Below are 72,089 nucleotides of genomic sequence, written 5' to 3'. Positions count from 1 at the left end.
ACAACAAGACAAAAGGAAAGCTAAAAGTAGTCCTAGAAGGAAAAAAAAGATTGTCGGTGTTGATAGAGTGACGAACGAAGAAGACTACAAGGGCTTATCAGAAAATGCCTGCATTCGAGGCGAACGTACCCCTACCTATCCTTGAAGAGGGTGACGAACCTGCTTACGTCCAGGCATGATCATGCTAAGGCCCTCATTGTTGGACCCGATGAAGATAGTTAGATTATTATTAACTATGTAATCATTATTCAAACAGTTGTATCAGTGATTCGCACTAAATATATAATTTATATTTTGTGCGTATCTCTATAATTAAATTATTAACTATGTAATCAAATATTGAGATGATGTTCATAAACACTATTATTTGATAACTATAGACCATTAATTAATTATCATAGAATTAAATAGTCAAGACACAAATTTTTGTCTAATTTTAGAATATAAACTAATTGCATTATTTTTATTAATAAATAAAAAAAGAAAAGCAAACTAACCGAACTCCCTATCCTAGCTCAGTGGTTAAGGCCGTGCACTCTGTACACCGAGACCTGCGCTCGAATCCTAGGCGGGCCAAACTTTTTATTTTTCATTTATTATTTAGTAGTGCGTTATGACAGGATAAAAAAATAAAACTAATCTAACCGAACTCTCTATCCTAGCTCAGCGGTTAAGGCTGCGCACTCGACCCCGCGACCCTTGCTCGAATCCCAGGCGAGCCAAACTTTTTTGATTTTTCATTTATTATGTAGTAGTAGTGCTTTACTACGGGATAAACAAAATACACAACTAATTCTAACATAATTCCTATTCTAGCGCAGTGGTTAATGCTCCAAACTAAGAACCTCGAGACCTGGGTTCAAATCCTATACGGGGGAATTTTTTTATTTTTTATAAGAAGGCTGCGACGACAGGCAGCCTAGCTGTTGGGTGTCAGCATGGCAGGGGCCATCACTGTTAGTTTTGGTTTAAAAACCGACAGTGATACAAGCTATCACTGTCAGTTCCCAGAACCGGCACAGAAGGCCACCTTCACTATCAGTTTTTAAACCAAAACCGACAGTGATATCTAGATGCTCCTCATTGGCCAACAATGCTCCCACTGACCACCACAGCAGGAGCACTACTCCCACATACCCCAACAACTTTAGTTCAAAAAAAATATACCACAACTGCTAGCCCCTATAAAATAGCCCTCGGCAGGAGCCTCTCAACAACCAAGTCTTGCCACCCTCTTGCTTCTTATTTCTGACTTCGTTCTCTCTAACTAGTATACACATCTATGACCGCTCTATGGGAGAAAGCTCTCCACATACAAATTTTAATAAGCGTGGTTATCCACAAGGATGGTGCACACAAAAGGTACTAGAAGAATGTTTTTGAAGACAGAGTAATGCCAAAGCTTAAGGACGCCACGAGGTTGACAGAGTCATCCTATGTGGTGTGCTCTAGACTATTTGACTAGAGCGGCATGGATTCATCGGTGCTCGGCAACCGTCCGATATGCTCTGGATTGTCTGTCCAGAGAGGCATTCAACAGTGCCCGACAACCTCTCTGTTTGTCTCCCGAAGGCGTAGCTCGTCAACCATCTCCAACATTCTCTGGTGGCTATTCGATCCTACTTGGGTGCAAGAAGAATGCTTCTGAGATAGTTATCTTATAATGTGTTTGTACACTTTGATTGTAACATTAACCTAGACAGAAATAGGTTTTTGTTATCGTATATTTAGTTTTAGTGTCATGTCTTTGTTATCGTATATGTAATTTTATTTCAAGGTTTTTGTTATTTTATGTTGTATTTCTGTAACCAAATATATATATATATATATATATATATATATATATATATATATCGATGTTTGTCTCTTCAAATGGCAATGCATGTATGGATATTTTACATATATATGGTGCACTAATAATTAATTATCAAGCGTTTTTTTGGTGGACGACGGTGATTCTGTACCCATATATGAAATTAAGCAATTGATACAAAATTTTTGGACATTATTTGAGCATTAAATAAAGATCATAGGATTAATATTTTGTTATAAGTAATGACCTTTATTGCAGCATGCATGTGCATGCATGGAAGTACGTGCTATCAGCCACATCACTATCAGTTTTCATACAAAATTGACACTGATAGGGTTAAATCACTATTGGTTTCATTACAAAACTAGCAGTGATGGACACCATCAGTGTTTGTTTTATTTTAAAACCGGTAGTGATATGTCTGTCCCCCTATAAAAAGGAACCAGGAGCATACCCACGTACGTACCCTCACTTCACTCTCATTTCTTAGTTTCACGTACTCTCACTTCTCACTCTTTTCACTCTACATGATTTGGTCATGGCTCCTAGATATATCATTGTAGGTATATATATGTTCTCCTCTTCTCACATTGTAGCTATGTATATATGCATCGTCGATCTATATTTATTTAGTTTACGATATTTTACTTGGCATATTTTATATAATGCAATATATATTTCTATTCATATTTATGAATTTTATTAGGTACAATGCAATATATATACTCTCCTCTTCCATATTCTAGCTATTTATATATTGCATCGATCTATATTTATTTAGTTTGCTACATTTTACTTGGCACATTTTATATAATGAAATATATATTTGTAGTCATATTTCTTGAATTTTATTAGGTGGGAAGAACGGACCTCCCCCACCACAAGAACTAGGTTTCCACCCTAGCAATGATCCATTCGTTCTTGATGTGGCCATTCCAAACCATCCCTATTTCAGCTATCGTATGAAATATTTTCCAACTATCTTATTTTTGGATCATAATTATTTATTAATTATAGTTTAAATTTCATAATAAGTGTTGTTTCATAATACATATGGACTCATTCAAATAATATCATTGTTGCATATGTCGTAGACGATAGCCCCGATAGAGTGGCTGCAAGCAGCACTTAGCTTGCTCATGGTGTCAGACATCATTGAGAACACAACATCTACTAATGATGGTCAAACTTGGACATATGAACTAAGCTTCTATATGAGAAGCGCCCTAGTTATCTACCGTGCGCAACTGTTTGGTGGCACTTCAGCACATTTGCTATCAGGTGCCCGATTTCTCGCACTTCAAGATAGAAGCTTTGCGTGCTGGTGATGTCCCCATTCCTGCAAGTAAGCGAATACTGGGCGAGCTAACAACCAAATGGATGTGGTAAAGTCGATCGTCAGTGATACCTGAGTCATGGTTATTTATTATATTATTATTGTTATAATGATCTCTCATTTTTTATTTTGCCTGCTCGTAGGTGGTGCTCCATGACAGTACCTATGCTGCATTGAGCTTGTCGGCCATTCTAGACCAAGCTACTGAGAAACTTGGGTATGACTGGGAGTACTATACTGGGAACCTCGGCCAACACACTACTATAGGATGTCAGTTCTACATAAGATTTACTAACGGGGCCAATGGTTGTTCAGTAGGCTACATCTATGGACGACCATGTCACCAGTCTTTTGAGGCACGAGAGAGTGCAATCGTACGGGCATTGGCCTTCATTATAGCTATGGTTATAGAATGAGTGACATCAATTACCATGCTTGGATGCAAATGTATGGTGCTACGCATCCACTCCCTCATTAGTGTTTGCTTAGGTTTAATTTGCAAGGTTTAAGTTTAATTCGGCTTATGATTGTCATGTAATTCATGTGCTATGGAATAAGAACTCTAAATTCGGGTGCCGTATTGATCTCAAACTTTTTCTCAGGCTTGCACGTGCCACGGGCGAATGAAACACCAAGTTTGGGATTTTTCTGAGATGGTTTTGTACTTTCTTCGATTTAATTGAATTTCCGCGCGATGTCACCGATTAATTAGAGGTTGAACTGAGCCTACCCCGAAATGATCCGTAATGGTGCCAAACTTTTCCATGGGGTCTTATGTGCCCTAGAGACCAATTTTTGGTCAAGGTGGATGCAAAATTCTAGTGTGCCCAACATGTAATTGGGCCTCTTTTGTCCCTTTTAGCATAAATAAAAATACAATAATAAAGAAAATGATCAAAAAAATCTAAGATCTTGTGTGGGGCCATAATTTAGGTGTACATGCTTGCAAAAATTTTTGAAGCCATTGGGACATAGGCGGTACATACCTGCTTCACAAACTTATAGAAGCCGTCACATGTTACAATGACTAAACACCTAGGTTCCCAATGTTTCTGTGGTTCATATGCATTCCGGTGTCGTATTGGTCTCAAACTTTTCTTAGGTTTGCACATGCCACTGGTGAATGAACCACCAAGTTTAGAATTTTTCTGAGATGGTTTGGTACTTTCTGCTGTTTAATTGAATTTCCGCGCGACATCACCGATTAATTAGAGGTTGAACTGAGCCTACCCCAAAACGATCCGGAAATGGGGTAAAACTTTTCCACGGGGTCTTATGTGCCCTAGGGACCAATTTTTTGACGAGGTGGATGCAAAATTCTAGTGTGCCAAACATGTAATTGGGCCTCTTTTGTCCCTCTTAGCACAAAGAAAAATATAATAATAAATAAAATGATCAGAAAACCTAAGATCGTGTGTGCGGCCATAATTTGGGTGTACATACTCAGCAAAAAAATTTGAAGCCATTTGGACATAGGCGGTACATACCTGCTTCACAAACCTATAGAAGTCGTCTCATATTATAATGACTAAACACCTAGGTTCCCTAGGTTTCTGTGGTTCATATGCATTCCGGTGTCGTATTGGTCTCAAACTTTTTTTAGGCTTGCGACATGCCACGGGTGAAGGAACCTCCAAGTTTTAGGATTTTTCTGAGATGGTTTGGTACTTTTTGCTGTTTAATTGAATTTCCGCGCGACGTCACCGATTAATTAGAGGTTGAACTGAGCCTACCCCCAAAATGATCTGGAATGGGTCAAACGTTTCCATGGGGTCTTATGTGCCCTAGGGACCAATTTTTCGTCGAGGTGGATGCAAAATTCTAGTGTGCCAAACATGTAATTGGGCTTCTTTTGTCCCTTTTAGCACAAAGAAAAATATAATAATGAAGAAAATGATCAGAAAAACCTAAGATCTTGTGTGGGGCCATAATTTGGGTGTACATGCTCGCAAAAAATTGAAGCCATTTGGACATAGACGGTATATACCTACTTCACAAACCTACAAAAGTCGTCTCATATCAAAAAGACTAAACACCTAGGTTCCCAAGGTTTCAGTAGTTCATATGCATTCCGGTGTCATATTGGTCTCAAACTTTTTCTTAGACTTGCACATGCCACGGGTGAAGGAAACCTCCAAGTTTTGGATTTTTCTGAGATGGTTTGATATTTTTTGTTTTTAATTGAATTTTCATGGGACGTCAGCGATTAATTAGAGGTTGAACTGATCCTACCCCCGAAACGATCCGGAATGGTGCCACACTTTTCCATAGGGTATCATGTGCTCTAGGGATCCAATTTTTGGTCGAGGTGGATGCAAAATTCTAGTGTGTCCAACATGTAATTGGGCCTCTTTTGTCCCATCTAGCATAAAGAAAAATATACTAATAAAGAAATTAATCAGAAAAACCTAAGATCATGTGTGGGGCCATAATTTGGATGTACATGCTTGAAAAAAAATCAAGCCATTTGGACATAGGTGCAATAGGAATATAAATGCGTGAATTTATTCAGTTTTAAAAAGGAAAAAAGATTATATATAATCATCACTGTTGGTTTCACAAAACCTGGCAGTGATAGGGCCCAAAACCGATAGTGATGACAAGTATCATTGTCGGTTCCTTAGTTGAAAACCGACAGTGATATCTATACTTCTAAAATCAAAATAAAAAAATTGTGCCTAGCCTCAGGTTCGAGCGCGTGTCTCGGGGTCCAGAGTGCGCGGCATTAACCTGCTGCCGTAGTTTAGGGAGTTCGTTAGGTTTTGTATTTTTTTCTTTTTTATCCTGTTATATGCACTATTTAAATTAGAAAATAAAAACAAAAAAGTTTGGCCCGCCTGGACTTTGAATGCGGGTCTCGGGGTTGATAGTGCGCAGCCTTAACCGCTACTGTAGTGTTGGGAGTTCGTTAGGTTTAGGTTTTTTTTGTTTTTATCCTATTCTAATGCACTATTAAATTATAAAATAAAAAACAAAAAAGTTTGGGCCACCTGTAATTCGAACGTGGGTCTCGAGGTTGAGTGTGTGCGGCCTTAACCGCTATGGTAGTGTAGGGAGTTCGTTAGGTTTAGGTTCTTTTTGTTTTTTATCTTGTTCTAACGCACTATTAAATTATAAAATAAAAAACAAAAAGGTTTGGTCCACATAGGATTCGAACGTGGGTCACGGGTTCAAGAGTGCGCGGTCTTAACCGCTGCACTAGAATAGGGAGTTCATTAGTATAGGTTCTCTTTTTATTTTTAACCTTTTAAACAAACCGGTAGTGGAGTTGCATATCACTCCCGGTTTGCCTTTGGCACCGGCAGTGATGCAACATCATCACTGTCGATTTGCCATTGGCACCGATAGTGATGTGCCACGAGTATATAGCCTGATGACGTGGGGTGAAATCTTTCTAAGTCATTTGAACCCCGCGCCATCCACTTCCTCCAAGCCGACGGAGCACCACGACCACCCCCCGCATCACCGTTCGCCAACCCTACGCCGCCGTCCGTAGCCCGAGCGCCCTCCTCTTCTTCAACGCTGACGTTCGCGCATCCCCATGTGGACCGCGGAAGCGAGGAAGATGCATGACGCCGTCCTCCACCCCGGTGTCCCCCACCCCGCGGTCCTCCACGCTGGCGTCCCCCACCCCCGGTCCTCCATGACCCCTCCCACCACGATGCCGGCAACTCCCAACACCAGCAACTCCCAACACAACATGGATTTGAAGGAGTGCGCGGACAGCGGCGTCCCCAACAGATGTAACACCCTCAGTGTTACACCATAAATCATTTACTAAAACATGTCATGAGCATCATGTTTATGTGTTAATGCATGTAATAGAGTGTGTAGATCAATTTCTGTAACTCGAAACGATCAACTAGAATGCGAAACAAAAGTTGTTTCGATAGTCATGTTATATCACTTAGGGTTTAAAACCAATTTTCATTAAGCAAAAATGCTATGGAACATATATGTGATACTTAAATAAAGTTTGAAGTACAAACTTTGTAGATGACAGTGAAATACTTGCGGTCGAAAAATGATATTACTAGCTAATATTTCCACTAGCTTAGAAATCACAAACGGAAATCAAATTCAGCTCTAAAACTTAGAATTTTTCAAGTCTGCCGACTGCTAGACAATGCTATGTTTAGCAATTTATTGTGAGAGATTGGGTTAAGGAGTAGGGTAGTATTATGCCTTGTTTTAGTAGCCTAATATACCCTCTAAGGTATAGCAAAAGTGGTTTGGGGATTGGATCAACGGTTTAGACATCTTGAATGCTTTTTAAAATTCATGCATAACATGACTCGGGTCATCTTCTTATGTTGGGCGTGGTAACCTGGCCAATCCTGCCCCGATGTCGGACGTCGGGCCCCCGGCGCATGTGGAAGCATGAACATGGCCCAACTCTGGTCGAGTGCTGCTGCCAGAGCCTAGACGCTAGTGGGGCCACGCCGCTAGCCGCAAAACCGTGAGCCGGTCTGAATGCCGCGCACTGTGCTTCGCCATCTGCTGGCTGTGCCATGTTGCTGCCACTACCATCGTGCCACCTAGGATTGGACGAGGTCGGTTCGCAGGAGCCACTGGACCTGCGCCTTGGTCCCTGCTCTCATTGCCGTTTTGGGTGCCACCGTGGCAACGCGCGCTGCTGCCGATCCGTACTGCCGACACTACTCACGCCCACGAAGCTGCCGACTAAGTACCATCATCCATCGAGTTCGCGGATCCACTACACTTTTGTGGCTATTGCCAGCCCTGTGCATGTCGCCTCTACCACGCGCATATGGGTGAGCCGCCGTCACCACGCCATTTCTAGCACTGCGGCGCGCGGGCCACGCCGGTCGGACGCGCACATGCGTTGTCCATAGCGCCAACACATAGGCCTCCCGTGCTCACCGCTCGTGTCCCATTAAGGCATGGACGAGCCAAGCCCACTTGTCGTGCCGTCTCTCTCTTTCCCTCTCCCTCCCTCTGTTTTTTGTCGCCGTCACGTCGTGTCACGGTGAAGCCAGAGAGCGAGCACATCTCATCAATTTCTCGTGCTCGCGTCTCCACCCTCATGTCTCCTCTCTAGCCGACCCCACCCTACCTTGACTCGTGTCACGCCAAGCTCCAATTTTGGAGCTTTGCCCACCGCCGTGCCGTTAAGGCCCGTCGCCGCCCGCGTCGTGGCTAGTCTCCACCACTTCATTCCACGCCAATTCCTCTACACCACTAGCTAGCCTTGGCTCCCTCTTTATCGTGCACATGCTAGTCATAGCTCTAGTGCCGCCTCCTCACTGCTAACGCGGTCGTGCCATTGCGGTTCGCCATTCACCTCGCAGCGCGCACGTGGCTAGCCTCGCTTGGGTCATCTCCAGCCAAGATAGCTTCTCGGTAAGGTCACTGATGAGTGGTCATTGCTCACCAGCTACCCCTACTACCTTATTGTTGCTGTGGCTCACCTAAACGTCGTCACCATTGCCGTAGGGTGCCCGCCGTCATGGAGAGGTCCCTCTATGACGTCCCGGCTCGTGCAACCACCGCCCATCATCTCGCGTCAAACCCTAGGTGAGCGTAGGCCTCATAGATAGGTCAGCGGGGGTCTCGTGTGGCCGACGTAAGCGCCAGTGCCACGGCTCGCCATGCCGGAGCATGGGGATGCCCGAGGACCTTGCCATTGTAAAGAGGAGAAATATCCGAGGGTTTCATTGCAAAGTTGTTGTCTATAGAAATAGTAACATGGACTGTGGGTTGTTTTGCTCATAGTCCACGGGCATTTTTGCAAGAGTGCCCGGTGCGTGGGCTTCCTCACAGTGGGCTGCCTCCGCGCATGGGCCGCGCCTCGCTTGTGGGCCTCCATGCGCTCGCGCTGCGCGCCCGCATTTCACCAGCGTGGGCCGTGTTGGGCCGAATTGAGTTTATCTTTTTCGTGGAGAATAGAAATAGCTTTTCATTTTAATTCTGAGCTGAACTTTGGTAAATCATATAAAATCATGTAGGTATCCAAAAATTATGAAACTAATTTTGTTAGTTCCTAGAATTGTGCTCTATCTGTTGGTGTATTTAGTTCATATATATATATATATTTGTTGATACTAGGAACTAATAAATCATTTGAGAGTGCTTAATATTATTAGGTTAAATATTGTAGGAATTTTTGTGGCAATATGGTGATAGATGTAGCTTTGAAAACTTTACAGTAGCTTCTTGGTATTATTATGTGCATCACTGTAATTTTTGTAGCTTTAGAATAGACTTAACATAAGGGTACTTAAATGCTCTTTGTTTCAAATATACATTAAATCATTAGTAGAAATAAAGATATATCCTTCATTTGTTAAGCTAGGTGTTTGTTAGTTGAACCCAACACTTTACTTGATGAAGATGATAGTTAGCTTAGTATCTTAGCCATTAGAGCTAGCTTAGTAGTTTACCATGTGTATTCTTAATTTAGGAGCTGATTGTTGCTAAAATACTAAGTGTTGCATCATTATCGCATGCATGTAGAGAACGAGTTGGCGGAGATCATGACCATCGAAGACCATGAGTTTGGGGAGGTGATCGAGGAGTACGAGGAGGAGATCCTCTTGCAAGGAGGAGGTCCTAGAGCCACCACTGATTGACTGAGCTGACACCACGCCTGCCCAAGGCAAGCCTCGGTGCATAACCCTTATTTTGAATGATCACTGGATATATATGTGATGTGCATTTACGTTACTAGATTTATATTGAAACTACATGCATAGATATACCTACCCAGGAGTCCTACTAGCATAGGTCGAGTAGCTGCTATGCTTAGGCTATCGGTAGCGTGAGTAACCTACCGTTACTCATAATAGATGATTATTATTATCACTCTCATGATAAAATAGTGAAAAGAAATGGAGACCGGGTAGGGATATGGTACGGGTATTGGTGGATGTAAGAGGTTGTGTCCCGTGACTAATGGGGCATAGCTTGGTTATACTGTTTTCCCTGTCCATGTCGGTTAAGGACCGACCATTGCATTGGACTCTAGTCAGGTCACAGACTTATTATCCTGAGCACATACTTGTTTATGGGAGCAGGGAAGGCTTGTTGCTCTCTTATCGTGGGTTCTGGCTCTTTTCAGACCAACTAATTGGAGGCGGGGATGGTGGAGGTCTAAGCACCACACTGAGTCCGAGACTCAGGTGTGGGGGCTTAGAGTCCAAGTTTGGACAGGGATCTAGACCCCTTGACAGGAGAGTGGTGGGTTGGTCCTACTTGTGCCTAGAGTACAAGCAGGGCGTGTGTTTTAGGGTACCCAGCTAGGCTACATTGATTTATGAATCGTCGTGTAATATGGTATGACTTGTCTACTATCTAGCACCGTAGTAAGAACTAGAAGATGAAAGGGAATGAATGAATCTGATTGCTCAACTCTTGCTTAAAAGTAGAATAGGTGCTTACCTAGAATGGTTAGCCAATGAATTAATCATGACTGCTAATAAAATACATATATAAGGATTCACTACTAGTAATGTTTTTTGCAAAATGGAAATCCTGCAAACCATAAAGCTTATCATATCCTTTGAAGTCAGGGAAATTATTCCCATTAGTCGGGTAAGTCTTGCGAGTACATTGTGTACTTAGGGTTTATTTACCCCTGTTGCAGGTGCAGCTTGAGGAGTAGCTATTGTGTGGAGGATTCTTCTGGTGGGCATAGACGGATCCTTGTATCTTACCGTTAGATGTTTATTTTAATTCCGCTATTTAAATTCCGCACTCTGAAACTTGGTATTGTAATAATGTATTTCTGAAAACTCTTATTATATGAAATGGACTAAGTATTGTAAACTCATTCTCATTATTGGATCCTAGAGGAAAACGTGGATTGTTTGAGTTCTCCCTTAGGGGTGTGCTCGACTGAAACCGTCTGATGTAGCTTACTTTCAGGGTGCTTAGTGTCTGGTGGAAGATGAGCACCTCCGGAAGCATGCTATTTCAGGGTGGTTCTAGCCACAACCTGACAGGGTGAGCACCTCCCCTCACTGTGCCCTTAGGTGTTCGATGGATTGCCACTAACCATCGCTAGCCATCCCAGCCACACCCACACCGACGAAGCTCCACCGCCAACCGCACCGCCAGTCCATAGCCGTTGCGCCATCCTCTTCTTCAACGCCCGACTGTCGTCCCTGCCACGCCAGCACCTTCTTCTTCCTCGACGCCGCTAGAGCACCGTCACTGCCTCTGTCTTCCTCATCCACCCCATGATACTCCATGACGCAAGGCCATGCCCCCACCGCCACGCCTGCATCTCCCAAGACCGAGGCCCTCAGAAGCAGCGCGGAGAGCTAGCTACCACCCCCTACGGTGAGTGTGTCCGGCACTACCCCTTAGGTGTTCGTTGAAATGCCCGTGAGGATGACAGCAACCTGTTTATCCCATTTTCTCTAGATTTCGTGTAGAAACACTTTAAATTTCTTTAGTAGCAAATGTTCTTTGATATATGGCGAACAAATTAGCTTAAAACCCTATGGTCATTTGAAGCATGATTGAATACATACTAGTGCTCAAACATACATTGAAATGAGTTAGATGTTGAAATTCATGATTTAGTTGTGTTGGAAATTGAAGTTTGAATATTTGAATATAGTCTACAACTTTGCTCGATACACTAAACTTAGTTTGCTTGGTCTAGAACATGTTTGAATGACATAGCACTATCAACCTAATTTGGTTAAATGTATAGGCAACCATGGCATGGTATGTAGTGCATGTTGGTCGGGTGCCTGGGATCTACCTAACCTGGGAAGATTGCTATGATCAAGTGGAGGGTGCAGTCCGAATTCAATAGGTAAACAGAGAGTAAGCACAATCAATTAAGAGTCGAAGAAATACAACATGAAGATCAAAGGAAGATAAACAAGATTGTCGAAGACAACCCCGGATTAACTAGGGATGATGACGCGAACATCTATTATGATTCACTATATGAGACGGCAAGACTGGCAATGCAGTTTCAAAGAGGTAATTTCTTGGTGGACAAGGAGGAGTATAAAAATTTAACAACATAAATGCGTGACTTGCATGATTATTACATGGCCCAAGCACTTGAGATAGGGCAGGCGGGTTTCGAATATATTATCCGCCCGCCGCATGTTTTCCATTATCCTAATGAAGAGAAGCACTTTGTCTGTTGGGATCACTTGTTTAAGCTATTCTAGAGACACGATCTCGATACACAAATGTTGACGCTGTGGATTATGCAAGTACCCTACTCGCACGATATTATAATTAACTACTCTCTCGAAATACAAATAGTTAACGACTGCACATTCCCCATGAATTATGCAGGTGTGTAGCAAAACATTGCTTAAAACAAAGTACGCTCATATGTCTTTCCTGGACCCCGAGCTAGTCAACGAGAGAACATGTGGAGGCATGCATGGAAATAAAGTGGAAGATCTGATGGAGACACTGACTGCCATTTTTGAAAATTTCAAGATGAGTAATAAAACTGAAATACTTCTAGCCTACAACTACGAGTATGTGTTATCTGCTCTTATTTTTATGCTTGTTTTTTGTAGTTACAATTATTCGTTAACTAGGGTTTTATGATTGCAGCAACCATTTCATCTTCATTGTTGTCGATATTAAAAGAAATCATATCAAGGCATGGGACTCGAAGAAAAAGCCACTTTCTTTGCTCGATCCCCTAGTCGAAGTGCTTAATGCGTAAGCAAACCTAACAACATCTTATTTTCTAATCGCACATAGCATATTCTAATGTTGCCCCTTTTTCACACTTTATAATATGGCACAGTGTCCAAGCAAGAATGGTTGGTGGGACGAAGGTCTCATTCTAGGTTACACCAATGCAATTGGAGACCCTAGACCAGCCGGCAGGAAATAATAAATGCGGGTTCTACGTAATGTGGGCAATGTTTCGTTACCTCGGCGTAAAATCGGAGGCAACAAATGCTTTGGTGTGTATAATCCTCATTTTCATTTATATATGTTAATTCAACAAAACGATCTATTTATTTCTCTAACATTTCTGCCTTTCGAAACCATTTTTTTAATGCTAGCGCAAGAAATTTAAACACAATAGGCCTGTTAGAAATGGAGGTCATAGCAATATCATTGGAGCTATCAGCCTTCATCGTATCGGAGTGCTTGGAAAAAAAGGAACATTCTCCATTGCACAGTCCATGAAGTACACGGCGTAGTACGGGCCAGAGTGGCTCGCTAGACTATTGTAATTTCTTTTTTATTTCAAGGGATCGAGAGCTTCATAAGTACATTTGAACCGTAACCATAACATTTGTAATATTTAATGTTGAAGGACCTGTTGTCTATGTAGCGAATATAAAGCGAAACCTGATTCCACCAAAAAAATAAAATAGAATAAAATAAATTATAAAATAGTAAAATGCAAAAAGGAGATCACTGTCGGTTGGCACAAAACCGACAGTGATGGTAAAGAGGGCACTGCCGGTTCATGGCACGAGCCGGTAGCGTTGGTTGAGCCATCACTGCTGGCTTGATATCCAAACCGACAGTGTTGCTGAAGACAACACTGTCGGTTTGAGCTATCAGTTGGTAGTGATGGCTAGACAACACAGCCGGCTTGAGCCATGAACCGACAGTGATGGCTTGCTCAACACTGTCGACTTGAGACACAAGCTGACAGCACTGTCGGATTGAGCCAAGAATCGACACTCTTGAAGCAAACATCACTGTCGGTTAGATCTATAAACCGGCAGTGTTGTTCAACTGGACACTGCCGGGTGGAGCCAGGAACCGACACTGTTGTCTATAGATCAGTGTCGGTTTTTAGGAACCGGCAGTGATATCAACCTCCATCACTGCCAGTATGCCACTGTCGGTTCAAAATCCGATAGTGAAGAGGGTTTTTGAACCGAAAGTGGTGTCAAGATCTGGGATAGTGACACGACTCCTTCATTGTTACAAATAACAAATCACTGGCCATCTTGTTGGCTGGCATTACCATGAAAGGAGGCATCAAGATTTATCTCGTAGAATTCTTTAGGTGGTGGGGTCCGACTAATCTTACAATGATGTATTGCGGGTTTTTTAGATTCTAAAGCTTCTCACAAACCTTCAAGTGATTTAGCGCCATACACCATTTTAGAGACCATTTTGTCCTCCTATATTAACGTATTTCTCATTGACCACCAATGCGATAGGAGATTTGCATTATACAGGCAATTGGAATATATCCTCAAGATTTAGCGCCTGTCAGCAGCCTGCAGCCTCTTATTTTTGTTGCACTTAAAAAAAAATAGGTGACCACCGGGGGTGATTACATACTGGAAACAATTGTATCTAGTTTAACACCCCTCATTGCAAGATTTCGATGCACTAGGAGGTTGCTTCAAGCCAGCCTATGAGTGAAACATTTTGGTCTTGTTTGAAAGTTTCTTTTTTGAAGAAGAAGAAGTCGGGAGGGGAGGCCCCTACCTAAATGTTTGGAAGTTTCTGCCGTCGCCAAACCGATGCCACTTGGAATCTCTGTTTGAAGCACTATCTGAGCAAGACCCTGATGCATTTTTCAGGAAAAATTTGTCCCTGACTTGCGCATCTAATTTATATTCTGACTTAACAGAGAACATGCATTTGGACCATTCGTACAAAAAGGTTATCGTCGATGCCGATCAGCGTATGCGAATGCACCTAGGCAGTTGGCGCGGCTCGTTAACAATGCTAAGATACTTGGCAACTTGGAGACACTCCACCAACTAACGGTAGTTGCATACTAAAGATCACAACGGATTTGGAGGGAGCTAGGAAGTAAGGATGGCTAAATACCCTGAGGTCAAGGATTCATTGGCCCCGTTCGGTTTACTTTATAATCCGCACTATTCAGCTTTGTTTTTCCAGTTGGAGCAGTATTTTTCTCTCACAACAATTCAGCCAGAACAGCGTTTTTCAGCCAATTCAGCCAAGTTTCAGCAAGTCGAACGGAGCCAATTATTGCTCTGTTTTGTACTGAAAACTAATGGCAAGCTATGTCTTGCTATTTGACCCAGACCCAGTGGGTTGGGAATGACTAATGAGGGCCTTGATGATGGGAGGGGTGAAGCTATACTAAGTTCAAGGATTCAAGACAGTGCGAATGCACCAGCAGCATCAAAAATATAAAACCATTGATTAGGACTAAAATTTAACCATATATGTATGTGTTATATCGCATGTCTATCGATACACCCACAATGTAGAAGTAGATGCACGCTCTCATCCGATCCAATTTACTCACAATTTATCGGACCTACGAGATGTTAGATTAATTCGGGCTAGGCCAATTATTTATTCTAATTAATCAAATAAACTTTAAAGGTCCACAATTATTGTTAAGTGGAAAAGTGATTAGTACCATATGGGAAATTCACTAAAAAGGTTCTCAACTTAAATAGCGAGTCTTAGGACTCTCACATAGACAAGTTGAGAGGGAGAACCGGGAGGCCACACGCGCGCGCCGCCGCCGCCGCCGAGCCGAGCCGCCCGCGCCGGGCCGTGGGCTGGCTTGGTTTGGTCAGGTTTTGTCACTTGGCCCAACCGAAACCCTAGCCGCCGCAGCCAACTCCCAACGCCCAACCACCCTGTCCAGGTTCATTCCCCCGACAGGGCCTGCCCCGTCTGCAGTTTCCTGTTCGGGGGCTTCTGCTTCCTGACAGGAGAGTCTCGTTCTACTGCTCCGACACCGCACCTACAGCAGCTTCCCGTGCCACTGCTCCGACACCGCACCTGCAGGAGTCTCCCGGCGCGACCCTCCTCTGCAACATGGTGGACACGAGGAGGACTGGTGGCCGCACCAACACCAACGACGGAGAAGATGGTGGCTCACTGTCCGCGGGTACCGGCAGTCCCACCCTAGGGTATAAATCTAATCCCACTGTGCGCTATTGTTCATATGCTATTCTGTTAGCGCTTTTAGCGTACTTGGTTGCTGCACTGTTAAATGCTATCTGCAGTAGTGGTGGTGTTACAGTATGGTTAGTGGTACTGTTACTATTGTTTAAGTCGTTTTTATGGATTAATATAAGTCGTAAATTGACCAAATGTTCAACAATCCAAAAACTTGATAGGTCTTTTTCGACTGCTAGTTTTGCTGCGTCACTAAAACCACCACCATTGAAAGATGATGGATCCAACTATAAAGTGTGGCGTGTCCGTTCCAAGCTGTGGTTCACTAGTATGCGTTGTGAGCACGTGATCAAGGGAAAACGCATTGAACCTCCTTTCTCTCACGAGGAGGAGATTAAGTTCAATGAGGCTGGCAGATAACTTGTTCAAGGGGGCTCTCATCAGCATATTAGCTGAAAGCATGGTGCAAGTGTACATGGATATGGACACTGGCAAGGACATGTGGGATGCACTTGAGGCCAAGTTCGGTGTTGCCGATGCTAGCACTGAGCTGTACATCATGGAGAAGTTCTATGACTACAAGATGGTCGATGACCGATCTGTAGTAGAGCAGGCTCATGAGATACAGATGCTGGCAAAGGAACTCCAGAACAATGAGTGTGAGTTGCCTGACAAGTTTGTGGCCGGCGGTATCATCGCTAAGCTGCCACCTACTTGGTCGAGCTTTGCCACTACTCTAAAGCACAGGAGGCAAGTGTTCAGTGTGACTGGTCTCATTGCTACTCTTGGTGTGGAGGAGAATGCTAGGGCAAAGGACACTCATGGCAAGAAAGCGCATGAGGAAGGTTCTAGCGCCAATCTGGTGCAAAAGAAGAATTTTCATGCCGCACAGAGGAAGAAGAAAAACAAGCCTACAGTCAAGCCTAAAGCTGCAACTTTTAAGAAGAAGGGCAAGGAAAAAGAAAAGGGCCTTTGCTTTGTCTGCGGTGCATCTGACCATTGGGCAAAAGAGTGCCCTGACCGCAAGGACAAGCAGAAGAAGTCCGCAAATATGGTTGTTAGCGAATCTGGAGAATCTGGGTACGGTAATCATCTACCTACAGTTTTTTCAGTTTGTCTCTCGCCTGAGTGGTGGGTTGACACGGGTGCTAACATTCATGTTTGTTCTGATGTTTCTTTGTTTTCTTCTTATCAGGAACAAAGAGGTTGCTCCTTGCTGATGGGAAACGGTACGCATGCTGCTGTACTTGGTGTTGGTATGATCAATCTGAAGTTTACTTCGGAAAAGATCGTGCAGCTAAAGAACGTGCAGCATGTCCCCTCCATCAAGAAGAATCTCGTTAGTGGATCTCTATTGTGTAGAGATGGCTTTAGACTTGTATTTGAGTCCAATAAATGTGTTGTATCCAAGTATGGAACCTTTGTTGGAAAAGGCTATGAAAGCGAAGGTTTGTTCCGCTTCTCTTTGATGGATTCTTGTGATAAAATTATGAACCATGTGAGAAATGATGATGAGTCTAATGTTTGGCATTCCCGACTCTGTCACATCAATGTTGGTTGTATGACGCGCTTAGCTAGTTTAAAATTAATCCCTAAAATCGATCTGGTCAAAGGGTCTAAGTGCCATGCTTGTGTTCAAGCGAAGCAACCTCGCAAGCCTCACAAGGCTATGAAAGAGGTGAGAAATTTGGCACCACTAGATCTCATTCATTCTGATCTGTGCGAGATGAATGGTGTATTAACCAAAGGAGGAAAGAAATATTTCATGACTCTAATTGATGATAGCACTAGATTTTGCTATGTGTACTTGCTAAAAACAAAGGATGAAGCAGTGCGTTATTTTAAAATCTATAAAGCTGAAGTAGAGAACCAATTGGAAAGGAAAATCAAACGGTTGAGGTCTGATCGTGGGGGAGAATACTTTTCACATGAGTTTGATTCATTCTGCGAGGAACATGGAATTATTCATGAGAGGACGCCTCCATACTCCCCCCAATCCAATGGGATTGCCGAACGAAAGAATCGCACTCTAACTGATTTGGTTAACGCCATGTTAGACACTGCGGGACTTTCCAACGAATGGTGGGGATGAGGCTATATTGATGGCATGTCATGTCCTGAATAGAGTTCCTACAAAGAATAAAGAAGTAACACCATTCGAGGAATGGGAAAAGAAAAGGTTGACTCTCTCATACCTACGCACTTGGGGATGCTTGGCCAAGGTGAATGTGCCAATCAGTCAAAAAGCGCAAACTTGGACCAAAAACTGTAGATTGTGTGTTCCTCGGTTACGCTTTACACAGCGTCGGCTATAGATTCCTAGTTGTAAGCTCTGGAGTACCTGACATGCATGTTTGGTGCAGTGATTGAGTCCTAGAGATGCTACATTCTTTGAGAATGAATTTCCTATGAGAGGAAATGAACCTAGCACATCTAGTAAAAAACCTGTTGATTCCCCCGTAGCGCCAACAGAACATCTTGAACAAATATGTGTTGAGAATCCTGAGGAGGATAATAGTGGAGCTACTCGAAAGAGTAAGAGACAGAGGACTGTAAAGTCTTTTGGTGATGATTTCACTATATACCTCGTGGATGACACTCCAAGCACCATTGTTGAGGCATATTCCTCTCCCGACGCTGACTACTGGAAGGAAGCAGTGCGAAGTGAGATGGATTCAATTATGACCAATAGAACTTGGGAAATTGTTGATCGTCCTTATGGGTGCAAGCCTGTAGGATGTAAATGGGTGTTTAAGAAAAAGCTCAGGCCTGATGGTACGATTGAAAAGTACAAGGCAAGGCTTGTGGCTAAGGGTTATACCCAGAAAGAAGGCGAGGACTTCTTTGATACTTATTCACCAGTGGCCCGATTGACCACAATCCGAGTACTGCTTGCCCTGGCTGCGTCTCATGGTCTTTTCGTTCATCAGATGGATGTTAAGACGGCTTTCCTAAATGGAGAGCTAGATGAGGAGATCTACATGGATCAGCCCGATGGTTTCGTAGTATAAGGTCAAGAAGGAAAGGTGTGTAAATTATTGAAGTCTTTGTATGGCCTAAAACAAGCACCTAAGCAATGGCATGAAAAGTTTGATAAAACTATGACATCTGCTGGTTTTGTTGCGAATGAAGCCGACAAATGTGTGTACTACCGCTATGGTGGGGGAGAAGGAGTAATCCTGTGCTTGTATGTGGATGACATACTAATCTTTGGGACAAGCCTCAATGTGATTGAGGAAGTCAAGGACTTTCTGTCAAAGAGCTTTGACATGAAGGATTTGGGAGTGGCTGATGTGATACTAAACATCAAACTACTAAGGGGAGAAAATGGTGGGGTAACACTTGTACAAACTCACTATGTGGAAAAGGTACTGAGTCACTTTGGTTATAGTGACTGCAAGCCTGTGTCCACTCCCTATGATCCAAGCGTGATCCTGAGAAAGAACCGAAGAATAATGAGGGATCAGTTGAGATACTCCCAAATCATCGGCTCGCTAATGTACTTGGCTAGTGCAACGAGGCCTGACATCTCATTTGCTGTGAGCAAGTTAAGCCGGTTTGTTTCAAATCCGGGAGATGATCACTGGCGTGCTCTTGAAAGAGTATTGCGCTATCTAAAGGGAACGTCGAGCTTTGGCATTCACTATACTGGGTACCCGAAGGTACTCGAGGGCTATTGTGATGTAAATTGGATATCTGATGCTGATGAGTTAAAAGCCACAAGTGGATATATATTCACACTTGGAGGTGGCGCTGTTTCCTAGAAGTCTTGCAAGCAGACCATCTTAACGAGGTCAACAATGGAAGCAGAACTTGCAGCACTTGATACCGCTACTGTTGAGGCTGAATGGCTTCGTGAGCTCCTTATGGATTTGCCGGCGGTTGAAAAACCTGTGCCCGCAATTTCTATGAACTGTGATAACCAAACAGTAATTATCAAGATAAACAGTTCAAAGGACAACATGAAGACCACTAGGCATGTAAAGCAGGCGGTTAAAATCTGTCAGAAAATTGAGAAACTCCGGAGTAATAGCATTGGACTATGTCCATACGTCTAAAAATCTGGCAGATCAATTTACTAAGGGACTATCGCGTAATGTGATAGATAGTGCATCGAGTGAGATGGGACTGAGACCCACATGAAGTTCTATCGTGGTGGCAACCTGTCCTATGTGATCGGAGATCCCGTGAATTAGGATGGTGAAACAAGCTATGGGTAGACTGAGGGAAGAGACCCTTTTTAATAAAGGTCAATCTCTTGAGTAATGCACTTCTCTTCCTATCTGTATGGCAGGTTGGTAAATACCTCAATGTGATCCGAGTGGCTTAGTGAGAAGCAAAGATGTCGGCCTACAGGGCATCTTAAAGGAACACACCTATGTGAGTTCGATTGCTAGTCGCAATCTATGAGATTTGGATGATCTCTAGATACTCATGAATAGGCCAGGAGTATGACTTATATGCTCCAACCAGAGGGGATGCTACAGGCAGCCTAGTATCAGTAAAGGAATCGAGTGAGCCTCACTTTGCACAAAACTGTCAATTCAAGGCATAGTCCATTGGTCAGTTGTAAATGAGTGTAAACTCCTTTTCTAGATGGATGTTCAACTTAACAGTCTCCATCGAAACACTGGTATATCAAACAAGCTCAGAACTGAAGACATTAACTGTGGACTTCTGAAGTTTGGTGGGGATTGTTAGATTAATTCGGGCTAGGCCCATTATTTATTCTAATTAATCAAATAAACTTCAAAGGCCCACAATTATTGTTAAGTGGAAAAGTGATTAGTACCATATGAGAAATTCACTAAAAGGGTTCTCAACTTAAATAGTGAGTCTTAGGACTCTCACATAGACAAGTTGAGAGGGAGAACCGGGAGGCCACACGCGCGCGCCGCCCGCCCGCCCGCGCGCGCGCGATGCGTCGGGCCGAGGGCCGTGGCCTGTTTGGTCAGGTTTTGTCGCTTGGCCCAACCGAAACCCTAGCCACCGCAGCCAACTCCCAACGCCCAATCACCCTGTCCAGGTTCATTCCCCCGACAGGGCCTAACGGATAGATGGGGAACTGCGCGGCTATAAGGGGGGGCGCCCCTGTCCGGTAAAGGCAGACCCGACTCTTCCTCTTCCTCCTCTCCGCAACATCTGAGCGCTGAGCTGTTCAGTCTGCATCTCCGACCAGAGTTCCCTACGCGCACAGGGAGCTTCGGTAGCAGGCCTCCGAAACTTCCCCCGTCAAGCATACCTGCACGGGTAGGCGGGGAATCAAGTTTTTGGGGAGCGCCGGCTTCCCGGTGCGACTGCTGCCCCGTCTGCAGTTTCCTGTTCGGGGGCTTCTGCTTCCTGACGGGAGAGTCTCGTTCTACTGCTCCGACACCACACCTGCAGCAGCTTCCCGTGCCACTGCTCCGACACCGCACCTGCAGGAGTCTCCCGGCGCGACCTCCTCTGCAACATGGTGGACACGAGGAGGACTGGTGGCCGCACCAACACCAACGACGGAGAAGATGGTGGCTCACTGTCCGCGGGTACCGGCAGTCCCACCCTAGGGTATAAATCTAATCCCACTGTGCACTATTGTTCATATGCTATTCTGTTAGCGCTTTTAGCGTACTTGGTTGCTGCACTGTTAAATGCTATCTGCAGTAGTGGTGGTGTTACAGTATGGTTAGGGATACTGTTACTATTGTTTAAATCGTTTTTATGGATTAATATAAGTCGTAAATTGACCAAATGTTCAACACGAGACCTAGCTTCCTCAAACAACTGCTCCTTACGGCTAGAGCAAATATATATATGGACCTTGATCAAGCTTCGGAGGGCTTAGCTCTGCGGAGAAAGTGTAAAGCTGTCGCCCGCTTCGGCGCTTCGGTAAGAAAATCTAGAAGTAAAGCACGATACTAAGGGCCTGTTTGGTTCCTTCCCCTCCGCTTAAAATTTCTGTCACATCGAATGTTTAGACATATGTATGGAGTATTAAATATAGACTAATTACAAAACTAATTGCAAACTTGCGACTAATTTGCGAGACGAATCTTTTAAGCCTAATTTGTCCATGATTTGACAACGTGGTGCTATAGTAAATATATGCTAATGATAGATTAATTAGGCTTAAAAAATTCATCTCGGAAATTAGCCTCCATTTATGTAATTAGTTTTGTAATTAATTTATATTTAATGCTCCTTATTAGACTCTAAACCTTTGATGTGACATAACTAAAGAACCAAACGCCCCCTAACCGCGGGATGTGGATGCACTCGTCGAAAGGACGCCAGGCGAGGCCGTATATGTAGCTTCACGCGTGGTAGATACAAACGTTACTGTTTTAGACCTTTAGTAGGGTTGTTTTTTTTTCTTTTTTTTCTTAAACTTCCTTGGAGCCTGCAATAGAGACGGGTGGTACGCAGTTTACCTATCCCAGGACGGACGGTGATGTCCTGATGCGTAGGCCACCAGCATGCCATATGCGAAGCCATCGACCCGGCCACTGCTCACTGGTCAGTGGTCACTGCCTAGTGCTGGCCAGTGGCGCTACTCATTGCAGGGGGGTACTACAACAGAGTAGCGTTCCACTGCTGGCTGCACCCTGTCCCGTGCCACAAGATGGCGGAGGCAATGCGTCGGGTCGGCACAGCCATCCGATCCGACCCTGCACGCGCCGCTCTGCTCCCGCCATACGGCCAACCCCACTCCGTCGGGCGTAGTCCCCGCCGTCTCCTCCTCACCGCTCCCTGACACCCAAGGCCCACCGACGCCCCTGCCCCACTCGCAGGGACACGCACCGCTCCCTCCCCGCGTAACCACCCCCGACCCACCCACTCCTTCCCGCGGCCACCTTATTACAGTTGCCGCAGCCGCCACGCGTCGCGGCGCGGTTGGCCCGCACCCACCCACCCACCCCTTATTCACCCCTCGCTTTTCCCCTCCTTCTCTCATTCCCACTACATTCCGCCTCCTCTCGCCTCGGGGGCGTAGGGAATTTCGGCTAGGGTTCGCGGATCGAGGGAGGGAGAGGGTCGGCGGCGGCTAGGGTTTCCGCGGGCGGGCCCCCGCATGGCCTCGCCAGCGGCGGCCGGCCGCGAAGAAGGAAGGGGGAGAAGGGGGGCTGGTCACGGGGGACATGGTCAGCGCGGGCTTCGCGGAGCTGGAGCGCCAGCAGCAGCTGCTGGCCACCTGCACGCGCCTCTACCAGCAGCTGGCCGACCACTTCGGCTCGCTCGAGCGCGGGCTCGCGGCCCGCTCCGAGCAGCTCCGCGCCCGCCGCAGGGCCTTCGACACCCGCACCCACCGCGCGCTCGACTCGCTCCACCGCCGCGAGGCCTCCATCGACGCCTCCGTCTCCCGCGCGCTCGACCACCTCCACTCAATCTCCGCCTCCGCCTCGCCGCTTCCGCTTCCTCCAAGGAGGCGGCGGCGCCGACCCCCACCCCCTCCGACTCCGCCGCCGAGGAGGAGGGCCTCGCGGAGAGCCTGCGCGCGCTGTGCTTGCGGATGGACTCGGCGGCGTTCCTGGGCTTCGTGGTGGCGCGCCGGAAGGAGGCGGACGCGCTGCGGGCGGAGATGCCTCCCGCGCTCAAGCTCTGCGTGGATCCGGCCAAGTTCGTCATGGACGCCGTGGCCGACGTCTTCCCCGTGGACCGCCGCGAGGTGCCCCGGAACCCGGCCGACCTGGCCTGGGCGTGCGTGCTCATCCTCGAGGCCGCCGTGCCGGCGCTCGCCGATCCGGACCCGGACATCGGCGCCGCGCGCCCGCTCGTGCCCCTGGCGGCGCGCGAGCGCGCAAGGGGCATGGCCAGGGAGTGGAAGGAGGCTGTCGAGAAGAAGGGGGGCGTGGAGGGGGCCAAGCCGCCCGACGCGCACGCGTTCCTGCAGCACGTCGCCACGTTTGCCGTCGCGGAGAGGGAGGACAGGCCGCTCTACCGCAGGATTGTCGTCAGCTTCTCCTGGCGCAGGCAGATGCCACGCCTCGCGCTCACACTCGGCCTCGAGGAAGAAATGGCTGGTATATACATACGCTTGTTTCCTGCTTGCTGCTGCCTGCATTTCCATTTTGTTGCACAGATTTTTTTTTTTGGGGTACTACTACCATAATAATAGTTCTTTGAGGTGTTGTGCGTGCCCAAGTGCTGAAGTGGTGAACCTTGAGGGTTCAGATGGTTGATTTTGGGTTGACCAAGTGTGCAGTGGGTATAAATCGGCATAGATCTAGCATTGAATTGTCATTATGATTAAGTGGCTGCCATCATTAATTGTAGATCAGAGCAGCAGCAGCATTTCAATAGGCTCTGTAGGAGGGTAAAAAGAAAGCCACCCAGGCAAAATGAGTTGAAAAGTTCCTTCTTTGTTTTCCCTGACTAGTGCACCACTGCTAATTACTCTACTGTGCAAGGGTATGATAGTAGTAGTATGATTACATTGGAGTATGTCTTTTTAAGGCCCGTCTTCCTGGCCTGTCATAGCCATGTGCTGGAAAAAGGTGGTCTAGTGTTTTATCAAGTGCTCAGGATAACTGTGTCTTCTGTACATGATGGCCATCATGCGCTTGTCTTGGGGGCCACTGCTTTTAGCCTTTAGATGTCGTCAGATTCTTGTGCCGACAGTACCGTTGCCTTAGAGTGAAAGGCAATTCAGTGTTGCAGTGTCGTTAATAGCAAGTTTCTGGACTCTCTTGTTGCAATGCTGCACACCCTCACTGCAATGCTAGGAAGTGCCAAACAGCCTTCTTTTCCTTTCCAAATTCCAACTGCACAGTACTACATTATCTTATTAGTATAATAAACTATGCTGCTACAACAACCACAATTTCGTGCCTTTTTGCTGCCAAATTCATGTCAGTTTGGTTTTGCCTTCCAGAGTACCCTCACTGCTGCATGGATGATGCCTTTGTATGGACTGTTTCTATTTCTTGGGTCATATATTTGTCGTGTTTTCTGAGTGACTGATAGTCTTTCATGGTCTCGTTCAGACTTGAGCAGATTAGTCACTACATGTTAATACCTTTTCTTTTGCAGATATCATTGAGGAACTAATTGCTAAGAGGCAGCAGCTTGATGCTGTGAATTTCGCTTATGAGGCTGGGCTTCAGGAGAAGTTCCCTCCAGTTCCTCTTTTGAAGTCCTACCTGGAAGACTCTAAGAAGACATCAACCGCTGCTTCAGATAATTCAAGCACTAGCAGCGGCCAGTCAGGGGTTAGTATAAGTATAAATATAACAGCAGTTCTAACGTATCTCTTGAATTTCTTAATTGAAATGGTGCTCCTGCTCACTGTTCAACAAAAAAAAAAAGTATCTCTTGAACTCAGGATTGACTTTTGAGTTTTATTTATGTGCCTAGTGCTATTATCCTCTTTTAGCTACATATAATTTCAGTTATCTATCACCTCCCTTGTTGGGCTGGCACTGTTTTTATGCCTCTTTGTTTGATGGTACTCTTATGGGATCTGATGTTATTTATCCTGCAGAGCAACGCGAACAAGAAAGAGCAGTCTGCACTGCGAGCTGTCATTAAGTGTGTTGAGGACCGTAAACTAGAAGCTGAGTTTCCACTGGAGGATCTTCGGAAGCAACTTGAAGAACTGGAGAAAGCCAAAACCGAGAAGAAAAAGGCAGCATCAAGCGCTACCAGTGGCGGCAGCAGCGGCCCTGCAACCAAGCGCATCCGTGCAAGCACTGGAGGCCCAATGCCTCCTGCCAAGGCAGGTCGTCTCACTAACAATGCTTGCTGTGTCTTCTTTCCCAGCTCCCACCACATTTACCCAGTCTCCCTCCCACACAGTCATACTGCCACGACCTCCCCTTCCCATACCGCATACTGCCACGACCTCCCCTTCCCACACCGCATACGCCACTGACCTCCCCTTCGCATGCACCTCATACGCCACAGCCTCCCCTTCCCACCCATCATACGCCACAGCCTCCCCTTCCCACACATCATACGCCACACCCTCTCCTTACCCTTATGACAGGCTGGTTGGACATGGCCTCTACTGCAACCGGAGCCCAGCCGGTGATCAGGGAGCCAGTATGTTTACCCAGCTGAGGAGGTAGCCAGTGTCAACTGTCGGCATTCCCATGCCATACTCCACCCCACCCATGAGCTACCCTGCCCCCTATGGTGGTTATGGCAATGGGATGGCAGCTTACACCAATGGAATGGCTCCTGCCTTCCACCAGGCTTACTACCGGTAGGTTCAGTCAGGAAACAAAAAAGTCGCTGATGAATGACATGACAACAACTGATGATGCCAACGACTCAGAATCGCACAATGGCCCTATTTTGTAGTGACTGACTACAACGGTAGGTTGGGTATCTCATCTTATATGTCCTTACCACTACTACTAGATGTGTTGTGTTTAGCTCTCGTCTCATCTTAGACCACTACCTTTTTTTACTACTAAGGAACCTGGATGTAAATTATGTATGGTATCAGCGAGCCTGTCGTCGCATCCTTGTGTAATTCTATTCAGAACTTTGAAAAACTAAAAAAAATCAGCATGTAATCCTTAAGTACTGAATGTACCATGAACTTAATTAAAAGTGTTTTTAGTTTACTTGTGTAGTGTTGATGTGTGGGATGGTCTTGGTACCTCATTTCTTGAGATTTGATTGTGTTTGGTGTCCATGCTCATTGTTTGTTTGTCTTATGTTCAACTGCTGTGGTCAGCCAGAGTTGGCTGAGGCGCGTAAGGTTTGCCTGTGAACTGGAAGCTGATGGTCATGTTAGATCATAATGATGTGGGGTTGTGGTGGTCACATGGCTCTGCCTAGCCGATTTGGTAGCCAGTGTAGTGCCAAGAGCCGGCAGGCTAGCAGATACATCATGCATGCATGTTCTTGTTGTGTAGCTTTTATTCTTTTCGCTAATAGCATTTCATTTCATTCGATGATATCAGCTTATACTTTGCTGGCCATTTTGATCCGACAGTTGGCCCCTTGCGTCCATTGCAATAGGAGCTGAGACACCTTGTCTAGTGTCGCTACACTAATACAAGTTTTATTTTGTCTCATGAACATAGTTATTTTATCAGATTTGTCTATGGTGATAGCTGATGATTAATGCGACTGTTTTGCTGCTGCTGATTGCCATTCCTGATGTAATGGTCATATGATCGCTACTCAAGTACTAGTATGAGCTTGGCTCCTTTCGTTTTTTCTGGAGACATGTCTAAAAAAGTTGTACATAATCACAAGCATGGTTACGCTTATAGAATTTGTCTGGGTTTACAATGGTCCGATAGACAGGATTCTGTCCATAACAATGTAGGGCAAAGATGCTTTAAAGCTCCTGTTCCTCACGAGTCATCACCCCAACACATGCTTCGTGGAATGATGAACGACCTGCTCTTTCGGATTCATGTTCCCTAGTGGCCGAGCCTTGCTCTATTGAGTTGGCAGGCACGTACCGACATAGTGCAGAATAATTGTTTGGTTGATAAATGATGTTCTAAATTGTAAGTTGTTCTGGATTTTATATATAACTTTTACTACGTATCTAGATATAATGTATATTTACGTGCGTAGCAAAAACTATGTGCTAAAAAAAACCGGAACGACATACAATTTAGAACAGTAAAAATAACAAAGTTTGCTTGCCTTAGGCTGCTAAGTTCAGTCTTGCAACACTTTTTGGCAAGAAAATCGATGGCCTAATCTTAGAAAACATTGAGCAAGAAAACTCATGCTATGACAAGCGGGGGGGTAATTGACAAAGAAGTTAGACAGACTAAATCTTGATAGCAACTAAACACTGTCAGTAAATTGTGGCTGCAAAATTGTTGACCACCGTAGACAAAATTGTGCAAAGAAACTAGGGCAATCGACTAAGAAGTTAGACTAAATCGTGGTAGCAACTAAAACAGTGTCTAAATATAGCTACCTAAGTTCAGTCATGGCAAACTTAGTTAGACTGCAAATCAAACACGGCTTGATAACGATACAAACTCAAAGCAAGCAACATCACAACCATGAAGTCACCATACTCAGTCCTTCTCTTATAATCTGTCTTTTTCAGTCGGAACATTATTTTCTCTCACAACAAATCAACCGAAACAGTGTTTTGGCTTGTTTTTTCAGCAAAGCGAACAAAGGCTCGGTGTAAAAAAAACCAAACATTCTACTCCAGGTAATTCAAGGTTCTCTTCAGCGTCTACGGTGACTTAGAGAAAGCAACGTGCATGACCTCGTTGCCCTTTCCATTATTCCACACTATCAGTATCTAATGCAAATGCGGACTGTAGCCTCTTCCTAAGAGGTCCACTCTGTACATTTGTCCAGTAATTACTACTATTCTAATGCAAATGTGGACTAGCTTTTACAGTGCTATATACAATAAGATACGGAGCCTACACTTCAAAAAAAATGTACGAGGTCTAGAGTAAATATGACACGTTTGTTTTATCCTTATATACCATCATGAATCATCAGAGTAAAATATGGGTTCTCTGTTCACGTGAGTAGATCAACCGAGCGAAATAGATCTGATCATATTCATACCCCAGGCTGGGCCTGGTTCAGATCGGGCCAGAAGAAACCCGACGCTTTTTTCCCATGACCCGTGCCCGACCCGACTCGAGCATCATCATTCCTTGTCTTTACATCATGGATGTCCTCAGTGAAAAAAAAAACTGTTAACCGAGGATGTGAGACGCCTGGACTTCAATCGGTGTAAAAATCAGGCATTCTAGTCCAGGTAATTCAGACTTCAGTCGTTGTAAAAAAAAAATCAGGCATTCTAGTCCAGGTAATTCAAGATTCTCTAGGGCGTCTACGGCGACTAGGAAAAGCAATAATGTTCACATCACTTTCACTTTCCTCCCAGGAAATGACTGGATAAATATTCTGTTGCCTTTCAGTTTTGCAACGCAACTGCAAGGCATCTCGTCGTCGCCTCGCACTAAAAGTTTGCACCAGCAGATGGGGTGCAGATTTTGCAGGACGTTTCTCTGAAATTTTTCGGAACCGATCGCCTGCACTCCACTTCGAAAATCTCTAGGAGAACAAGTGAAATCTCCAAGTGTTTACTGAAAAAAAAAGAGGGAGAACGGCCGCATGTAGGAGCATCTTCTGTGCAAATGCTTTAGCAGCTGCACAGTGACAACAAGGTATAAGATCAGAGCATGACAACGGGAAATGGAAACAGCGCAAAACTGGATCAAATGACTTGTGCGAAATAAACAGTCGGGCCACCCTGTTGCAACAAAGCAAGTTTACCAAAATTCGAGCAGAATTCAGTCAGAGGCATTCTGCAAGGAATCCCCTAGTAATTCAGGGGAAGAAATCCAGCGTTTCGAAGGGGCGTTTAACAGGAAATGGAAAAGAAATGATAGTTCCAACTAATCAAAATTGTGTTACCACAGCACCAGAATAGCAGACTCGACAGGGTGAGCTAAACATTCCTCCTAGGAAAAACAAAATGCACACAAATAATCCTCAAAGGGGGGAAAAATAAACAAACTCCAAAGGGGCTGAACTAGTGGAGTGGACAGGTATATTTGGAGCACCAGAAAGCCTAGTTAGCAGTTACTTTTAACCAAAAAAAAAGACTAATATTTGGAGCAAAAGAATGCCTAGCTACTTTAAACAAAATGATCCTCCAATCACCTGAATGGAAGTGATTCAGGCGGGTGTAAGACTCAAGTAGAGAAGTTAGCAAGTTTGACAAGCAAGCTGAGCATCTCCGGAAAGCAAAAGATGTGATAAAAAGGCAGTGAATACAAACTAGGATAAAGTTGACAAGGAAATCTAGACCAATATATATGCTCAATAGTTTGATTGGATGCGCGCTCTATGGCCCCCTGAGGATGCAATTATTGCATGTTGTATGGAACCTAAGAATATTTTCTGTTATATATGGTGCGTGCAAAACAAACTCTAGATGTGTTCTTTGAGTGGATTGGTGATTGACTGACAGGCATGACCAAAGAAAATTCGACGGGAATGTAAATAAACACACAAAGTTGTGACCCCCAAAGCGCCCAGGCTTGAGATACAGACAAGGGGATAATAACAAAAATGAAACTTGATTGAATAAACCGGTGACCTCTTAACCTCCAAGTCACAACACAACCATGTCCATCCATCCATTCAGCACAGCAGATGCAGATGCACATACATTAAACCTGCTACACAAGTACAACCAAACACACTACAAATCATATATGCATCTCTGTCTCTCAGATGATGACATGAGATTGAAAATTCGCTGAGGGACTCCAGGCTCCAGCATTGAGCGCTACAGAGTCAGACTCAGTACCAAAACCATTTGCTACCGAAAATCTCTAGTTGCAAAGACCACTCTTGATCTCACATGAAACCACAACCACCTCACCAAACAGATCTACGGTTTCTTATAAAACATGATCAACGGACTGTGCAGTGGAATTTCATGCTGAAAATGTTACCAAGCGCCCCAATTGCAACAGTCTAATCACAAATGGCTCATAAGCAAGAGCTGACCTGTATGCTACAAATGTTTTATTAAAACTGGAGAAACTGAGTACTGACAAAGTGCACAATCAGATGACAAGTTTGGACAGAGAATTAGCAGCAAAGGCGGAGCTACAGGCATTATTCTTACTCTAACTGCTCTGTTTATCATCATCATCATCTCGCGCGTGATATAAATACTGATATTAGTAGTAATAGTACAAACAGAAACAGGAGAATCAGCAAAACAGGCGAAGTCGAGACGAGTCATGGATGGGAGATATAAATTTACTATACAAGCACGAGGACGCGGTTCGTGCCACCCAGGACAGCGGCCGCGTCGCCGTCGTCGGGGCCGGCGCCCTTGGGGACGGTGACGACGAGCTCGCCCTGGGCGTAGGTGGCGGTGGCCATTGCGGGGCGCGTGCAGGGCGGGAGGCGGAAGCGCCAGCGGTCGAGCTCGAAGGCGGCGGCGGCCCCATCCTCGTCGTCGTCGTGGGCGTCGCCGCCGGAGGAGGAGGAGAGACCCCGGACGACGACCTTGGTGACCCCCGGGTGGATCTCGACGGCGTGCGCGCGGGCGCCGCCCGCGGGGGAGAACCCGTCGACGGCGGCGGCGACGAACCGCAGCGCGGCCGCGTCCTCCTCCACGGACACGTCCGCGTCGGCCGCGAAGGGCAGCTCCAGGACCTTGGCGAAGATGTGCGGCAGCCGGCGCAGCTTCTTCCCTCCCAGCGCGCCCGCCGCCGCTGCGGCGCAGCGCTGCACGGCGATGGTGCGCTTCCGCGGGGCCGGGTGGACCCTCATGGCGGGGGGTGGGCGGAAGAGCCGGAAGAGGGCGACGGCAAACGATAGGGAACGATAGTGGCGGACGCGCGCGTGGTGGGGAGGGCCGGGCGGATCGAAGGGGCGCCTTGGAATTCGCGCTCGTGGGGAGTGGGGTGCGGAGGTCCGTCCGCGCTCGTCTGGTTCTGGCCTTTGCGGGGGTGCGTTGGGGAATTGGAGAAGACAACCGCAGGCGGAGGGGGAGAAAGAGAATGTGGCTTTTACTTGCGTGCTATGCCACTCTTTTTTTTTTCTATCCACGTCACTTCTGTCGCTGTTAAACCGTAGAACTAAAGAGTTAATACGTCAGATCTAAATATGTAATTAATTTTTTTAACATCTTAATTATCTCAAATAAAAAAATTAAAAACTAAAGAGTTGTAAATCTCGTCAAGATCTACAATATTTTTATAAAAATTATCTTCATTTGATTCTGTAAAAAAAATATGGCTCATCGAAATTGGATCTTGGGCTGCTATTTTCATATATGAGAATAGTAGAACGGACAATGGAGATTTCACTTTGGTGGTTCTGGGTGTGAGGTAGGTGCCAGCCTACCTGGGATGGCCGGCGACGATGGCGTGGCATGGCCAACGATAGAAAATCTTCAAGTGAGCCTATTTATTTTTATTTTTTTAGGAACAAATTATTGAAAACTATTGGAAGATGAAGATGTTTTTTCATTTTCAACGTTTATTATGATTATTGCAAAAAAACATAGTTTTGAGATTATTTTTTGGGTGATGATCTTAAAGTCTAATGACTCAAATATGCTAATCACAATATCTCCCAATGACTGAAGAGAGTTACATGTGTTGTTTGCTAGACCTTCATAATGTTGTCTCCAAATTCCTAAAATACCAAGATGGAGGGAGTACAAAATGAGGAAGATACTAGATCCTTGAAAAGGGTAAATAATTAACTCATGCTTGCTTACACCTACACAATGGGATCCTATCTCTTGACCAATGGTACATGCCAAAAGATTGATTCTATCATATCAAATTTCTTTTGATAGGGAGATAAACATAAATTTAGATATCATATGGCTAAGTGGGAAATAGTCACTAGACCTAAAGGCAAATGAGGTTTAGGAGTGGTTAATACTAAGAAAACGAGTGAGTGCTTTCTTATTAAGCAGATTTAGAAATTGCGAATGAATCAGAAGACACTTGGTATAAAATTCTCCATGCTACATATATACAGCATGGGAACTTTTTCACTTCCAAACACCAAGGCACATCCTAGTTCTAGCAAGGTCTACACAAAATTAAACGTATGTTTAAATGGGGAGCTATATTAAAGGTGAAGGATCGAGCCAAAACCTTTTTCTAGAATGATGATTGGCTTTATATTATTGTCCCTTTAAAAAATAAAATTAAATTATAAGAATTATTCAGCATTTGTGACATCATCAAGCTATGGTGGCCGGTATTCCGAAGCAAGAGGGCTGGAACTTGAGCTTCAGATCTTTGACTACTGATGAACATTTAGGTTGGGAAAAACTGCTCTCTAAACTAGGAAACTACCAACTTGAGCTAGGATATGATAATATTGCTGGCTGGGAGCTGGAAAAGTAGAAATATTTACTACCAGATAATATCAGTAAAATATATCCCTGTATTTGGAAAGTAAACTTGCAACGAAAATTAAAATGAGTTGAATTTAATTGGTTCATCGCTCACAATTTTTTTTTGAAGCACGTTGTTATTTATATGATTTAATATATATATATATTCTTGTGAATCAGAATCTAGTCTATCAGCCAAACGATCTCATAAAGTGATTCTGATTCATCATCTGAAACGTTCTTTGAGAGAATCTAAAATCAAACTATAATGCTGGGAAGCGGGCATCCGTTCGCCTGAATGCTCCGTTGGTGGGCCGCGACGCCAACCAAACGACCCCTCCTATCCACTCGTCCGTTTAAAAAAAACCGCTCATCAATTACTCCACACGTTCCTATCTGCTCGCCTACCGCCTCCGAGGCGCAGCACTCGGCCACTAGCCCTACCATGCATGGCGTGCAGCTGCCTCCGAGTCACGGCGCTCGGTTGCCGGCCTGCCCAGTCGTGCGGCTACTGCCTCCCCGCCACGTCGCGCAGTCGTCGTCGCCGGCCCGCCGCCTACAAGCGCTGCCAGGACGCTGCCTCCAGTGAACTCCACACGCTGACGAGCCTCCATTCTCTCAAGCAGCAAGGAGACGTTGCGCTAAAAGCGCATGTTGCAAGTGTATTTTTAGTTGTTTTAGATGCTTTAGAAGTATGTTGCAAGTGTTTCATATGGATATTGTAAAAGTAGATCCGAATGTTGCAATGGCTCTACACGTATGTTATCAGCGTCTGTTCCAAATGTTTCATCTATTTTTAGGCGCATGTTGCAAGTGTTTTATCTAGATGTTGCATATGTTTTACACGTATGTTGCAGGTTTTTACCTGGATGTTGCATATGTTTGTAATGACTTTCAAGAGTTTTTAGGTGTTTTTTTGCAAGTGTTTCAAATATATGTCGCAAGTGTTTCAGCTGTTTCAAACGTATGTTGCAAGTATGTTTATCTAGATGTTGTAAAAGTAGATTTGGTGTTGCACATGTTGTAATGTGACCCACCTGTCACATCGGCCTACTGTAACTGCTGGGGCGCCATGCATGCATGTGGGAAGCGGAAAGGTGGAGCGTTGCGCGACGACGGACGTTGGAAGCGGAGGGGGATGGCGACAGGGGCGAAGGCTGTTATGCATGCGCGCAGGACGTAGGGGAGTGGCGCAACAGGTGTGGAGGCCGCAAGAAGCAGGGAAGCGCGGGGAGCAGCGGGGAGGGGAGTGGCGTGGGAAGCAGGAAAACGCGGGGAGCGGCGCGAACGTCCGTCTAGACGTCTATACGCCAGTGCTTTAAAAAATCAAAACGTTTCTACCGGAATCTAAATTCCTACCAAAGACTCAAGCTTGGCTCAAACACTGACGAGCCAAGCTTGAGCCTAACCTAGTTCGCTGGTCTGAAACTTGGCTGAAAAACACTGTTCCGGCTGAATTGTTGTGAGAGGAAAAACACTGCTTCGGCTGAAAAAAGAAGTCGAATAAACCGAATATGGGGTAAGCCGAACAGGGCCTTACTAGGCTCCCTTGGTTGTAAGGCTTAGAACGAGATCCTTTATAAACAAGCTAAAGGTTGAGGCGATGAGCTCACTCAAGCTTGGCTTATTTGCAGCCATAAATGAAATATTAAAGTTGTATAAAACATTTTTCCCATGTAAGCGCAATAGCGCATATATATTAATATATAGACGCCACAAATGATATGCCAACCTTATTAGTTGACCTCAAATCTCATGGAATCGTGGTTGGGTTAGCTTGGAGTTCGAAACGTGAGAAAGAAATATAAACATTGTTCGCTTCGCTGAAAAAACAAGCCGAAACACTATTCTGGTTGATTTGTTGTGAGAAAAAAATATTATTTCGGCTAAAAAAATAAGTTGAAAAGGACGGATTATAAGAGAAACGAACAGGGCCAATATTATTGCATGAGGTGAAAGAGAAAGTGACAGTGAGAGAAAAAAAAGCAAAAGAAGAAACAAAGAGAAGTGGTGCATGCCTAGAGAAGTAGAGAGAGGATAGGGATGGTAGGATAAGAAAGCGCACACGTTAGGATGTGACGTGTGCCCCATTTGCATTGCCCTCAGCCATCAGTCTGTTCGCTTTAAGTCTGTTGATGTTGTTTTGTTATGAGAGAAAAACACTGTATCATGGCTAATAAACATATCTGATACGATCAAGCGAATAGGCCGCATACACGTCACACGACTACCCCCGAGTGGATGCGGCCTAGCGGGCAACCACAACCACCGGCCTGTTCGCTGGTTGATTTCTAGGCTGATAAGCCCGACTGGTGCTGGTTTGTTATGAGAGGAAAACACTATTGGCCGCCTGATAAGCTCTGACTAAAACCAACAGGCAAACAGGCTGCACAACATGGCCCCACATGCTAGAGACAGCCAACATGGCCCCAAATGCTAGAGACAGACACGCCAATGCTACCACTCTTCTTTTGGGAAAATCATCCCCGACCACGAGTTGGGCTTGTTTAAATTTAGGATATAAAATTTTAGGATGTCAAATAGGATGTCGTATAGGATGTTCGGATACTAATAAAAAAACAAATTACATAATCCATCAATAATCCACAAGACAAATTTATTAAGCCTAATTAATCTGTCATTAGCACTTGTGCTACTGTAGCACCGCATTGTTAAATCATAGACTAATTATGCTTAAAAGATTTGTCTCATAAATTAATCGTAAACTGTGTAATTAGTTATTTTTTAGTCTATATTTAATACTCAATGCATGTGTTTAAAAATTCGATGAAATAGAGAATAAACTTTGGAGGAACTAAACAGGGCCTTACTCTCTCTGTGTGGTCTGACTTGACACGCTCTCTAATGTAAAGCCTTAAATTAGAAAAAAAAAAAACCCGACTTGTACAGGCATAGATAAATTTGTATTTGTGAGCGGATGATGCATTCAGCATACAGATGACTCATATTTCTTATCACGGGCCTTGACTCATTTCTTGTGAAAATCAAGAAACATTCATGACGAAGTCGTGTGAGCCCATTTGTAAAACTCTGGCCGGATCAAACGCAAGCAACCTGAAACACAAATTGCAGTTTCTTGCAAGTTATTACTAGCTAGTTTTAGTTGCAGGTGATCACTACAGATCCAAACTTGTTGGCACATGGCTTAAAAAAATGCTTTCGCACAGAACAGATAAATAACAACCATATCCTGAGTTTTTCCAATAAATAAAACAAAACAAAATAAAAATGCTTAATAACAGTAAAATAGAACAGGTTTGATTCACCACTTGTCACCATCAGGACTTGCATGACAGCCTTCATCCCATCATACAGACAATGAGACAAGTACCATTTGTTACAATTACAATTTGTACTCAATTCATGGTTGTTCATGATTATAGTCTAGCCGAACAGACGGCCTGTTCGCTGGTTGGTTTCTGGGCTGGTTTGGGCTGGCTGATGCTGGTTTATTATGAGAGGAAAACACTGTTGGCTGGCTGGTTTGGGCTGGTTGAAACCAACAAGCGAACAGGCTGAGAGCCTTGTTGATGTATCTAAGATGATTGTGAATGGGAGGGACCAAGAAAAAAAAATGTTTTCGCAAGAAGAAAAAAAAGAGAAGGGGATATGGCAGGAAAGGCTGGATCCGAGATCAGAAATCGGATCGGGAAACAAAATCTCCAGCCGTTTTATCAGAAAAAAAGAAAATGTTGCAATGGAAATAGAAGCCAGTCAGAATCCTTCATGTGGCATAATAATCCAAAAAATGCTGATTAGACGAGCACTTAAACTATGGAAACATAGGCTGGAATGCTGACACGATGCATATGCCTACATGGACCCGATTGTGATATAAAAATAAAGAAGATGTGATGGGATGCACTGGTGCAAGAACATGATGTGGAGATGATGTTGACTGAAACCTGAATGCATTGCTCGTGGAGATGATGTTGACTGTAACCAAGTGGCATTGTTCTACATTCTGAGTTTCTGACGTCTCAAAGACTCCCAAGAGCAACACAGGCAGAATATTCAGAGTATATGATCATTTATGCTGCTGCTCTCCATTACCATGCAAGAAGCTGTTCGAATATACCATGTATTTCTACCTGATTCTGAAAATTGGACACGTTCATCATATCATAAAATTCAATAATGAACTAGACAACCACAGTTGCATGTTTTTATAATAAGAGAAATAAATACAATGATTCGTCCTCATGATATGATTTAACTGATCGTAGTCCTGGATAAATATCAACTCTAGGAGCACTGAGCACACCCTCTCAAGTCAAAAGAGAAACACACAGGTTCCTGGATGTTTTTTTTCCAGTCTGTCTTTCACTTTTTTACACTCCACTGATTCAGATGATCACTTGTTACTGAACTCTTATTCAACTTGCCAATAAATTGAAATCATATTTCAAGTTAACCTCCAAAGTCCAAACAGACATCAAAGGATAGATCAATGGTTATACACATACCGTCTATTATCAATTTATCATTGATACCAATACTTGACACTGCAAAATTCAGTGAGTTATTACGGATGATGGATGTTGCATTTCTGTTGCCCTATAGTTTCCTGTATGTCCTCTGTGATTGCACTTTGTTTGGGCCTAGTGATGTAAGCAGAACCTGATACTGTATGGCAAGTCAAATTGCGTGCAAGTATTTTGCTTTACATGTCCGTACTCTAGGTTTCCATAACATATAAATACTCCCTCCTTTGTTTTGTTACAATACATTCGACTTTGTAAGGGAATCCTCAACTACTAGTCTTTGACCCCTACTCTAATTTTCATGGGGTCGCATTAGCTAACAAAAACTGAGTGTAGAGAAAGATAAAACCTACCTTGTCTGCGTATACAAGGTAGCTTATAGAAACTAAAACGTGGTGAGTACCTGTGCGCCATAGCATCATAGATCATTTTCAGATCACCAATGAATCACTGCGATCACAGGTTAACAGTGGCAGGAGATACTGGCTGATGACGGTGGTCACTAACTGAACTTATATCCAGCATGATTTCCATATTTTTCTACTGATCTTTTGAACTACAACTGGATGGGCCGTATCTGAGTTGAAGCTGGGCACTGTGGTATACTGGTATGCTATACTTGAGAACCAGAACAAACAGAGATAAAACCCTCAGTAAGTCAGTTATTCTTTGTTTCTCCATTATCCGTGTCACCTGATTCCTCTGGCAGGAGACCCAAAAGAGGTAAGGGCAGCAGTGAACTAAGATTGCAGACGACAATCAATAGAGGTAGATTCCCAAAGGTGTCCCTAGTGACCCCAAATATCCGAGTTAGACCAGCACCAACCAGGCCACCCGTAACACTTCCAGCATTAGAAATGGACATCAAAGTTGCAAATAAAGTGGCTTCCATTCCTGGAGGGCACAATTTTGCAGCTAACACCAAGACTGGCATAAATGAAGCCTACAAAAAAGTTTAGGTAACATAAGCTTGCATTCAAGGAAGCACTTGAAGGCAGGAGGTGTCAAAGCTAGATATTATTTAACTCATATTAATATATAAAATGATGCTCTGATTGTACATATGGGACGTTGAGACTTCTCTCAAAATAAGTCAACATCTTTCTAAGAATAGGTACGCCATTTCACAACTAAGATCAGCTGATCCTGAATTGCCAGTGGTCACAATTATGGGCATATAAAAGTACTATGTTACAGGGTCACTATGTCAGGAAAAAGGGTACATGATCAGCTGAATACATTTTTTTATTCAATCATGTAAAATGCACTCTACTATTATTAAGCATTGCAGTAATGTTACTGACCTGACCAAGGACTGTGATGATTAATGAATCACCAATAGAAAACCACTCATCGCTAATCCCAAACTGCCGATTTAGCCCAGTTACAAGAAGCACCTAAATATATAAAATGCAGTATGTTTAAAGGATAGAAAAGAATTGCAGCACCAATCAAGAAAATAATATAAAGAGGACCTGTGTCATCCCAAGAGCTGAACCTATAATGGTTGTCACGAGAAAGATTTTCCTTAGAGGAACTTCCTTCAGAAAATAGTTGTAGAGCCCAACACCGAGCAGGGATGCAAAAGAGGTTACAAGCTTCACGCGCCCTAGAAACTCTGGAGTGAATCCAAGCTTATTTGTGCTGAAATATATTATTGAACATAAAAAAATGATCATTTTAAAATTCTTACAGATAAAAATCAGTTAATCATTATAAATGAACAGTGGATAAAGAACATAACCAATCAGACAAGAGACAGGTTTAGCATGGAAAACCCAAACAGGTAACACAGGTGCACAGAACAGGAGGATCCAAAGAGCGACAAGCAGAAATGAAACAATAGTCCATCCTCAATATGTGGCTAAAGTGTTTATATAGGGTACAAAGGACTCCCAGCCAGCGCCCCCCCCCCCCCCCCCCCCCCAAAAAAAAAAGAACAAGGGACAAATCTGGGGAAAAAAAAACTGACATGTTCTAACCGGGCCAAGCCACCTGCATGCTCCTATTAGGACAGTAACTACAAGCATTAATCAGCTGACATACTTGTTTAATTATTTAATATCAAAATAAGCATAACAGACTTGAGATCATGTTCAGCCAAAAAAAAAAGTTTGAGATCATATTTTTAGATATCTTCAAACTGCTAATACACAACTACTGAAAAAGGGACCAAACATAATGAAAAACAACATTTTGTTGGCGTGTATAAAATTAGGATGCAAAGTTAACCAAAATAATTACTTTGCTTTGTACTTTGTATAAAGGCTTTGTTGTTGTTGTTGTACTTTGTGAAGCAAGATAACTTTTCTTGATTTTGTGTACAATTTTACAGCTTAAGGTAGTGTAGCCACTCCAAATAAAGACAGGCTAGAGGAGCGCCCAACAATCAGAAGAAGCTAAGACCTTCTTCTAGTCTGTGAAAGTTATAGTTATTGGATTACAACTAATTCCAATGCAACAGTCAAAAAGTAAGCAAATAGGCCATGAACAAGAATACAGGATAAGACCCATCACAGATCAGTACTGTAAAGATTTTTCAGACATACATGAAGAAAAACATAGCAGAATCTGACTGCGGTGTTGCTTGCCAAAGAAATATAAACAAGGTCGGCAACAAAATGTTAGGCTGCTTTACTGAAGTCCAAAGCTGCCGGACGTGCTGCTTAGAGCTCTCAACGAATCCTGAACCAGAGAGTAAGGTATTACGTCCTCCAGAAGATATGCGATGTTCATTTACAAGAACTGCAACAGCAGATGTCATCAGGGGTAAAAACGCTGTAACACCAAAGACAAATCTGCGTTTACAGGAATACTTTCATCAGTAGACTGAACTATAAAACAATGGGGCATGTGTCAGCTCAAGTGGTAGTGGTACAATAGGACAAACCTTACTCGATAAGTATCCACAAGTGAACCGCTAAAGTAAGCACTCACAATTCCTCCAAAGGCAGAAGATCCCCAACAGAGCGACTGGAGTGATCCAGATGTACTTTGAGATTCTCCACGGGCTCTCTCAACAACCATAGAATCCACTACCTACAGTGTTCCCACATGTGCTGAGACAAACCTTGAAGCAATATACATGCAAAAGTTCTTGTTCTACAGTCCCAGCATGAGGTAGAAATACAACAACAACAACAACAACAAAGCCTTTTAGTCCCAAGCAAGTTGGGGTAGGCTAGAGTTGAAACCCAACATGAGCCCCTAGTCACGGTTCAGGCATGTCAATAGCTGCTTTGCAAGCACTCCTATCCAAACAAAGATCTCTAGGTATATCCCAACCTTTCAAATCTCTTTTCATTGCCTCCCCCCATGTCAGCTTTGGTCTTCCTCTACCTCTCCGCACATTAATGATATGATGATATTTTTTGGTAGAAAAAAGATAAAGTGTCATGGAGGTTGGGCTCTAGGGTAGCTGGACCTCGGCTATGCAGTTCATAGCCTCGATCCGTAGGGTTGGGGCGAGGTTTTACCCCTCAGCGCCCTATTGTTGAAGGGGATGAGATTAAGACTAATTGTTCTTCATTGCTTGATTCTCAAAGGTGTCTCATACATAGCTTATAGAGGCACTCGGACGGCTAAAGGAAAGAAGAGTTCACACTCCTAAAATTAGTTGAAGGCGTCCTGTCCACTGCATGCCTTCCCGGTTGATCAAGCCTGTCCACTGCATGGCTCATGAAGCCGCTCATCCACTTCCTGGGGGCGTTGCTTCCATGAATAGGCGTGGCCTGCTTCCTGGACCGCAACTGCACATGCGCCCGCTCTAGCTTGGTCCGCATGCGTGCTCTTCCATTGCCCGCTTCTCGCACGGTGTTCCCTGGATCTCCTCCTAGAGGGGCTGTAGCCCCACATGACATAAAGTTGGATCAATGTTTAATCACACTGACACACGTGACCAGATGCATCCAGTTTTATGGCTAGACAGGCCCCTAATGAAATGATTAATTTGAATAGCACTGTAAAAATAAGTTCAGATGGTCAGCCTTACAATGTATACTTAGATGCCCCCATGCCTAAACTTTACATAATATATGATTGGATTGTGTCCAATAGCTAGAAGGATGCATTGTATGAACATGTTTTTATGAAAACGTGTTTTTAAGAAATGTCTGTATTAAAATTTGGAATCAAGAAAAGGAAATACCGTTTTAATATGCACCAGTGACTGATTCATAAACAGTTGACTAGTTGGTGTATTCAGTATTAACGGGTAGGGATTTTAAATGAAGCATGATGGAAAGCACAACAAAGAAATTTTCTTTACAAAAAACATTTACAGGAATAAATGCAACAATGGAGATTCGGGGCTTGGTTGAGGGGTATCTGCTCTTTTGTAGGGTGCTCTCAATGTGCCTGAACACGCACATGTCTGCATTTTTAAATTGTTTTCATACTAGACATTTGTTAGAGCTTTCCTTATGCCTGTATTTATTTTTACAGTTAAATTTGGTTGTTAGATAACTCAATACAAATTTGCTCTATGCCCTTTTCTCTATGAAAAGTAAAGTATGCAGACAAAGGGGAAAATACTGTATAAACAATGATCACAGATCCACTTGGACTATACATAATAGAATAAAGAGCTCAGGATAGAAGGAAACCAATTTCTCACTATTAGAGTCTAATACTCACGTTCACAGAGAATATTTAATGGCATAGCAGGTTAAGAAATCTACAAGCATAAATATGCCATTGAGGAAGAACAAGAAAGTATCAATAAACAACTGGAGCATACCATCACTTCAATGATTTCTAACGACTGAATAAATGTAACTTGAGAGTAGAATATTCAGTTTGCACTTACAACATCTGAGAAGGCAACAGAAAGTGAGCCAAGAAGAATAGATGATGCTGCACTGTATTTACTGCTCAGTGCTCACTACTGTGGCCATTAAACTCCATGAAAGTGCTCCAAGTAACCCTGACAGAAAAAGGTACGACCTTCTTCGATATCCAAAGAGTGGAATGGAATCACTGAAAGGCAAGAGTAGACGATTGAAAATCAAGTATACACATACATCAGAAAGAAACAGATGTGGGAGGTTTTGTGAGACCTGATAAAGCCATAGAGGGGCTTGATCAACCATGGCAAGGACGAGAAACCAGTTACCACTGCAGTCTATATAAAAGAAACCATCTCAGTCACTTAACAGCACCTATTAACTAAACAGTGGAAACATTACATCATGGAACAAGAACTGAGCTCGAAAATCTAAATACAAAGATGGTACATGTAGGACAGGAAAAGGAATGAACGACACATACCTCAGCTGGATCTAGATGAAGATCATCTTTTAAGTAAAAGCTCACAGCAAGCCGTGCAAGACCTAAAACCCCTTGCACAAAATATACAATGGCAACCGCCATATTATCAGGGGACAGATCCACCCCAAACGCCGTGAAGTATCTCGACCCGGGCTTGTTCTTGCGCACATCATCTGTGCTAGGCTGCCTCCGCTCCTCAGAGTGTCTACTACTTGTATCACCCTTCGTCCCCACTTGATACCTAGGCATGACATTCCCTACAATAAGATAACACTAACACCATTTGAGACAATTGTGACACTGGGTTAAGCAAAACACACACTACTAACTATTTAAGCAATGGATTATGGCCTGAATTTCGAAAAACATGTGGCTAACAGAAACATCCTACTAAAAGCTTTCCTTAGCTAACTAGATTCCACTGTGCAGCATTTCAACCACGAAGTGGCCCTCACGTCCCAGCATATCTTCTCTATGCACTCATTATTAGGCATGAACCATGCATCCTCACCCAGCTCCAATTTAGCAACAGACAGCAACTGCATTGCGCCAACAGACAATCCCAGACGCACAACCGTAGCAGCCAGAACCCAGAGCAGGCTACCTCAGCCAAGCAGGCTCTCCGCCCCCCATATTCTCTCCCCAATTCAGCTCGATCTCCTGTTCCACCACACGAAATCCAACGACACGCTGAAATTCCCCCAGCCCCCGGAACCCAAAATCCGCAAGCCCGCCCCAGATCCCAGGCAACCAGAAGGCTACGGACCCATAGAAGAGAGCGCCTCGAGCTCACCACCGGGCAGGTGGTGGTCGGAGGACGAGGCGGCGGCGTCACGGGCGTCGAGCTCGAGGGGCCGGCGGACGGCGGCCTCCTCGTCGTACGCGTCGAGTGCGGCCGACCCCCCGGAGGCCATCCCGAGCTACCCGAACCCCGTGGGCCTCGGCGCGGTCTCCGGTGAGACCTTGAGAGGACGCGGACGTCGGACGCCGGCGGGCGGAGACTGCAGAGCACGGGCCGGAGATGTTGGAAGCGAGATTTGGCGTAGCGCAACGAATGCCCGATGTTTCTCTCCCTGCCATGGTGGGCCCACCACACACACGCCCGTGACGCGCCCCCTCTCTCACGCTTGATTTGTTGGGTTGGTGGGACCTGGGAGCTGGGGAGAAGCAGAGCTGTGTTTCCCTCTCTGATCAGTGGGCCCACGCACACAGTACTCTATCCTTTTCATCAGCCCGAGTGGTGCGTTGTCTCTCCTCTCTGCTTCACGGGCCCGCTAGGGCTTAAACCGAAAGGGGAAAAAAATGTATTTAGGCCAAAATGGCCAGCCCAGCAAGGCCGGTGTCATCGGGTTGGATCAGGCCCAGTCCAGTCCAGTCCAGCCCAGCCCAGCCCATAGAGTGGTAGTAGCAATTGTGCCCAACTGAAGGCGCAGCACACCAGTTAGAACAAGATTCCAGACAGGAGAACATTTGGCAGAAATCTTCTAAAGCTATGCATTTGTAACAACATTTTACAGTTGAAGCTGCTGACAGAACACAACACGAGCCATGGCATCCACATAGGAGTACCAATTACCAACACACAACAATGAACCTGCTCCTCCCTACCCTCTACTGATAAGGATTAATGGCTGAGTGGCTGACTGACTCAGACAACCCCCCGTTTTGTTTTGTTTTTTTTTTCCTTCACAGAATTTACAGTGGAGATCCCTGGGCTCATTGGATTACGCAGGCGCAGGAGCAGGCGCCAGTGTATTCTTCGTCGTCCGAGTCTCCAGATTCGCTGCATCCAAGAAAAGATTGTGTAAGCATCGAAGCCAGATATGCCATATATATCTTCAATTCTGAGAGTAAGAGGTCCAGGTCCAGCAGAGCAGTCAAGCATTGTGTAAGCATCAAAGCTAGATTTTCTTCGGCCCTAGCGTGGAAAAACTTGAATCGGACAAGCAAGTGAAAAGTATGGAAACTACCACAAGGACGCACGGCTATATCCAAATGCATATTCTCATCACCAGCAGGAATGATAACGATGTTAGTATACTGTGTCAATGCACCATTACTAGGTTTAAATGTGCGATGGGACTGTGATGAACCTAATCAAAATTCAGCTTATCCAATCATGGTATGGTCCTAAATAGCAACTGGAAGCAACCTGTAGTAAAAAGACCCATTGAAAATGAAAGCTCAATTGCCCTGATTGTGATTTCATATCTTTAAAGCTATGCGCTGACTTGGAACTTGAAACACTGATTGGTCTATATGTGAGTATTTTATTTGTTTCTGAAAAGGATTTTTACAATGCCATAATGAACCAGCTACCTGGGTTGTGGAAGATCTATTGACGAAAACCTCAATGAAATCTCCCTGACCCCTTCCAATGTTAACATGGAAACAATAGATAGAAAACAAAAGTGGAACATGGCTTAAAATACAAACATGAACTGCCAATCCGATTTGATGTGCAAGTTCTGAAAGAAATCTTTCAGTTTACATTGCATAAACAGCACAACACTAGTTCAAGGTAACTGCCAGATCTACCTTTAATAATTTAAGTGAAAAGGCCTCAGCTTTCTCAGGTGGACTGACCTAAACCCAGATAGCGTTGAAACTAGACCGTTTGATCACGCTTCCTTTATGCGTTGAAGAAAACTGTCAGGGAAGCACTAAATAAAAAGTGGGTCCAGGTAGGATACTTGGGCGGCCATCCAACCAGAAAAGGTATGGATGGTTTGGTCTATATAGCTTCACCCAGCCACAAGAAATTGGCTTCGCAACAACCAACTCATTCTGATTAATGATCAGATGGTGACCATATGGAAGCAAGCTGAATGCATCCACAGCCATGCTTGAACACTCCAACCAAGGCCAAATATAGTAGAACCACTACACAATGACTTGGCCCAGCCTTATCTAATTAACCCACCACCTAGGAACAACAAAAAAGATGGCCACCATTACCAAGGGACATGAGGCTCATGACAAACCGTTGACTTTGTGATTAGGTACTAGTGTTTTACTAATGTCAGCACAACTACAAGTGACCATCCATGACTTAAAATCAAATGCACGTCGCGGAGACCTAAAACGAGAACATTCCTCTAGAGATCAGGGGCAAGCCACATGTCCACTAGCCAAAGTGACGAGAACATTCCTCTAGAATTCAGGGGCAAGCCACATGTCCACTGGCCGAATTGACGCCTAACCAAAACGGTGAACAACACACATCACATGGCATGTCAAGCATTCCCCAAATTCGACTCTACAATATTACCGAATTCACCCACAATCTCAACTAGATAGTACTAGTAGTAGTAAGGGGAAACATGGCAAGAGCACGGCACATACCTTGGCTCGAATTCTTTGACCTGTGTGAGATCCTTCCCCAGCGAATCCCTCCACTTCACATTGCCTTTCGCTACAATCTTGCTGCTGTCCTCGCAATTAGCCCTCTTCAAGCAGCACTTGGGAGCCACCGCCACCTCCCTATAGCACTTGTCGTCATCACCACCGCCATCGCTGCCGGTTGCCGCCGCCGCCGCCGCAGGAGCAGATTCCTCGATCTTCTGGACCACCGGCGGCTTGTCCTCGGCGACAACGACGGGGCTTGGGGACGCGGACTTCGGGTCACCGCCGGCATCATCTTTGGATTTGGGGAGGCAGGGGAGGTAGCACAGGGGAGGAGCGCAGTAGCTCTCACAGTGGGAAGAGCTCCTCATCAATATGGCGAATTGGGGAACTGAGCTCCGAGGAAACCCAACACATCAACCAAAGCCTCCCGAAGAAACGGATCAGACGAGGACACCGCCCGCCCGCCACCAAGAGCGGCCACGGAATCACCCGGCGAGCAGCATCGTCGACCTGATCAGAGCAGACAGTCGCTCGCCGCTGCAATCTGAGCCTGATGAATCAAGAGCTCCAACTGCCCGCGCGCGCCAGCCGCCAGCCGAGAAACCACCACCGAGCTAAACCGGCCAAGAAAGGAGCAAATCTCTGCGCACGCAGCAAGGCCGAGGCGGCAGCAGCAGATCGAATCTTGCACCAAAAGATCTCCCTTTTCCAGCGACCAGGAGGAGTTGGAAGGGGGATGCGAGAGGAGAGAGAGAAGAAAGGCAAGTGGATGTGGGTCTCCTCTCCTCTCACCAACGAAGCACAAAGCAAGCGGGAAGAGGAAGAAGAGAGAGAAAAGGGGGAGAGGAATCCGGCCGATAAAGATCGAAGCTTTTGCTGCTTTGCGTTGCCCCGCGCCCCCGCCTCGCCGGTTCGCGGCCCGCCCGCCCGCCCCACAAGAAGCCGAGCAAGCAAGAGAAAAAAAAATCACCGGAGAAACGAAATTGTTGATGGAGGGGGAGGGAGTGGCCGAGAGGGATCAATCAAGTGGAGGCGACGGATAATGACTGGTGCTGGGGTGGCAGCATCACCATTTTCGCTCCACTGGAAGGGGAGAAGACAAGTGCCGGTAGAAAACAACGTGTTTCGGATTTTGTTGCGTTTTCAGCGGTTTTTGTGAACTGCCTTCCTTTTTTGGGGGCTTTTCCAGGATTTTTTGTTAACTGCTGCTGTGAAGAGCGAAGGCAAACCCACCGCTCAGGCAACTCAAGGCATTCAGGATCCCCTGCAACCAGTCTCTCTCTGTCTCTATATGTGGAGTTTGTGTGTCTTTGCGGTGATTTCAATGCCTTATCCTCTCCTTATTTAAACCTATATATTTATAGGCATGTGACATGATACTATAGTTAAGATTGAATGCAAATATAATTTTAAGGCATATTTAGTATTGTCTTTGTAATATAACTTAGTATAAGGAATGCTTTAGCTAATGCCATAGGACTCGGGAGTGTTTTTTTTCCCCGACATGGACATTTGATATCATCTTCGTAAAACAATGCATGCTTTAACAATTGTCTAAAGATTAGTCGGGGGTTTCTTCTTCGCATTTGATGTTCGCTTTGCAACACAACACGTATTGTATGCATGCCAAAACACAACCGTCAAAGCTTTTTACGCATTTGATGTTCATTATGTAAAGCGACACACATTTTAGCTATGCGGCAAAAAACCATCAGAACTGTCATATGTGGTATCCATGGAAGGCATATTTTATCTACTAACTAAAACTCGATGCTGCTTTGTTTTGCATTTGATATTAGCTTTGCAACATATTTGATATTCACTTTGGAAAGAAGGGGATGGCATGTTTCCCAGAAAGGCTTTTCTCTGTATACACATTTTTGCTTCCTAAGTTTTGTGTTATGATTTAGCTATTGCCGCAAAACCCAGGGAATGTTTTCTTTTGCATGAACATTTGATACCATCTTAGCAAAAAAGTGCCTACCTAATTACATCCTAAAGATTACTCAGAGTTTTCCCTTTGTATTTGATGTTACCTTTGCAAAAACAACTCATATTGTAGATACGTCCGCAAAAACCAATCAGAGTTTTTTTAAAAAAAAATCCCACATTTGATATTGGTAGTCCAATACAACACTTGTTTTAGCTATGCATCAAAATATTGTCGGAGTACCTTTTTTCATTTTTCATCACATTTGATATCCAATTTGCAAAGGAAGCCCTATCTTTTGCTATTGCTGTAAAATTCAACACAACTTTGTTTTGCATTTGGTATTGGCTTTGTAAATCAACATATATATTAGCTATGCGCAAAACTTATTAGTACATTATTTTTGCAACATATTTGATATTCAAATCCAAAATGATCGGAGGTTATGTTTTCCTTAAAGGATTTTGTCTAGGTTCACATTTTCGCTATCGAGTTTTTGTGGTATGCTCTAGTTCATACTACAAAACTTGAGAGTATTTTTTTCATCAACATTTGATACCATCTCCTAGAAACAGTATACTTATAACTACCTTTGTCTCCATTTGTTATTGGCTTTGAAAAGCAACACATATCGTAGGTATGCCAAAAAAAAACCACAACATCTTTCTTTGCATTTGTTGTTGGTAGTGCAAACCAACACTTGTTTTTTTAGGTATCCATTAAGAAAATGCCAGAGTTTTTTTTGGGGGCCTTTTTCACCACATTTGGCATCCAATTTGCAAAGGGAGACATATTTTTGCCAGCACCCGACTAAGCTTTATTTTGCATTTGATGTTGGCTATTACAAAGCAACGCACATACTTTTAGTAGCTATATGCACAGGAACTTGTCAGAGTATTTTTCTTAGCAACACATCCCCACAGCTTTTTTCCAAAATACTATTAGTGCCCTCTTCATAGATTTTGCAACTATATGTTGATCGGTGTTAATTGGCTTAAAATCAACGAGTCTAGCTCCACAGGTTTTGAATCGATCCTAGATCCGCCACTGTGGTCCGTAGAGGCTTTTAATTTCTCCATAAAATATAGTGTATTCACGCGCGCGTTTGAGATGACATATGGAAAATTTGGTATGTCGAGAAGTGCTGTGGCCAGAAGCACAAGTTCGAGTTGCATGGGTCTGAGCTAATCATAGAGGAGAGGATTTGTTTAGATTAGATAAAGCATGTGGATCGCGTCTGCTGTATATAATGAATTGCATGCGGCCTTGGATAGTTGGATGTGACGGCTACCTGAACGATCGAGCAATGATTCCGTGGACGCTGCATGCTTTGGGGTTTAGACAGTGACATAGACGCTCGAATTTGTTTAATTGGATGCATGATGCTTAAGCGCCATTATTCTAGCTAGATACTAGACAACTACTAGTAATAATAATAATCAGCAGATGGCGTGTTCACATTTCTATAGCCGCCCTCAGACCAGGGGACGACCTAACCTCAACGACAACGTAGGAGTGCGTTCGTTGCCGCCAAGAATTTGTCTGTTTCATCATGATCAGGACAAACTCTGATCCTAGGCTTATCCAGGGCTTATCTTAGGCCTCAGTTCGGTTATAAAACATGTTTCATGGGAAGGTGCACCTTTTGTTAAAAAAAAATGGAGAGGAGGAAGCGCCTCCACGTCTTTCTTTCAGAAAAGAAGAATTATTAAATAAAAGAGAAAAACACCTGCACATAGGATAGGAGTAACTACAACTACGTGCTAGATACTACTCCACTGTGGAATGCCATGCTCAGCTCCAATGACGGCGCCAGGTCACCCAACGGCCGGGCAAAGGCCAGTGGCACGCAAGGTGAGGTGGTGGTGCAGTGTGCGCACTGCGCAGAAGATCCGGTTGGATGGATCGGTGGTGCGGCCCCACGGTGAGGTGTCGTCTCCGTGACTCCGTCCCGTCCCGTCGTCCGTCAAGAAGCTCCTCCGCTCCAGAGCCAAACGTAACGCAGGCAGCGCGTGTCCCTGTCGCGGTGTCGCCTGCCTTATCGGCAGCGTGCGGGTGGGAATGGGACTGGACGGATGCTTCCTCCTCCGCCGCCTGCACTGCACCGTGCCCGCTCGCGGCTCCTTCTGCTTCTGCTCGCGTCAGACCCTCAGTCGTCAGCCTCGTGTCGGAGTAGTCGTAGATTGATTCACTCAGCAGTCACCCCACCAGGTCGTGTTGCATCATGCATGTGTCTTGGGGCGGGTTTGGTTCCTTTCCGGGTGTAGTTTTCCATCGTTTGGATGCTTGTATGGGTTCTGGGCCTGACCCTGGGCGTGCAGCGTGCTCCTCCGAGCCTGGCTGCCGGGAAACGAAAATAGATTCCGTTTCTTGGAGGCCGGACTCTCGCGAGACGAGAGCGAGCGTTCACCGGCCAGAAAAATTGGCTCTCCGGATGCAGACAAGAGATGGGGAGAGCGCGTGCGGGAAGCTAGGGTTACCGCCACCCCTTTTACGCCATCCTTCCACGTTATAATCCTCACCGCCGCCTCCCCTCTCCCCATTCTCTCCCTCGCACTCGCCCTCGCCCTCTGCCTCTCCGCTCTGAGCTCTCTCGCTTCCTCATCTTCCTCTTCCTGCTCGTCCAGATCCTACTGGTGCTAGCAGGTGATGCATCCTCCCTCCCTCTTGCTCCAGATCCACGGTGTTTTAGGCTCGATTCAATCTATGCTGACCTTTCTCTTCTCCCTCTCTTCATTTTTCGCAGGTTTGAGGTTCGATTCGTCGGGGTTTCGTGGCAAAGAGAGCAGGTAACTTGTAATCCCTCGCAGATCTAGTGTTGCTCCCTTTGTCCATCGGTTTTGTTGGGTTCCTAATGTATTTGACTATTTGTAGGGTTCGATTTGTGCTAGTGACTTCGTTGGAGGTAAAAAGGCAAGTTTCTCCCCTAAGGTTTCGATCTGTTCTTGTTTCCCCAGATTGGGATCTGCCTACTTGTCATACTAATTTCTTTCCCTCATATGCAGATCTACCTTTACCTTTCCTTGCCTGTTGAACTTCTGAAAGCCCTGCGACTTTTTTTTTTGCAAGGAGCCAGCGGTAACGATTTTTCCATTGAGCCCATGTCACTAGCTCATGACGATTGCTTACTTACTGTGAAAACTGAGCACAAATTCTTAGCCGATGATGAATGCTTATTTATTTTGAAAAGTGAGCACATGTTCTTGACCGATCATATTACTTTATAAATACGAAAACAGAGCACATGTCCTTAGCTAATGATGCATGCTTGTAACGTTGAACTAGCTATATCTGAGCTCTTGTGCATTAGGCGATGATGATATTATTTTTTGCTGACCGACTTTTTGAATGCTGAACATGATCTTTTCTTTTAGTGAGATATGCTTTGTAGTTTTTTTAACTGCAATAGATGAACCCTGCCGAGCAGAGACGCATGCTTGTGATAAAAGCTGCTGCTTTTGTGTCTATCATTTATGCCTACTTCATGAGTAGGCTAAGAGTGGCACGTAATTCATAGCCTTGGATCACATATGCCCCAATAAGTGCCATGGATGAGCAACGCCAAGCCAATCTGAACAAAATTTTTAATTGTAATGACATAGAATATGTTAACATGCTGTGTATGCGTAGAGCTCCTTTTTTCAACCTATGTAACATACTTAGGGACAGAAACTTGCTAAGAGACACCATAAACAGTACCGTGGAGGAACAAGTAGCAATGTTTCTCCATGTTGTGGGACACAACCAGAGATTTAGAGTTATTCACCGAACATTTAGGAGGTCTATGGAAACAGTCAGTAGGTATTTCAAGGAGATCTTGTATGCTATTGGTGAGCTTAGGGGAGAGATGATAAGGCCACCATGAACTGAGACGGCACTTAAAATCAGAACAAGCCCAAGGTGGTATCCTTATTTTAAGGTAATTAAATGAATCTAAGGTTCAACTCTACCTAACTGCAGTCCTGACCAAACTTTAATCACCAGTCTTGCTATAATGTAAGACTGTATTGGTGCAATAGATGGTACTCATGTTCATGCTAGAGTACCAGCAAAGATATCTGCATCATTCAGGGGTAGAAAACACTATCCTACTCAAAATGTGCTTGCTGCAGTGGACTTTGATATGAGGTTCACCTATGTGCTAGCTGGATGGGAGGGATCTACACATGATGCCCTCATTTTAGCCGATGCTCTAGAGAGGGATGATGGGTTAAGGGTTCCTCCAGGTACTTGTAACATAAATTTTTAGGCAAACAACAAATGAGATTTTAAATAAACACTATAACTAATTCTTGGCTATCTAATTAATTGTTTAGGTAAATTCTACCTAGTGGACGCTGGCTATGCATGTCGCCCTAGATTTCTGCTCCCTTACCGAGCCACTAGATATCACTTTAAAGAATATGATGGACGAAATTATCCTACCAATAAGAAAGAGTTGTTCAACTTGAGACATTCAAGCCTAAGGGTCACAGTTGAGAGGGCATTTGGGGGCTTTGAAGAATCGATTCCGTATTCTAGACAACAAGCTCTACCACCCATTCAAGACACAAGTCAAATTAGTTCTTGCATGTTGTATTCTTCATAATTGGATAATTGGCCATGGTCAAGATGGGGTTTTTCCTGATAAAGCAACATAGGAATATAATTCTAGTAGTACTAGACCTGGTCATGGTAATGAGACTGACAATGTAGCTTGGGTTAATAGGAGGGATGAAATTGCAAATCAAATGTGGAATAATAGGGGACTGCCCTTCTCCACTGTTGCCAACTCGGGTTTGCACCCTCATCTGTTTCGATCGTGATAATGTATGATGACATGTTGTGCCTATCTGTTGCCCTGTGTTCCTTGAGTGACGCATTCTTACTGTGCCGCTGACTCTTGTATAATGTGTGACTGCACACCACTGGCAACAACCACTACTGGGCTCTGGAGCCATGTGCATAATTGATTGTACCCTCCCAGGTATGTTTTATGGTGTTTTATCTAGCAATGAATAGCTGCATGTTTGTAAGGGAACTATTATAGTACCTTCCAAACTTTTTTGCAGTCGTCAGCCTTCACATAGCCTCAAACTAGCATCGACCCTTGAGCCAAGCTCTGTTAGGTATACTATTCTATAGATTGTTCGGCTTTATCCATCATCATCCGGCTTGTTGCTGGTGCTTTTTTTTAGCGGATGTGTTTTTCACTCTCGCAACATTTCAACCGAACAGTATTTTCACCAATTTCAACAAGATTAGCAAGCCGAACAGGGGCCTAAGATAGTTAGACTTGCACAAATTTTAGGAATCGATATATTTGGGAACGGAGCGAGTAGATTAAGACTTAACATGGTAAAATTAACCGACGCACATTCGATTCAAACAAAATAAATATTGTTTTAGTACTTTTTTTTTATTTCAATTTAATATGATGTATCCTAGTAGAACCAAACAAACGCTCTACTCGGTCTATTTCTCCAAATCCATTGAACCAAACAACGAGCAGTTGCATCTTTTAGGCCTTCCCTGCTTAGCTTGGCTTGTATATGTGAGCCAGGCTCCCCCCTAGCAGGAAACCAAATACCCTACAAAGACTTAGGTCCTTTCCAATATGGCCCCGTTAGTTTGGAGAAATTTAGAGGAATCTAAAAAAATTTATGAGAGAAAATCAATCAGGAACAGCGAAATTTTTGCACCAGCCGAACGGGCCTTAATATAACCAAAAGGACCGATTGCATATTCGGAGGGATGAATAGGATCAAATTACAAGAATATTATAGCAAGTTAAAAAAGATACATACTGTCCGTCAAAATCGGTCTAACCTGTTTACCAAATCAATTTTGTCGAGAAATCACAGTCATTGCATAAATCGGTCTAGCCAGTTTTCAAAAACCGGCATGCTCGTTTTTTTAGAGAATATGCTCAGTAGTTACAATTTGTACTGTGTTTTTCTATCAGGAACTGAACTTGATATGAACTTATTTTCTTCAAGCGTTTCTTGACCTGCTCACAAAACCCCTACAGTCACAATTTTGCACAATTAAATAGACACAAGCGAAAGCACAAATACTCTCTTTGTCCAGAGGAAAAATACAATTCTAGCACAGTACCAAGCTAAAGTATCTTGATTTGACTAATTATATATAAAAAAGTGTCAGTATTTATGATATCAAATAAGTATATTATTAGATTTGTCATGAGATATAGTTTCATACTGCATCTGTCCCAAAAAAATATAAATCTCACTTCCCTCGAAGTCAAAGATTCTTAATTTTGACTGAATATATATAAAAGTGTATTTATATTTATGATACGTAATAAGTATCATTAGAATAATAATGAAATATATTATCCTAATAAACTTAATTGGAGAACTAAATGTGGATATTATCTTCTATAAATTTAGTCAAACTTAAGATTCTTTGACTCCTCGTGATGCGAGATTTACATTCTTTTTGGTACGGACGGACTACTATACTTTTTTTATGTTATAAACATTTATATTTTTACCTATACATTTGGTCAAATTTTGGATACTTTAACAAAAAAACACACCTAGAATTGTTTTTTTTCTATAAAGGTAGTATATAATAAAGAAGCGAATGTGAAGCAAGCCAAACACAAAGAGATGCAGTAATTTTTTTTCCCGGAGTTTAAAAACAGATAGAATTTGCTTGGCGATTGTATACCGGGGCTGTTTTTAGAAGAAAACCACGTAGGGTGTGTTTTTGCAACAAAATATCTCATGGTTGAAAATTTTAAAACCAAAGTAATATTATATAAGATGTTTTTTCGAATCTTTGTCATAAACCAGAGTACAATTTTTGGTCCAGGCCCATTGTTGTCTTTTCCTAATCGGTTCCGCGAGGCGGCAAGACAGACCATTTTTATTTTTGTATTCACATTATTTCTTTTCTGGCCGTCGACTGGTCTGCAGCAAAGGCCGCGCAGTAAGGCTGAAGTGGGCCATTATTATTCGCCTTGTTTCCCCTCTCTGATCTGGGCTTTCGATTAACAGGTCCAAATGAATAACAAAATATCGGCCCAGGAGCAAAACGTGCTATGGTAATTTCGTCATATAACTGACGACAGTACAAAGTTTTGTTCCACAATTCTTTACTTTAAGCGGAGTTGTCCATGAGGGGCGAAAATCAAATATGGATGCTCACTTATTAGCTAGAAGCTCTGTAAATTTATTAATAGGTTTTTAGAGCCTCCCGATGAAGTATGTAATTCAAAAAAAAAATTATACACCGTCCGTCCTAAAAAGAATGCAATTCTCACTCCACAATAAGTCAAACAATTTTAAGCTGAACCAATTCTATATGAAAAATATAAACATTTATGATGCAAGATAAGTATCGTTAGGTTAATTATGAAATATATCTTCATAGTAAACATATTCAGAGACATAAATATTGATATTATTTTTCTACAAACTTGGCTAAACCTAAAAAAGTTTGACTTGTTCTAAACCTAGAATTGTACTCTTTTTGGGTGACTGGAGTATGCTATAAGGCTTTAGCAGCTGTGCGTTTGCATCATCTATTCTAATATGTTTTTGAAATCAAACTCTATACCATGATAAAACCTGTTACTCTTCCTATAAGAATGAGTCCTGAGTTTTGGGTCACAGACTCGGCAATAAACTAATTAAGATTCTTATCTCTGTTATTAGAAGAATAACCCACGCGTCGCAGTGAGACTTTATTAGGAATAAATTGTTGCATCATTATATACAGATAGGCTATCTAAACTGGGTAAGCTAATGGAAGAATCAAATCAAATACTTATAGAATGTTAGATCAAATTATAGGAGAATGTGATGGTCAAATAAACAAGTAGTACAACATCGATGGCCTGTATATTTATAGACTGAAAATAGTAACTTCACTTATTAGTGGAATATATTATAGCACTTAATAGGGGGAATGCCATGGTACTTGGTGGGGTATGACATCACTTAGTGGAAGTTGTTATAGCACTTATTGAGGGATGACATGGCATATAGTGGGGTATGACACGTGGATAGATTGCATGTAGAGATTGGCTTATTGAGGGATGACATGGCACATAGTGGGGTATGACACATGGATAGCTTGCATGTAGAGATTGAAAGATAGTGGGGTTTTTTATAAGAGATATAGATAGATTGGTATAGGTATCGATATGGCTTTGGCTACACCTCAATCCATCCTAATCTACATGTGTTGGAAAAACGAATACTTCAATATTGCCCTCTCTTTTATCTTCTTGCCAACATTTTTATTATTTTACATACTCCAATAAAAGAAGTTTACCTGACCATTACATTTTTCATAAGGATAGGGTTTTGTTAATTCAAAAATAATTATATCAAGTTGATACAACCATCTTGAAACAACTTCTGACCTTTGCGAAACAAATACACATAGCCTTGAAGAAACAACATATCTCATCGGCTAGTGACTATCAATCCGTAGACTAGATCACCATCCATGTGTCTGGGAACAAAACACCTTGGCCACCTGCTCCAATTATCGCTGTACTAGGAAAAATGGCTTTGAAGTAGCCCAAGTACGAAGCTAATGGGGGTAGTTGAATAGGTAACCTGCAAAGAAGAAGGTAAACCATTTCCTTTCAAACACCATATTATTTCTAAATAAACCTGAGAGACTAACAATAAGGAGATTGCTAGCGCCTAGACATATCCGGACAGACACCTACGTCGAACACTGGTGCCAGCACCCTATTTCCCGCGCTTGCACCCCGATGCGCCCACGCAGGGGCCTGCGCCACCTGAATCGCACGCACCACCAACCCGACCTACAACACGCGGAGACCGCTCGAGCCTCGTACTCTTTTCACGTGCATGTAGGCAGGGACATTCTATGCCCGCTCGGTGGCGCCCCAGCAACTACAACAGGCAGCTATGACAGGTGGTCCCATTACAACATGTGCAATACTAAATCTACTTTTGGAACATCCAGATGAAACACTTGCAACATACGTCTGAAATACTTGCAAAACACCCAAAAACACTTGAAAGCCATTGCAAACGCATGCAACATCCAGATCTACTTTTGCAACATACAGATAAAACACTTGCAACATACATATGAAACACATGAAACACTTAAAACATGCATGTTATGCAACATCGAGATATACTTTTACAACATCCAGATAAAACACTTGAGACATACGTCTAAAACAACTTGTTGGTGTTTTCGGACCACCGACGAGTAAATTTGTATTTGCGTGTCTGGCTCGGATGGTGTGCTCAGAGGACACAAGGGTTTATACTAGTTTGGGCGAAACGTCCCTATGTCCAGTTCGCTGCTGCTCATGATACCGGCACTTGGTTTGCAGTAGGCGTTACAAACAGGTGAGAGAGGGAGAGGATCCCAAGTCTCTAGTGGAAGGAGTGAACGGGTGCTAAGAACTCTCTTGCCGCTCAGCCGTGTGCTCGTGTCATGCTCTTGTGTCCAGATCTCCCCTTTCATGGGGTGCCCTGCTTCCTCTTTTATAGACGAAGGGAAAGCACGGGTTACACAGGAGAAAAAGGAGAAGAACAAGAGAGAGAAAAAGGCTTTTAGGGTTGCTAGGTCCTTCTTCTCCTTCATCGGGTCACGCCGATCCTGTAGATGTCAATAGGGACGGCTCCATGTAGTGACCCTATTCGTCACTGGTGCCATGCACAAGCGTCATCTGCCGGTCATGGCATTCCACTCCATCCCGATGGACGTCGTGGTGAACTGACACGCCTGTCAGCATCCGTACAAGGATTAGGCAGAACAGCACCAGCATGCCTAACACTGTTCTTGATGTGCATCCCTTAGTATATCCCATCATGGCCATAGGTTATATCAAGATGTGCCAGCCTCTTCCCTGGCATCAGAGTTTTGACTCAGGCCCATACGCTTGGACCTAGAGTGGTTGGCGGCGGTATGGGTCCCCGTTAGACGAGACGGAACCCGCGTCCTCGAGGTCGGGCAAGACAGAGCCTGCGACCTTGGGCGAGACAAAAACCATGTCCTTGGGGTCGGGCGAGATGGAGCCTTCACCCAAGGGGTCGAGCGAGACGGAGCCCGTGGCCTCGAGGTCGAGCGAGATGGAGCCCACGGCCTTGGGGTCGAGCAAGACCTTTTAATACGTCTTGAGCCATCTAGGGAAGCCAGCGTGGGCGCTAACTTCCTTGCTTTGGGTATCCCTAATATCGATACCCGATAGTAGCCCCCAAGCCTATGAAGGAGTAGAATACTCTTTTGGAGGCTCTTCTAGATGGGAGGACTCTAAGGGCCTTGGCCTTCTTTTTGTAGCCAGTGGCGTGTCCTGGTAGGACGATGATTCCCTTTTGTCACAATCGGTCTTCTTAGGGGCATGTAACCGTAGGATTCGAGAGGTCAGAAAGATTTTTCTTGATTTCGGTCCCCTAGGATCCGATCGGTCTACTGTCGTACTGCGACCGCGTGTTTGGTCTCCTTGCAAGTCCAACTTCCCTCGATCCCCCATGCATAGTAGGGGTCCGGTCGAGGGTCGGCTCATCTTTGTGATCATCATCCCTCAAGCATTTTTTTGATAAAATGGAGGGGCTAAGCCATGCCATGTTTTTCATCGATGAATGAAACATGGTGCTCAGTGAGCTGTTAACAGGCTAGTCTGAGTGGGGCCCTGGCTTCCCGTTCATGGGGGTCCATCATGGGTCAGCTGGTGATTGACTCTAGACTCTTGGCGGCCAATCCATATAGTTCTTGGGTCCGTTTGGCCAGTCCTAAGGGCTTGTTGCCTTTCTTCGAGGAAAAACCATGGACTGGGAACTGACCAAGACTCGAACGTGGGCCAGGATGCCCGTGGCACTCGTGCGCCTAGGTACTAGTCGCTAGTGGGCCCATCCCTTTCCACCCCTCACTCTAAGGGTGCCCTAGAGTGGCTATGAACCTATCGGTGGGCCAGCCTTTGAACTCCTGGTCCTAAATGAGCCATAGGAGCATTTTCAGCTCTATATCCCTCCTTACCTGCCATGATTCTAGGCCCATCAACCGAGCGAACCATCATCTGGTGTGTCCTTCGAGGGTGTGGCCAGAGATAGCGTGTGCATGATCTTTGGAGGGAGGTGACGTGACGCGATGCAGCAGGCGCGTGAACCTAGGTGGATGGTTTGCCTTCTCACCCCGCTCCATCCTATAAATAGCGGCCTCCCCCTTCACGTTTTTGCACACCAAAACCATAGCCTTACCTTCTCTGTTTCTCCACCGTCGCCGTTCAGATCTGCTGTGCTTACTAATCCTCCGCCGGAGCCCTAGATCTATAGCTTCCGCTTCTCCGTCGCCGCCTTTGCTTCTCCACAGTCGCCTCCATCCTCCATGGATTCGTGGTATCACTCCGATGTTACCCATGCACACATGGAGGGCCTCATCAAGCGTGGTCTTCTCCGTGGGAGGACTGATGTGGTGGAGTGGCTTATGCCCAGGCGTGAGGATGTGCTGGCGCCGTCCGATGACTACGTCAATCCGTCGCGCCCTTCCACGAGCTCGGACTCGCGGTTCCTCGCCACTCGTTCTTCTAGGGTTTGCTGCACCACTATTAGATCAAGCTACAACACTTGAACACTAATGGGATCTAGCACATCATGGCCTTCATTGCGATGTGCGAGGGGTACTTAGGGATCGAGCCCCACTTTGAGCTGTGGAGATATTTCTTCTCCATCTCCTTGATCAAGAAGAAGGAGAGAGGCTAGGAGACCCTGGTGCCGATGGGATGCATGGGCATCCACCTCTAGGGGTAGCGGGTGGCCGAGTACATGCCCTGCTAGCTCTCCAGATCCAACAAGGGGTGGCACTCATATTGGTTCTATCTAAAGAAGGACCCTAGCGCTCCCTTGCCGGTCTTCTCTAGGCGCATGGTCGAAGAGGTACCACCATCATAGCCATGGGGGCCACCCATCAAGGAGAAGAAGAGGATGCATGACCTCCTCGAGGCCATCGCATTCATAAAGACCCATGGCCTCCGTGGGGCCAGCGTCATTGGGGTGTATCACGCGAGGAGGGTGGTGCCGCTGATGGCGTGCGTCCTCCCGCTGTACGAGATGACACCCAGCGCATAGCTCATTGGGACAATGCTCGCCCAGGGGCTGCTCCACAACAGCGAGGTCCTACAGTGCATCAAGGAGGCCATGGGGGAGACCAACGCCATGTTCTTGATCCTAGGGCATCCCATGATGCGACCGGACACAGGCTTCATTAAGCTACCGGTAGGGTTAGTCTTTTGGGACTCTATCGCACTGCTGCCAGAGCATGCGACCATGAGGGCGGCGAACCATGCTGTGGATGAACAAAGGAAGAAGAAGAAGGACAACAAGGAGAAGAAATGGCGGTCGAAGCAGCGAGCAAAGCTGCAGCGAGGGAAGTGGCGTCAAAGTTCATTGGGAGAAGAGGAGGATGAGGAGGATGATGGCTCTGGGGTGCCCATCCCGTAGGATGATCTGGCCACCAAGGACGAGGACCCGCCTTCATCATAGGCGGGGCCCTTTCTACGACATGCCATGTGGCAAGAGGGGGAGGACGCTCCCTGGAGCCGACAGAATCAAACTGCCTCGCCCCGTTTAGACCTTCGATGACAGCCTCCGAACTGGTAGAATCAGGCTGCCTTGTCTTGTCTAGGCCTTCGACGGTGGCCCCAGAGCTTGCAAAATTAGACCATCCTGCTCTGTCTAGGCCGTCTATGGTGGCCCCAAAGGAAGCGGAAATAGGTTGCCCTACTCCGTCTGAGCCCTCGGTGGTGCCTCCAGAGTCGGTGGGAGGCAGCTATTCTGATTCATCTGAGCCCTCTGAGCCAAGGGATTGCTCGAAGCGGCAACGTGCCAATGAGGAGCAGCTAGGGTCAAGCAAGCCGGCGCCAAAACATCCTTGCATGTTGGCGTCAGGGTGAGTCAAGAGTTCTTTTGTCCTTTTGTCTTAATGAATTTTTGCTATGAACTGACTGCCACATCCCTTGTAGCATTGGAGGATGCGGGATTCTCCTATGGCTCACTTCGAAAAAGATCCTCTTCTAGCAAATGCACCAGGAGCCGACTGGCGCTGTGCCGGTGGTGAGCGTGAGTGGTGTTCGGGCAGCCATGGTGTCGACCGGGGAGGTGCAGTCGATGACTGCGTGCATGGGAGAGTAGGCGGAGGAGGGCACATCTGGGGCACCCGTGGAGGGCGCGGCGCTGCTGGTCGTGTCCTCGATGTCACAGGTGGAGGTGGCAAGGCCAGAGCCATCGTCCGTGTAGGTGGCCATGTCCGCGGTGGGGCGAACAAAAGGAGGCGCACCCAAGGCATCCTTCGTGGATATGGCGATAGGGCAGGCCTCCGTGTCTATGTCACCTACCCCCTCTATCGCTAGAGGAGCCGCTCTAGAGGAGCTACCGCCACAAGAGAGGTCGGTGCCACTTGAGGTCGGTGCGGGGATGTCCTGGTCTCTGGTCTAGGTGGCTACCCTTGATGACACAATAGAGGAGAGGGAATGGGGGAGCGTCCACACGGAGGTTGGGGACGCAGTTCGTGCCTTGACTACCATGCTGAGCTCGATGCATGACATTGTCGACCCGGTTGTCCAGGTATGATATGACCATGCTTTTGACCCTCATGTTCTCTTTCTGTGCCTCTAAGTCTTGTCTTCTTCACAGATCCTTATGGCCCATAGCCGGGAGAAGTCCTAGTTCCTTGCTGAGGAGACATGGTGGAGTGAGGATAACATCGTGCGCTTCATCTAGCTGGTCCATGACATCCTCGAGGGATGCCTTAGCTCCCTGTTTGTCGTATGCCCTGACCCTCGACACTCCATAATCGAGGTCAGTTGGGAGGATAGCCTTGAAACCATAGACCATGAAGAATGGTGTGTAGCCAGTGGCCCGACTAGGGGTCATCCTTAAGCTCCAGAGCACCACAGGAAGCTCCGTGACCCAGCGTCTACCAAACTTGTTCAACTGGTTAAAGATCCTAGGCTTGAGGCGTTGTAGGACCATGTCGTTCGCATGCTTGACTTGCCTGTTCATGCGGGGGTGCGCCACGGTGGCCCAATCGACGTAGATGTGGTATTCATCATAGAATCAGAGGAACTTTTTCCTGGTGAACTACGTGCCGTTGTCCATAATAATGGAGTTTGGGACTCCAAGAGATGGACGATGTCAAGGAAGAATAGCACGGCTTGCTCGGACTTGATTGCAGAGATCGGTCGAGCCTCTGTCCACTTTGTAAACTTGTCTACAGCGACAAGCAAATGCATATAGCCCTTGGGCGCCCTCTTGAGAGGTCCAACCAGATCAAGCCTCCAGACCATGAACGACCACATGATGGGGATTGTTTGGAGTGCTTGGGCTACCAGATGGGTCTGCTGAGCATAGTATTGACACCCTTCATAGGTGCGCACAATCTGTTCAGCGCCGACTACTACAGTTGGCCAGTAGAAGCCTTGTCAGAACACATTTCTAACTAGGGTCCTAGGTGCGGCATGGTGTCCGTAGACCCCACTGTGGGTATCACTCAGCAACTGTTTCTCTTATTTGATGGGGATGCAATGCTATAGGATCCCAGTGTGGCTTCGCCTATAGAGCTCACCCTCAATAATAACAAAGGACTTGGCGCGACGCGTGAGTCGCTGAGCCTCCATTTTGTCTATTGGCAGCACCTCACGGAGGAGGTAGTCGAGATAAGGCATCCTCTAGTCGGCCGGAGGGTCGAGCTCTGTCGTTGGATCCTCGTTAAGCTCCATGAATTCAGGGTAGGATGGAGCCGCCGACTAGTTAGCCCCCAAGCCCAGGGTAGGTGGCCCATCACTAGTCTGTTTTGGCTCCTCATAGCAGACCGAGGGCTTGTACTGATCGCCGGCGAAGACACCCATCGGCACCAGCTCTCGGCCGGATGCCATTTTCTCCATCGTGTCAGCCACCTCATTGAGATGCTTCGGGATGTGATTGAGCTCGAGACCATTGAACTTGTCCTCCAGCTGATGGACTTCTCGACAATACGTAGCCATCTTGGCATTGTGGTAGCTTGATTCCTTAATGAGTTGGTCGATGACCAGCTGGTAGTCGCCCCGGAGGTCAGGCCATCGTATACCCAACTCGATGGTGATGCACAGGTCATTGATGAGTGCCACATTGTTGGAGGAGGGGAAATTGATGCGAACCATGTACCTCATGCGTACCCTGAGGGGTGAAACAAAGACTAGCCCCACGTCGATGCCTTTCTTCATCAGCGATCCATCGAATTACATCATCCAGTACTCTTAGTCGACGACTGCTGGTAGCATTTGGATCTCGGTCCACTCAACAGCGAAATCAGCTAGCACTTGGGACTTGATGGTCGTCCGAGGGGCATATGAAATGCCTTGACCCATTAGCTCGAGTGCCCACTTCACGATTCTTCCTGTGGCATCCTAGTTTTGGACAACGTCACCGAGAGGGAAGAACATCACGACCGTCACTAGATGTGACTCAAAGTAGTGACACAACTTCCTCTTGGTGATAAGGAAGATGTACAGGAGTTTTTGGATTTAGGGGTAGCGAGTCTTGGAATCGGACAAAACCTCGCTAATGAAGTACACGGGATGCTGCACTTTGAGGGCATGTCCCTCTTCTTCTTGCTCTACCACTAGGGCGGCGCTGACCACTTGTATGGTGGCCACAATGTAGAGTACAAGCAGTTCCCCATCGATTGGGGGGTCTAGGATCGGGGCCTTCATCAGGAGCTGCTTAACCTTGTCAAGTGCCTCCTATGCCTTGGGTGTCCATTCGAAGCGGTCGACCTTCTTTAGAAGCCAAGGCATGAGATAAAGTGGCTGAGCATGGTGAGGCACCCTGTAACTCGCTATACCCCCTTTATGTTCTAGATCGAGCCCATCCTCATGATGGCCAAGATCTTCTCTGGGTTGGTTTTGATGCTGCACTTGCAGACAATAAAACCTAGCAGCATACCCCTTGGGACCTTGAAAATGCACTTCTCAGGGTTGAGTTTGATACCGTTTGCTTGGAGTTTCATGAAGGTCTGCTCTAGGTTGGCTATGACCTGGTCAGTCGGTTTGGATTTGACCATGATGTCATCGATGTAGGCCTCGATGGTCTGTGCGATGAGATCCCCAAAACACTTGAGCATGTGGTGTTGGTACGTAGCCCCTATGTTCTTTAGGCTGAGCGATGTTGTGACATAGCAGAATGATCCAAATGGGGTGATGAAAGATGTCATGAGCTGGTCAGACTCTTTCATCATGATTTGATGGTACCCGGAGTACGCATCAAGGAATCAAAGGGTTTCACACCCTAAGGTCGAGTCGACTACTTGGTCTATGTGTGGCAAAGGAAACAGATCCTTTGGACATGCTTTGTTGAGACCTGTGTAGTCAATACACATTCTCCATTTCCCACTCTTTTTTCATACAAGAATGGGATTGGCTAACCACTTGGGGTGGTATATTTTCTTGATGAACACGACCACCAAAAGCTTCACAATCTCCTCAATGATGGCCCTATGTTTCTCCTCGTCGAAGCGACATAGGCGCTGCTTCACCGGCTTGGAGCCTGGCCTAATCTTTGAGGCATGCTCGGTGACTTCTCTCAGAATGCCTGGCATGTCCGAGAGTCTCCACACAAAGATGTCTCTATTGGCACAGAGAAAGTTGATGAGTGCGCTTTCCTATTTGGAGGAAAGCTTGCTACCAATGCGCATCACTTTGCCCTTGGAGCCGCTAGGGTCTATGAGGACCTCCTTGGCGCCCTCTATAGGCTCAAAAGACCAGACTAGTTGCTTGGGGTCGGGCGCTTCTTCGATGACCTCCTCCCTAATGGCCATAAGCTCATTGGAGGTGACAATTGCCATGGCGTGTTCGTAGCACTCGACCTCGCACTCATAGGTGCACTGGAAGGAGGTGTCGACGGTGATGACCTCGCATGGACCTAGCATCTTCAACTTTAGATAGGTGTAGTTGGGGATGGCCTTGAACTTCGCGTAGCATGGACGTCCTAGGATGGCATGGTAGGTCTCGTGGAAGTTGACCACCTCGAAGGTAAGGGTCTCCATCCTATAATTGGTCGAATTCCCAAAGGTGATGGGCAGATCGATCTACCCAAGTGGCACGGCATGCTTTCTAGGCATGATGCCATGGAAAGGTGCCCTAGTTGGCTGGATGCACGATTAGTGTACATGATGTTTAGGCCGCTGCCTCCATCCATCAGCCCCTTGGTGAGCCGCTTTGTGCGATGATCGAGTTGACCATGAGCGTGTATCTTCTCGGCTGTGGGATGCTTTCCGGGTGGTTGGTCCGATCAAAGGTTATGGCAGACTCCGACCATTGGAGGAAGGAAGGCATGGCTAGCTTGGCCGTATAGACCTCGTGGCATGCAAGCTTCTGGCGGTACTTAGAGTCGTTGGCCGCCAACCCTTCGAAGATCATGAGGCAGCCATTGAGCATTAGAAATCCACCATCCTTCCCCTTGGCGTCATCTGCGGCTGGCTTGGGGTCCTTCCTATGCTCCCCCATGTTGGAGCCTTCAGACAAGAACCGCTTCATGAGGACGCAGTCCTTGTATAGGTGCTTGACGGAGAAAGCACGGTTCGGGCATGGCCCTTCAAGCAGCTTCTCAAAGTGGTCCGGGGTACCCTCAATGGGCTTTCAACCCCCCCTTGTGGTCGACTATGGCCACGAGCAAGTCCTCGCGCCATTGCTTGTTCTTCTTCTTGTTGAGGAAGTTGGAGGCGCCTTTGCCGACATCCTCATCCCGCTTTGCCTTGCCCTTAGGCCGGTCGAAAATTGCCTCGACCGCCTTCTTGCCTGAGGCATGGCTAGTGGCGATGTTGAGAAGATCCTTAGTGGTTCATGGGCCCTTACATCCTAGCTTGTGAACTAAGGACTCGCAGGTGGTCCTAGATAGGAAAGCTCCTATGATGTCGGCGTCGGCGACGTCAGGCAGCTCATTGTACTACCGGGAGAAGCGCCAGATGTACCCATGAAGAGTTTCCCTAAACTTTGGTTGGTAGTTTTTGAGATCCTATTTTCCCAGGATGCACGTATGTGCACTGGAAGTTTCCCACGAAGATCTCTTTTAGGTCCGCCAACTTTGGATTCAGTTGGGTGGAAGGTGTTCCAACCACTTTCGCGCCGAATCGGCCATGAACAATGGAAAGTTGCGGATAATGAAATTGTCACTATCCACTCCACTGGCTTGGCAAGCAAGCTGATAATCCTTGAGCCATAGTCCGGAGTTTGTTTCCCTAGAGTATTTTGGGATGTTGGTCGGTGGTCGGTACCGTAGTAGGAAGACGTCATTGAGGATGTGTCACCCAAAGGCCTAAGGTCTTGGCAAGTCGGGGCTCGGGCTTCGGTCCTCGCTGCTATCGTAGTGTCTACCATGTTGTGGGTGGTAGCCATGGCTAGCCTCCTCCCTCTCATCGCTGTGGGCACACCTATGGGCATCCAGGGTGTTGCGCGTGTCACGGTGGAGGCCGAGACGCTCATGCACCAGGGCCGCGGCTCATGGCCTGCCACCTCACTGTGAATGGTGGATTGACACGTCCCTATCTAGTCACCCTAAGGGTGCACGCTGGCTAGCGTCGAGCTTGCATTATCAAGATAGCGAGCTCTCGGCCTACTGCACTACCGCACGCTCGAGTAGTGTGCGAATCTTATGATGGGCCCGATGATCCTCGGGTGTCATGGGCTCTAGAAGCCCCCGGAGCAAGGCTACCATGGCAGTGATGTTCTGGCTTGCTTGGGTGAAGTGTGGGAGGGATTCATCATCCTCGATGATCCTTCGGTTCACATCGTGGTCCATAGTGCATGCACGCCCACCATCTCTGTGGCACTCGATCTCTCGCTTGAGCTCCGTGCGTTCCTACTCAAGCTGGAGTTGTGCTTCTTCGAGCTCTTGGTGTCGTTCCCTCAGCTGCTCTACCCATAGGGAAGGTGGGGCCCCTACATCCCCCTCGACCTCATCATCGAGGTCATCTGTTGGGGTAGCCCCTCCCTAGTGGATGCTTTCAATGTATCCCTCAGGGGTACCTACCATGAAACATTCTTGCGAGGGGTGATGGCTCCCCTTGCTAGTGTCAGAGTTGGAGGGTGACTCCGATTCTCCTATGAGAAGGTCATAGAAAGATTCTGTGATGTATTCGGTCATCCCCACAAACTCGTTGTTCATAGGGGATGAGGGCATGTGCTATGCCACAAGGTGGCCAACGGTCTCTGTGGCATTGCGTAGACCGAATGGGAGCGCTGTCGGGGCACTTTGGATGAGGTATTCTAGGGAGAGCGGCTCTCCTCTGGTAAGCTGTATCATGACATTGGTGAACGAGAAGGTGAGGCGGCATAGGTCCTCTTAGGATAGTCGGGGTCCCAGGAAGGCACCGAGCTAGCACTCTAGCCTCTGATAATCGAAGCTGAGGAGTTGGTCGCTCCTAGGGGCATGGGCCTCCGATGCGTGCAGCTGTAGCTCCTCAAGCGTCTCGGCGATCACATCAAGGTCGGCGGAGTGGACGGGCTGGATGGCGGCGGGAACCTACGCCAACTCTCCCTCCATCGTAACAATGAAGTCTAGGGTCCCAAAGTGCACATGCGCGCCCGGGACCCAGCTGACACCATGACTAGCCATTGGAGGCCTGATGTGGATGTCAAGACGCACAAAAAGCCCCTACCTGGCGCACCAACTATCGGTGTTTTCAGACCACCGACGAGTAAATTTGTATTTGCGCATTTGGCTCAGATGGTGTGCTCAGAGGACATAAGGGTTTATACTTGTTCAGGATGAACATCCCTATGTCTAGTTTGTTGCTGCTCGTGTTACTGGCACTTGGTTTGCAATAGGGGTTATAAACAGGCGAGAGAGGGAGAGGATCCTAAGTCTCTAGTGGAAGGAGTGAATGGGTGCTGAGAGCTCACTCGCCGCTCAACCATGTGCTTGTGTCATGCTCTTGTATCCAGATCTCTCCTTTCATGGGGCGCCCTGCTTTCTCTTTTATAGGTGAAGGGAAAGCATGGGTTACAGGGGAGGAAAAGGAGAAGAACAAGAGAGAGAAGAAGGCTTCTAGGTTTGCCGAGTCCTTCTCCTTGATGCAGGTCCCATTGATCCTATAGATGTCAATAGGGATGGATCCATGTCATGGCCCTATTCATCACTGGCACCATGCGCAGGCATCATCTGCCCGTCATGGCATTTCACTCCATTCCGACAGACATCGTGGTGAACTGACGCACCTGTTAGCGTCCGTATGAGGATTAGGCAGAACAGCACTAGCATGCCCAATATTTTTGTTGATGTGAATCCTCAGGTATGGCCCGACATGGCCACGTGTTACATCAAGGCGTGCTAGCCTCTTCCCTAGCATTAGAGTTTTGACCTAGTCCCATACGCTTGGACCTAGAGTGGTTGGTGGCGGTATGGGTCCCCGTCAAACGAGACGGAACCCACATCCTCGAGGTCGGGCAAGATGGAGCCCATGACCTTGGGCGAGACAGAAACTGCGTCCTTGGGGTCAGGCGAGACAGAGCCCGCACCCAAGGGGTTGGGCGAGACGGAGCCCGTGTCCTCAATGTCAGGCAAGATAGAGCCCACGATCTTGAGGTTGGGCGAGACGGAGCCTACGGCCTTGGGCGAGACAGAGCCACGTCCTTGGGGTCGGGCAAGATAGAGCCCACACCCAAGGGGTCATGCGAGACAGAGCCCATGGCCTCGAGGTCGGGCAAGATGGAGCCTACGGCCTTAGGGTCGGGCGAGACCTTTTAATACATCTCGAGCCATCTAGGGAGGCCAGTGTGGGCGCTAACTTCCTTGTTTTGGGTATCCCTAATATTGATACCCGACACAACTGAAACACTTGAAACATATACTTGCAACATGCGTATATAGCCATTGCAACATAGGCAATATCTAGATGAAACTCTTGAAAACATGCTTATAGAACACTTGAAACACTACATCGTCAGTGGTCATGGCCTACCTAGTGGGGAACTGCCATAGCTAGCAAGGGGTGCTTGGATGTCATGGAGAGGGAGGATGATAGTAGGCAAGCGGCTGGGCCCGGTGAAGAACACTGCGTCAGCTCAAAGAACTTGGCGGTGAGTGGTGAGTGGTGGTAAGGAGATAGGAAGGTAGGCGATGGCGCTCAGGCGTGGTGCAGCACGCCGCTACATTTTGACCACTGGTAGCATGGTCATGGTGGAGCACACTGCTATGGTGTGGGCATGGCGGTGATTCGTGGGTGGGTTCAAGAATGGATGCTGGTGCAACGATGATTTGAGAGAAAGTGATGGAGATTTTTTATTTTGAGCAACGCGAGGTGGGTGCATCTGTGCGAAGGGCAGTGTTGGGCCGTTCAGGAGGGTGTCAAGTGAAAGCCCTAGTTTGGTTTTAGATAATTGATGAAACCTAGCACTAACCTTTGTCATAAGTTGTGAAATAAGCTAGGTTGGTGCAATCCAAGTGTGGAGCATGGTGATGAAGTCCATGGAGATGGAGATGCACATATGTTGAACATGATCAAGCTCAACTTGCAAAAGAAGAAAGAGAAAAACAAAAACCGAGTGATCAAGGCAAAGGTATTTGATAGGCTTTTGTTTTGCACTTAAGACAACATAGAGGGTGTGAGTGACTTAGGATCGATAGCTGTACTATAAAGAGGGGAAATCTTTGGCTAAATGGTTTATTGAGTGCCACTAGGTGACATGACTTTTGCATATGCATTTAGGAACCTAGTGTGCTAACTTTGATCCTTGTAAAATGCTTTGAAAAATACTAACACACATGCACACAAGTTCTACACTTTGTGGTTAGCAAGTTGGAAGCAAGGGCGAAGTGGTTGTGGACTTAGAAAAAGAAAACAAGGAAGAAGTCCATGATCGGACGCTTGCCACGGGGTGACCGGACTCACCCTGGGCGCATCCGGTCATTTATAGCCAGTGGCGCGTGACTTGGCCAAGAAGGTCGAAGAATGATTGGATGCAGGGACCTGACTTGCAGCTGAGTCTGGTCACCTAGTCTTGAGGAGGGTGCAGCGCGTGGTAGCGATCGAACACAGAAAGCATCACACGACCGAACGCGTAGGGGCCACATCAGGTCAATGATGACATACACTGACGTTGGCTCAGTGAGTGAGACAGTGTTGACCGGACAATGCGGCGCATCAGGTCGCGTTCGATCGGGCGCGTTTGATCACTAATTTCCCGCTCTGGAACCTACTGGACTTGATCGGACGCAATGTGAACGTGAGTCCAGTTGTTTTGGTGATGAGTCCGGTCATGACTTAACCCTAGAGCGCCTGTTCACTTGACCTTTAAAGATCGATGCATGAGATTTGAATAAGGACACGTGGACGGCCGAGGGCGACCGAACATTGGGGTGCGTCTGGTCACCCCGAGAGTGCCCAATGGCTCTTTAAGTCTTGGGGCTCTATAAATAGGAATGTACCAGCATGGGGATCACTCTCTTAGCACTTTGGCATTCCTAATATCCTAGTGAGCCTAAGCAAACACCTCCCACTCATCTCCATCATTGATTCATCATCATAGTCAGATTGTGAGTGATTCCAAGTGCATTTGCTTGAGTGATTGCATCTAGTGGCACTTGGGGATCATTGTGGCTGTGGATTTCTTGTTTCTCTTGGTGGTTGCCGCCACCTAGATGGCTTGGAGCAGTGGGGGAGCTTCGGCATGAGTTGGTGATTGTTCGTGGCCGGCTCCAGTGATTGTGAGGGGTCTCGTATCTTCCCCGACAGAGAGCCAAAAGGTAACTCTAGTGGATTGCTCATGTGATTGAGTTACCTCACTTGTGGGTAGGTTCTTGTAATGTCCAATCATGTGGATGAGGTTCATGCAACACCTCTTTGCTGTTGAACCACCAAGTGTTGGTCAAAACAACGGGGACTAGCATGCCGGTAAGCACGTGAACCCTAAGAGAAAAATCGGTTCTCTTGTCCTTTGGTATTCTCTCGGTGATTGAATTGGTATTCATCTTGTGATTGGTTCACTCCTCTATGTGGTGGTATAATCACCCTACTCACTCATTTACATTCCCACAAACTAGTTGTAGCAAGCTCTTTAGTGTAGCTAGAATTGAGAGCTTATTTTGTAGCTTAAGTTCATCTAGTGGAGCTCTTTAGTGTAGCAAGTGTGAGAGCTCTTAGTGAGTAGTGACTTAGCAAATTGTGTGCCTAGTGATCATAGCAACTAAAATTGTTGCATAGGTGGTTTGTAACCCTTGTAGAGCTAGAGCAAGTTTGCATTTCACTATTTGTCATACTAATCAAGTTGCTCTAGTGATCTTGTAGATTTTTAAATAGGCTATTCATCCCCTCTAGCCATATTAGGACCTTTCAAGTGGTATTGGAGCCGTGGTCACCATTTGATTGAAGGCTTAACAACCTCGGTGTCAAAAGATGGCTCAAGTTGTGTTCAACCATTTGGGGGGGGGGCAAACCACTATTCTTTGATGGCACATGCTATGATTATTGGAAGAGAAAGATGAAGATGTATCTTGGTTCAATCAATGATCAAGTGTGGGATGTGACCAAGAGTGACTATGCTATCATTGATCCCGACAATCTCACCAACCAAGACAAGGCCAACAAACAATGCAATACAATGGCTCTCAACACCATATACAATGCCATTGATTCCAAGGTGTTTGAGCAAATCAAGGATTGTGATAGAGCTAATGAGGTGTGAAAGAGATTGGAGGAAATATATGAGGGCACACCCATGGTGAAGAGTGCCAAGTTATACATCCTCAAGGACAAGTTGACAAATTTCAAGATGAAGGATGATGAGAGCATTCCGGAGATGTTCCATCGGTTGCAAGTGATTGTCAATGACTTGAAAGATTTGAGAGAGAAGATCAATGATGATGATGTCTCTCATCGGTTTCGATGTGCTTACCTCCAAGATTTGAGATGTTGAGATTGCTTATCATAAGAGGAGGATTGAAGGAGATTACCCCTAACCAAGTACTAGGTGATATCATGACACAAGAGACATACCGTGTGGAAAGGGAGGGGGTTGATAAGGATGACAAGAAGGAAGACAAAGACAAGAAGAAGAAGAGTGTAGCATTCAAGGCTAGCTCATCATCCAAGAACAAGGGCAAGTCCAAAAAAGAATCAAGTGATGGTGAGGATCTTAGTGACATTGATGATGAGGCCTTGGCTCTATTTGTGTGCAAGATGGGCAAATTCATGAAGAAGAAGGACTATGGTGCAAGAAAGAGAAGAGATCACACAAAAAACAAAGAATATGTGAGAAGATGCTACAATTGCAAGAG

At 45.6% G+C, this 72,089-nt stretch overlaps 2 protein-coding genes and 2 pseudogenes across 2 annotated transcripts; 1 reads left to right on the top strand and 3 right to left on the bottom strand.

Annotated features, from left to right (window-relative positions):
• The first annotated feature begins 23,022 nt into the window (after positions 1-23,022).
• On the top strand, positions 23,023-26,525 carry LOC136545273 (FRIGIDA-like protein 4b; annotated as a pseudogene).
• A 3,669-nt stretch (positions 26,526-30,194) lies between these two features.
• Positions 30,195-31,417, bottom strand: LOC136545272 (uncharacterized). The gene has a single exon (XM_066537311.1). The coding sequence runs from the start codon at positions 31,200-31,202 to the stop codon at positions 30,687-30,689; it is 516 nt and encodes a 171-aa protein (XP_066393408.1). The 5' UTR covers positions 31,203-31,417; the 3' UTR covers positions 30,195-30,686.
• Positions 31,418-36,376: 4,959 nt separating this feature from the next.
• On the bottom strand, positions 36,377-43,936 carry LOC136541487 (folate-biopterin transporter 1, chloroplastic-like; annotated as a pseudogene).
• A 109-nt stretch (positions 43,937-44,045) lies between these two features.
• Positions 44,046-47,085, bottom strand: LOC136541488 (uncharacterized). The gene is made up of 2 exons (XM_066533397.1): positions 45,909-47,085; positions 44,046-44,346 (listed from the first exon to the last, which is right to left on the bottom strand). The coding sequence occupies exons 1-2, from the start codon at positions 46,277-46,279 to the stop codon at positions 44,280-44,282; spliced, it is 438 nt and encodes a 145-aa protein (XP_066389494.1). The 5' UTR covers positions 46,280-47,085; the 3' UTR covers positions 44,046-44,279.
• Positions 47,086-72,089: the final 25,004 nt, after the last annotated feature.

The sequence above is a fragment of the Miscanthus floridulus genome, chromosome 3 (assembly GCF_019320115.1).
Source record: "Miscanthus floridulus cultivar M001 chromosome 3, ASM1932011v1, whole genome shotgun sequence".
Classification (NCBI taxonomy): Eukaryota; Viridiplantae; Streptophyta; class Magnoliopsida; order Poales; family Poaceae; genus Miscanthus; species Miscanthus floridulus.
This window is presented reverse-complemented; position numbering and strand designations above follow the sequence as displayed.

What these genes read in the sequence shown, in the direction of transcription:
- LOC136545272 (XM_066537311.1), bottom strand. Translation starts at nt 31,202, where the DNA reads ATGAGGGTCCACCCGGCCCCGCGGAAGCGCACCATCGCCGTGCAGCGC.
- LOC136541488 (XM_066533397.1), bottom strand. Translation starts at nt 46,279, where the DNA reads ATGAGGAGCTCTTCCCACTGTGAGAGCTACTGCGCTCCTCCCCTGTGC. An exon ending in GTCAAAGAATTCGAGCCAAG is followed by an intron (nt 44,347 to 45,908) that starts GTATGTGCCGTG and finishes TCTTGGATGCAG; the next exon opens with CGAATCTGGAGACTCGGACG.